Genomic DNA, 60,948 nt, shown 5'->3' on the forward strand with positions numbered 1-60,948 from the left:
GTCAATTCGCGTTGCGATAGTCTAATATGCTTTGCGATTTTCTCGTTGCGATAATCAAATTCCCGTTACGATAATCAAATTCACGTTGCGATAGTCATATTCGGGTTGCGATAGTCAAATTCGCGTTGCAATTTTTGCGTTGCGATAGTCAAATTCGCGTTGCGATTTTTGAGTTGTGATAATCAAATTCGCGTTGCGATAGTCAAATTCGCGTTGCGATATTCAAATGAATGTGTAATAAGTGATAAGAACTGAACAGATCATAGCAATGTTCAAACTCAAGTTACTAATACATGCCTAACTAAAAATGTTAAAAGTTTACACATAAAATACACATAATAGTCAAATTCGCGTTGCGATATTCAAATGAATGTGTAATAAGTGATAATAACTGAACAGATCATAGCAATGTTCAAACTCAAGTTACTAATACATGCCTAACTGAAAATGTTAAAAGTTTACACATAAAATACACATAATACAACATTTTCATTTAAAAATCACCTAAGTTAATAGTCCCAAAAGGTGAAGCCGGTTGTGATTGGGATTTTGATTTTGATTGCCTTTTTGATTTCCTTTTTCTTGACACCATATGAGCTTTGGATTTTGATGAGGATCCATATTTTGGTAGAGGAAAAGATGATTGTGACGGAACTGGTGATCCACATATCAACCTTGTATAACCACTTTCCTTGCACCGACTACATGTCGATCTCTTCTTCTCTTCACCCTTAGACGGTATACGATCGTGACTTTTTGGTCAGCCAGGTAGCCTTCTGTCCATGGCTGGTGGCAAAACTGTTTGTAAGTCATCTGGTATATCCCACTCAGAAGGATGTGGAATAGGGTAGATAATCTCGGCATAAGTCTGTCGATATACTTCTGTAGTGTAGCAATCCATGGCGTATGCGCTTGAATCATCTTGGTTTAGATGAAGAGCAACTTTTATAACATGGCCACACGGATAACCAGATGTTTGTCATTTCATACAACTACACATCTTTGCATTTAGATCGACAAGCCCATTTAAGTTATTATCTAGTACTTCAAACAAAGTGTTTGAACATGGTTCAACTCTCCATGACGTTGACTTCACAACACGTTTCATTATCTTTTTTTCAGTCCATGGTGTAACACGATGCTCCAATGTTCCTGTAAATTTAAATAAATAACACTTAGTAAAATATATGATAAGTTACGAATTTAAAGAAATAATACCTGCATAGTTTCTTTTCTTGTAGTACCACTGTTGAATAGAGGCTCGAAAAAACTCCATTAACATAATAATGGGTAATTTCCGGGAATGACGACTTAGAGCGTTGATTGATTCTGCACTATTAGACGTCATGAAACCATATCTTGCTTCAAGTTGATGTACTCTTGACCATCTTTCAAACCCGACATCTTCTAGTGTTTGAGCACACTGAGGCAAAACACGTCTTAAACAATTTATATGCTTATTAAAATCCACTTCCCGATAAGCTTTTACAGCCTTCCAGTATGTCCATTTTTGATTTTTTATACCAGCATACCTTGATTTTAGATTTCTATACAAATGAACACCACAAAGTCCATGAAAAGCATCTGGGAAACACCTTCTAACAGCGTTGTCAAATGAGTTTGCCCTATCAGATATGATTGTCAGATTGCTAATAGGACCTATGCAATCCCTAAGATGCCCCATAAACCATGTCCATGAATCAGAGGTTTCAGATTTGCCAACCTCGTAAGCTATTGGCAGTATCCTATTGTTAGCATCCATGGCTACTGCTAATAAGTTTACTCCAAGGTATCGACCTTTTAAATATACTCCGTAAACTATAATAAATGGGCGCATGCAAGTAATAAACGAACGAATCTACAAAATCATATACACAAGAAATATAATCATTTAAATGTGAAATGCATGTAACTAACAAAAATGAGTCAACAAAATTATATTGATTTACTAACCGCAGTACCAATGGCGATAAACAATAACTCAAAGTGTCCATCTTTATCTGTTTTGATATGAGTTACCGACCCAGGATTTTTCAGCTTTAAATTGTGACAATAAGTCGGCAGTTGGGCAAACGATGCTTCTGGCGACCCCCTCAAAAATTCCAAGGCATAACATTTGGCTCTCCAAGCTTGAGAATATGAGATACTAATCTTGAACTGAGCATTCATGTCAGTCATAATTTCATGTCCCCGATATACCCTACCATTCAAAAACATTAACTCAGCCAGAAAACCACCCAACACCTTTTTGTTTGCCTGTCTATGGTGAGGAAAAACTTGGGTTCTTGAACATTGTTGAAAACATTTTGATATTTCGATATAACAAATTAAGTTAAATGAATTTTAAGATTTTCCAAAATGATTTTCTAAGTATATTCGATATAATTATTCGAATATCAAAACATTACTCAAAATATTTCAAAAATCATTTTTAATCCTTACTTAAGTGTAAAATTAAGTTTTAATCTTAAAACAATTTCAAAATAATCTTTCAAAGTATTTCGAACCATTTCAAAGCCAAAAATTCTAGATTGCTCAGAGGGAACCGATTCCCCCCTGAATGGTTTGGCTCCGATATTTCCAGAATGCTCGGAGGGAGCCGATTCCCCCATAGGGGGTACCAATTCCCCCTGTTCAACGGTCGAAATATTTGAATTTTACACTTAGGGAACCGATTCCCTATGAGGAGGAACCGATTCCCCCCACGCTCCAAGCTGTTTTATTAATTGTTTTCACACTAAAACAACTATATTATCTTCATTAATTATCCCCAACGTTCAAAAGTGATTCAAGGTGTATTTAAACAAGTTCTGAAGCCCTTGATCAAAAAGATATTATAGAGAAACAAGAGAGAAAGCATCAAACATCAAGTTTGTGCAAATCAAGCCAATTTTCCTTTCAATATTCATTTTGCTTTCAAGAACACCATTTGTGCTCATTTGTAATTATCTTTGAGTGTTCTTTTCTTGTTCTAGAATTGTGCAAACATCTTACCTTGTGAGGTTTTCCTTGTAAGTTTGCAAATTTGTAATCTTCTCTTTGGGAAAAGAGTGTTCTCAAGAATTGGGGTATATTCTTGAGGGTGTTGTAAGGTTATCTCTTTGGCCTCAAAAGAAAGAACAAATTAGTGAATTTGTTGGAAAATCCTTAGTGTGGATAGCTAAGGTAGTGGACGTAGACTTTAATTGAGAAAGTCGAACCACTCTAAATCGCTGTGCAATTACTTTCAATTTTCTGCAAAAGCTTCCACCAATTTTTTAATTGCCAATTCACCCCCTCTTGGCCAAATTCGTCAATCGATTAACTCAACAATTGGCATCAGAGCCTAACTCATTTGAAGGTTTAATCGCCTCTTGAGTCGATTCGGGAAGAGTTATATCGATTATCAAAGTCATCAATGGCCTCCGCTTCAAACTTCGACTTTAGTCTCGATTCGATGCTCGTCAACAAGCCTCCTTTCTTCAATGGAGCTAACTATGCCTATTGGAAGAATAGAATGATGTACTTCATTCAAGCAAGTGACATGGGAGCATGGAATGCTGTAGAAGAAGGATACATCAAACCTCTCACTCATCTAAGGTTGTGGAGTGAAGGAGAGACAAGAATGTTCCAGGTCAACTCCAAAGCCATCCATATCATATTTTGTGCTCTTGGACCAGATGAATACGGAAGAGTTTCATCGTGTACAACCGCCAAAGAAATATGGGACAAACTTCAAGTCACTCATGAAGGTACCGATGAGGTAAAGAAATCTAAAATTAGTATTCTAAAGCATAGCTATGAAAATTTCAGGATGAAACCAAATGAAGATATCAAAGCTATGACGGATAGATTTTCAACGATTGTCAATGGTCTCAAATCATATGGAGAGATCATTTCAAATGAAAAGCTTGTGAGGAAGTTAGTCTACTCCCTCCCAAAATCGTGGCAATCAAAGAAGACGACAATCATCGAGTCTAAGGACTTAACGTCCTTAACTCTTGAAGAGCTAATTGGGTCACTCCTCACTCATGAAATGATGCTCGAAGATGAGGTGGACCACGACAAAATTGACGAGACACCAAAGGATAAGGAGAAGAAGAAAAACATTGGAGTTGCTCTCAAATCTACAAAAGATGAGAGTGATTCGAATAACGATGACGATGACAAGGAAATGGCATTGTTTGCCAAACGGTTCAAAAAAAATGATGAGACCTTATCAAGGAAGAAAATTCAAACGAAATGAAATCCTCAAAAATGAACCGAAAGAGAAGGACCCAATCATTTGCTACGAATGCAAAAAGCCAGGGCATGTTAAATATGATTGCCCACAATTGAAGAAAAAGGGTCAATCAAAGAATAAGCACAAGGCTCATGTGGCTACATGGAGTGATGAAGAAAGTTCCGATGAAGAGGAACAAGAAGTAGCTAACTTGTGCTTGATGGCATTTGGGGAAGATTCTAAGGTAACCTCTAACTCATCTGATTTTGATGATTTATCCTATGATGAGTTATTAGAGGAATATAATGGGTTGGCTTCGGATTATGAGAAATTATTTTTAAAATATAAAAATGATGTTTCAAAAATTGAAAAATGAAAACAAACTCATATCCAAAACCAACAACGATCTTGAAAGTAAAATCAAAGACTTGCAAATCAAACTAGAAGAGTTTGAAAAGAAAAATTTAGATTTGCAAAATTTACTTTCAAAGATCAATGATGATCATCAAAAGAAAATTGATGATCTTAAAACTTCTTTTGATAAAGTTGGAACAAAACATTTTGAAAAAGGTGGAAATTCAAAATCCAACTTTGTTAGAAAAAGTTTTAGAAACTACAATCATAGAGGTCCCCAAAGAATCTCTAATGGAAAAATCGTTAGAAGTATGTGGGTTCCTAAAGAACTCATTACTACTAAAGATAAAAATATCCTACACAAATGTATACCTAAGGGGACTGGGATTTTGGAAACTAATGAATATGGACCCAAAATAATTTGGGTACCAAAAATCAAAAATTAATCTATGTTTGTAGGGAAAGGAGCATTGCTACAAGGCACGGGAAACAAATTCAAATTCATGGTACCTTGATAGTGGATGCTCAAGACACATGACCGGAGACAAAAGCCGGTTTATTGAGCTTAACGCCAAAAATGGAGGAGAAGTGACTTTTGGAGACAATTCAAAAGGTCACATTGAAGGTATTGGTACAATAGGTAATACCTCTTCCATACAAATTAAAAATGTTTTATATGTGAATGGATTAAAGCATAATCTATTGAGTATTAGTCAATTATACGATAAAGGATTCAATGTCTTATTTGAAATTAATGGTTGTAAAGTCATTGACATTGCATCTAATCGGATTATGCTTATTGGTCATAGAATAGGAAACATTTACATGGTGCATTTAGATTCTTTTGATATGACTAATTTATGCCTAGTTGCTAAAGATGAACATGATAGTTGGTTATGGCATAGGAGACTAGGACATGCTAGTATGAGTGTTTTGCAACGGCTAATTCAAGGTGATTTAGTTCGAGGGTTGCCTAAGCTTAAATTTGATAATGATAAAATCTGTGATGCTTGTGCTAAAGGAAAACAAAAGCGTGTTCCTTTTAAATCCATTAATGACGTATCAACTACTAGAGTATTATAATTGATCCATGTAGATCTTTTTGGGCCAACTAGGACTACTAGCTTGGGTGGAAAACAATATGCATTTGTCTTGGTAGATGACTATTCTAGATATACTTGGGTTCTATTTTTAAGTACTAAAGATGAAGCATTAGAACAGTTCATCACATTTTCAAAAATAATCCAAAATGAAAAGGGTTACTCTATAACTAGTGTTAGGAGTGATCATGGCACTGAATTTGAAAATCTTGGATTTATTGAATTTTGTAATTCTAATGGTATTAGTCATAGTTTTTCAGCACCTAGAACCCCTCAACAAAATGGAGTTGTTGAGAGGAAAAATCGAACTTTAGAAGAAATGGCTAGAACCATGCTTTGTGAAAATAATTTGCCAAAATATTTTTGGGCGGAAGCCACAAATACCGCTTGTTATGTTGTAAATCGAGTAATGATTAGGCTAATTTTAAAGAAAACTCCATATGAAATTTTCAAAAATAAAAAGCCTAACATTAGTTATTTTCATCCTTTTGGATGTAAATGTTTTGTTTTAAACAACGGTAAAGAAAACCTTGGCAAATTTGATGCTAAAAGTGATGAAGGAATTTTTCTGGGTTATTCCTTAAATTCTAAAGCCTATCGTGTATTTAATAAAAGAACTTTAGTTGTAGAAGAGTCTATACATGTTGTTTTCGATGATAATCCCCTTCCGAGGAAGGATTCTTATGTGAATGATGATGTAGGTGTTATAAATACAAATGACGTTAGACATGAAGTTGGAGAACCATCATCAAAGGAAGAAATGAAAAATGAGGAAACTCATGATCCTCTTAAGAATCCAACCATTGAAGAAAGGGAAGTATCTTATCCAAGAGAGTACAACTATGTCAAGGATGGTGAAATTATAGGTGATCCATCAAAAGGGGTAACAACTCGATCTTCTCTTAGAAATATTTGTAATTATGTTGCATTTATCTCATGCATAGAGCCTAAGAATATTAAAGAAGCATTAAATGATGAACATTGGATTATGGCTATGCAAGAAGAGTTAAATCAATTTGAGAGAAGTAAAGTATGGACATTAGTTGAAAGGCCTAGTTATAAATCTACTGTAGGTACTAGATGGGTATTTAGGAATAAGCTTGATGAGAGTGGTAATATAGTGAGAAACAAGGCTAGACTTGTTGCTCAAGGGTATACTCAAGAAGAGGGCATAGACTATGATGAAACATACGCTCCCGTAGCTAGGATGGAAGCAATTAGAATGTTATTAGCATTTGCATGTTTTCATGAATTTAAATTATATCAAATGGATGTTAAAAGTGTATTTTTAAATGGTTTTATAAAAGAAGAACTGTATGTGGAACAACCTCCAGGTTTTGAAGATTCAAAATTTCCAGATCATGTTCTTAAATTGACAAAAGCTCTTTATGGTTTAAAACAAGCTCCTAGAGCTTGGTATGAAAGATTGTCAAATTTTTTAATTGAAAAAGGTTTTTCAAAAGGAAAGGTTGACACTACATTGTTTTTAAAGCATAAAGGTAAAGATTTATTAGTAGTTCAAATTTATGTTGATGATATAATATTGGTTCTACTAATGATGTTCTTTGCCAAGAATTTTCTAAGCTAATGCAAAGTGAGTTTGAGATGAGCATGATGGGGGAGCTCTCATTTTTCTTGGGACTCCAAATCAAGCAATGAAAAGATGGCATCTTCATTAATCAAGCTAAGTACGTCAAAGATATGCTCAAGAAGTTTGGACTGGAAAATGGGAAACCTCATGACACTCCAATGAGCTCTTCAACAAAGCTTGACTTAGATGAAGGAGGTAAATGTGTAGATGTTAAATTATATAGGTCAATGATTGGCTCTTTGCTTTATCTAACTGCAAGTAGACCGGACATTATGTTTAGTGTTTGCTTATGTGCTAGATTTCAATCATGTCCTAAGGAATCACATTTACTAGCTGTTAAGAGAATCTTTAGATACCTTAAGGACACTCCTAGTTTAGGACTTTGGTATCCTAGAGACTCTAGCTTTAGCTTGCATGCCTTTTCTGATGCGGATTATGGAGGATGCAAATTAGATAGGAAAAGCACCTCCGGTACTTGTCAATTCCTTGGAAATATGCTGATTTCTTGGTTTTCAAAGAAGCAAAATTGTGTTGCATTATCTACCACTGAAGCGGAATACATTTCAGCCGGTAGTTGTTGTGCACAAGTTTTATGGATGAAACAACAACTTTTTGATTATGGAATTGAAGTAGGTACCATTCCTATCAAGTGTGACAATACTAGTGCTATTTGTCTCACTAAAAATCCCATCCAACACTCTAGAACTAAGCACATTGAAATAAGACATCACTTCATTAGAGACCATGTCAGTAAGGAAGATGTAGTTCTAGAATATGTTGATACTTTGCATCAATTAGCGGATATCTTTACAAAACCCTTAGACAAGGAAAGATTTTGGACACTTAGGAGAGAATTAGGTTTGACCAACCTATCTTCACTTAGTGTTTAGAAATATTTTTTTAACACTTTTAACAAATACTGAAAAATGCTCATAATAGTAATTTTTTATTGCATTCATTGCTATTAGTTAGGGGGAGTTTATGATTCTTGATGAAAAATTAATTTTATGTTCAAATATCAATTAAAGATTAATTTAGTTGTTTGAACATAATTATTTTTCAATATATGAGTTGCCAATACCACTAGAGAAAATTAATTTAGCATTTTGGGTGTTTAAAATCAGATTTTAGCATTTTGGTGCAGAGGGAATCGATCCCCCCATGAGGGAACCAATTCCCCCTTTGAAGGGGAACCGATCCCCCCCCACAGGGGAATCGATACCCCCCTAGGGTTCTGTTAAAATCGGGCAGAACCCTTCAAAACACGCAAAAACCCTCCATTTTCTTCATTGCCGACCAAACTCTCTCCCTATCTCCTTTCTTACCTCAAATCAACGATATTAATCAGAATTCGCTTCAAATATCATCTTCTAAACCTGTTGGAGTCATTAAAATCGTGCAAACAACATCTAAATCCCCTCAATCTTCATCTTTCAAGGTAAATTTTTCTAAACTCTCTATTTCATTGATTTTTGAACATAGGATTAGTTTTAATTAGTTCTAGGTTGAAATAGTGATCGGGCATTGATTGTTTAGTGATTAGAAACTAGATGTTACAACTAATTTCATCAAAAACACAAAAATTTTCCAAAAATTTTAAATTTTCGAATTTTTTTTTTTTTAAAAAAAATGTGTTTTTCAAATCATTGTGTTTTGATTAAATTATGTTGTTGTTATGAAAACTATACATATATTGTTTCTCAAAACCATATTTTTCAAAAGTTTTTCAAAAACTTTGCCCATTAGGATTGATTTAGAGAACCTTGAAATATTGAGGACTCAATTGAGTTTTGGGATTAATTGAATTGCATACATTTGTTTTTAAATTGCAGGTTATCCAATCTACTCCGATTTCCTTCACCATGTCTAATCCTAAACGTGCTAGGTCTTCATCTAGTCGTTCACACCGTCAACCAAATCCACCTCCAAATCCTCCTCCTATTCCTCAAAATCCTATTCCAAATCTGGATCCTAACTTGACTATCCAAAATTCTTGTTTCAATCAACCGGGTCCTAAAGATTATCGTTATTGGTTTTACCAATATTTTGACTCGTATAAGATTAGGGAAGAACGTATCCCATCTCTTCAAACTATGGTTGCTATTAACTTTAAATATCTCCCTATCTTGCACGAATGGAAATTTGATAAACTTTTCGAACTTGAACCCGTTGTCTATCATCAACTTGTTCGTATCTTCTACTGTAATGTCGTTTGTATCAAAAATCGTGACAAGACCAAAACCACAGGAGTACGTTCCTACCTCCTAGGTCAATATTTCCATCTTGATCCAGATTACATAGCCAATGCCTTAGGCTTGGATAATGAAGGTTTATCAAATGAAAAACAAGTTTTAGGCTCACGATATAAACGAAATGATAGTGCAAGTGTTCTAGATCTTCATGAGCGTTTTCTTCATCTCATGATAACTTGGTGGTTACGACCATCTGGGGGTCGTTATTCTACTCTTAGAGCTTTAGACCTTTGGTGGTTGCATTATTTTGAACATAACATGAAAATAAACCTTTCTGAGATTATCTTTGCTGAGATCGTTGAAACCGTTAACCTAGTGCCAAATAAGAAACTTTGTTATTCACTAGTTTACGGTTGTATCCTTAGTAATCTCTTTTCTAAAGCCGAGCTTCGAGTTGGTCTAGATGCCGCTTTTCCTCTTAAGAAACAAATCAATCTTCTTTCTTTAACAAGAGCGGGATGGGTCAAAAATAAAGAAACCGGTGAATGGGTTCGATCTTCTGCAACTACTCCGGGAGCTAGTTCTTCACAAGCTCCACCTGAAGCTGACGAAGATCTCGAGCAATTAATGCGAGACATCGATGAAGCTGAAGATGAACCTGAGCAGCCCGAAGAGCAGCCCGAAGAGCAAGCACAACAATCGACTCAAATGCCTCCATATTTTCAATCTTTTATGGAGACATTTGATTACCGATATGCGACCATGGATTCGCGCTTTAATTCTATAGAGTCCCATTTATCCACAATGGGAGCTCAACAATTAGAAATTCTTCGGGAAATGTGTGCAAATAATGAAGCAACCAACGCACGTATTAATGACCTCACTAACGAAATGGCCGCTATGCGAGCTCGTTTTCCTCCTCCTGATCCGGATATGTGATTAAATGTTTTACTTTCCAAACTTATTGTTTTAACATTTTGAATATTTTGGAATGTTTGAATTTGTGGATTGTGAATTTGTTTGAATTTATGGATGGTGTGAACTTATATGTTTGGTATGATTTATTCATTATTGCATCATTTACATCATTATTAACAATATGACCAATTTTACCATATCATATTGTTTATGAATATTGATTATGGAACTAATGGCTAACGATTCTCTTGATTGTGATCTTAGCAGCTTATGCATACATATAACTAATAAATTGGCTACATATTTTTCACGTTTATTTGAATCTCTTTGATTTAACAAAAAAGGGGAGAAGTGTGTTTTTAAAACGATAAATGGGAGAAGTGTTAAAGTAAGGGGGAGTAATTTCAAAACTTGATTTCAAAATCTTAAAATTACTAAAATGTTTTGTTATATCAAAAAGGGGGAGATTGTTGAAAACATTTTGATATTTCAATATAACAAATTAAGTTAAATGAATTTTAAGATTTTCCAAAATGATTTTCTAAGTATGATATAATTATTCGAATATCAAAACATTACTCAAAATATTTCAAAAATCATTTTTAATCCTTACTTAAGTGTAAAATTAAGTTTTAATCTTAAAACAATTTCAAAATAATCTTTCAAAGTATTTCGAACCATTTCAAAGCCAAAAATTCCAGATTGCTCAGAGGGAACAGATTCCCCCCCAAGGGGGTACCGATTCCCCCCTGAATGGTTTGGCTCCGAGATTTCCAGAATGCTCGGAGGGAACCGATTCCCCCATAGGGGGTACCGATTCCCCCTGTTCAACAGTCGAAATATTTGAATTTTACACTTAGGGAATCGATTCCCTGTGAGGAGGAACCGATTCCCCCCACGCTCCAAGTTGTTTTATTAATTGTTTTCACACTAAAACGGCTATATTATCTTCATTAATTATCCCCAACGTTCAGAAGTGATTCAAGGTGTATTTAAACAAGTTCTGAAGCCCTTGATCAAAAAGATATTATAGAGAAACAAGAGAGAAAGTATCAAACATCAAGTTTGTGCAAATCAAGCCAATTTTCCTTTCAATATTCATTTTGCTTTCAAGAACACCATTTGTGCTCATTTGTAATTATCTTTGAGTGTTCTTTTCTTATTCTAGAATTGTGCAAACATCTTACCTTGTGAGGTTTTCCTTGTAAGTTTGCAAATTTGTAATCTTCTCTTTGGAAAAAGAGTGTTCTCAAGAATTGGGGTATATTCTTGAGGGTGTTGTAAGGTTATCTCTTTGGCCTCAAAAGAAAGAACAAATTAGTGAATTTGTTGGAAAATCCTTAGTGTGGATAGCTAAGGTAGTGGACGTAGACTTTAATTGAGAAAGTCGAACCACTCTAAATCGTTGTGCAATTACTTTCAATTTTCTGCAAAAGCTTCCACCAATTTTTTAATTGCCAATTCACCCCCCTCTTGGCCAAATCCGTCAATCGATTAACTCAACAAACATGTATGTTTATCAATAAAAGTCCTAACTTGAAACATTTCGCAATCTTTTATCCTCTTTGCAATCATACGCCACGTACAATTTTTTTCAATCATACACCTTGTTTCGAAACGATCTTTGCTTAATTTGTTAACTTTTAGTTGATAACCATCTTCCACACATTTCGTATACAAAGCTATCTTCAAGTCTTCCTTTGTATTAAAACAATCATCTTTCTTGATACGAATAATTTTTGTGTAACAATCAACTGCTATTTTTACCAACTCTTCTTTCGGTATCTGAAGTAATTATGGCATATTCCAGTTATACTCCCGTGGCATTTTCTTCGGGGACTTTTCTTCGGGGATTTCTTCTTCTTCTTTTTATTCTTCAGGGTTATATGAATTACAGAATGGATGTTCAACATGTTCATTCACAGTCGTAACTTCCTCCTCATTATCATCAATAACATCTTCCTCGGCAGCGGCTGTTTCATCATCAAAATTCGGGTATTGACCAATATCAAAATCATTACACGCAGGGTCTGTTTCTTCTTCTGAAACATCATCAAAATCTGAGTATTGACCAAGATCAAAGTTCGGGTATTGACCAAGATCAAATTTTGAATACCGACTAGTACTCACAATTTTTTCTGTTGGCTCATCATCGTCTAACTGGTTAATACGAAAACTGGAATTTGGTGCTGAAAGTTGATTGGGATTTGGATTACGGAAAGGTTGTGGGTTTTGAGTTTGTGTTTGGTATTGGAAATGTGGTGAAACAAAATTTGCTTGGTGATAAAATTGTGGTGGAACCATTAAATTTTGAGCACCATAAATTGGGGTTGAAAAACTTAGTTGATTACTACCCGCTACTGACCCAACTTCACTACTTCTAGGTTCAACAACATACAATGTAACATCATCTTGCGAAACACTAATGTAAGCAATGAATCGTTCAACATCTTCATTGTCGGTTAACAAATAAACTTTACCTTTTCTCTGATAAGATAGCCTAAATCCACTTAAGGGCTCTAAATTCAATTTACTTGCAACACGTAACATTAGAGTTTCATAAGTTAACTTTTTTAATGGCAGTTTTAGTTGAAGATTCATGGGTAAAGGCATATATTGTAAAACACCATGAACATTCTCCCATGACCCTCCAAAACACAAATCTATCCAAACATGATCAACATTAGATGATTTCATTATTGTAAATTAATTTACTAAACAAACGAGCTGCGAAACTAAAACCTGTTATCGGATGGGGAAGGATGTCGTTGGATATAGGAACGGATGTCACCGGAGAGAGTGATAGATTGAGATGGAATGAGTTGCGATTTAGGGATTTAGGTTATGAGTTATTGCTGCTGCGTAGTTATATACCCAAAACATTTGTGTTGCGAAACTAAAACCTATTACGAATTTGAAATTTAGCGTTGCGACAGTCAGAATCGCGTTGCGATTATGTATTATCACGTTGCGATAGTCAGAATTGCGTTACGATAGTCAGAATCGCGTTGCGATTTACATATTCGCATTGCGATTTTCTAAAATCGCAACGCGAATTTGGAAAATCGCAATGCGATAGTCAAAATAGCGTTGTGAATCTGGAAACTGATTTGTGATACTGGAGATCGTGTTGCGATTTAGAGATCGCATTGCGATTTTGTTGGTCATTTTGGAAAATCGAAAAAAAAGTTGTTCAAAATCGTATATTATAAGGAATTTTCGGTCACTGAGGTTATTTTCTCTTATATTTATTCTTGAGTGTTATTTCTTTATTCTAGAATTGTTCAAACATCTTACCTTTTGATGTTTTTCTTGTAAGTTTGCGAAATTTGTAATCTTCTCTTTGAGAAAGAGTGTTCTCATGAATTGGGGTATAATTCTTGAGGGTGTTGTAAGGTTATCTCTTTGGCCTCAAAAGAAAGAACAAATTAGTGAATTTGTTGGAAAATCCTTATTGTGGATAGCTAAGGTAATGGACGTAGACTTTGATTGAGAAAGTCAAACCACTCTAAATCGCTGTGCAAATACTTTCAATTTTCTGCAAAAGCTTCCACAAAATTTTAATTGCCAATTCACCCCCCTCTTGGCCGATTCCGTCAATCGATTAACTCAACAATTGGCATCAGAGCCTAACTCTTTAGAAGGTTTAATCGCCTCTTGAGTCAATTCGGGAAGAGTTACATCGATAATCAAAGTCATCAATGGCCTATACTTTAAACTTCGACTCCGGTCTCGATTCGATGCCCGTCAACAAGCCTCATTTCTTCAATGGGGCTAACTATGCCTATTGGAAAAATAGGATGATGTACTTCATTCAAGCAAGTGACATGGGAGCATGGAATGCAGTAGAAGAAGGATACATCAAGCCTCTCACTCATCTAAGATTATGGAGTGAAGGAGAGACAAGAAAGTTCCAGCTCAACTCCAAAGTCATCCATATCATATTTTGTGCTCTTGGACCAGATGAATACGGAAGAGTTTCATCTTGTACAACTGCCAAAGAAATATGGGACAAACTTCAAGTCACTCATGAAGGTACCGATAAGGTAAACAAATCTAAAATTAGTATTCTAACGCATAGCTATGAAAATTTTAGGATGAAACCAAATAAAGATATCAAAGCTATGACGGATAGATTTTCAACGATTCTCAATGGTCTCAAATCATATAGAGATATCATTTCAAATGAAAAGCTTGTGAGGAAGATAGTCTACTCCCTTCCAAAATCGTGGCAATCAAAGAAGACGACAATCATCGAGTCTAAGGACCTAACGCCCTTAACTCTTGAAGAACTAATCGGTTCCCTTCTCACTCATGAAATGATGCTTGAAGATGAAGTGGACCTCGATAAGATTGACGAGACACCAAAGGAGAAGGAGAAGAAGAAAAACATTGGAGTTACTCTCAAATCCACAAAAGATGAGAGTGATTCGAATGACGATGATGATGACGAGGAAATGACATTATTTTCCAAACGATTCAGAAAGCTGATGATGCCCAACCGAGGAAGAAAATTCAAACGTCATTAAGGCTTCAAAACTGAATCGAAGGAGAAAGACCCGATCATTTGCTATGAATGAAAAAAGCCAGGGCATGTCAAATATAATTGCCCACAATTGAAGAAAAAGGGTCAATCCAAAAAGAAGTACAAGGCTCATGTAGCTACATGGAGCGATGAAAAAGGTTCCGATGAAGAGGAACAAGAAGTTGCAAACTTGTGCTTGATGGCTATCGGGGAAGATTCTAAGGTAACCTCTAACTCATTCGATTTAGATGAATTATCTTATGATGAGTTATTAGAGGATTATAATGGGTTGGCTTCGGATTATAAGACTCTATTTTCAAAATACAAAAATGATATTTCAAAATTGAAAAATGAAAATAGTCTTATATCCAAGACCAACAATGAGCTTGAAAGTAAGATCAAAGAATTGCAAATCAAAATTAATGAATTTGAAAAGAAAAATACTAATTTGCATAACTTACTTTCAAAAGTTCATGATGATCATCAAAAGAAGATTGATGATCTTAAAACTTCTTTTAATAAGGTTGGAACAATTTTTTTTGAAAGAGGTGAGAATTCAAAATCCAACTTTGTTAAGAAAAGTTTTAGAATCTACAATTATAGAAGTCCTCAACGAACCTTGAATGGTAAAATTGTTAGGAGTATATGGGTTCCTAAAGAATTCATTACTACTAAATATAAGAATGTCCTTCATAAATGGATACCAAAGGGGACAAGGATTTTAGAAACTAATGAATATGGACCCAAAAGAATTTGGGTACCAAAAATTAGAAATTAATCTATGTTTGTAGGAAAATGAACATTGCTACAAGGCACGGGAAACGAATCCAAATTCATGGTACCTTGATAGTGGATGCTCAAGACACATGACCGAAGACAAAAGCCGGTTCATAGAGCTTAATAACAAAAATGGAGGAGAAATGACTTTTGGTGATAATTCAAAAGGTCACATTGAAGGTATTGGTACTATAGGTAATATCTCTTCCATATAAATTAAAAATGTGTTATATGTGAATGGATTAAAGCATAATCTATTGAGTATTAGTCAATTATTCGATAAGGGATTCAATGTCATGTTTGAAATTAATGGTTGTAAAGTCATTGACATTGCATTTAATCAGATTATGCTTGTTGGTCATAGAATAGGAAACATATGCATGAGTGTTTTTCAACGGTTAGTTCAAGAAGAATTGGTTCGAGGGCTGCCTAAACTAAAATTTGATAATGATAAAATATGTGATGCTTGTGCTAAAGGAAAACAAAAGTGAGTTTCTTTTAAATCCATTAATGATGTGTCAACTAGTAGAGTATTACAATTGATCCATATAGATCTTTTTGGGCCAACTAGGACTACTAGCTTGGGTGTAAAACAATATGCATTTGTCTTGGTAGATGACTATTCTAGATATACTTGGGTTCTATTCTTAAGTACTAAAGATGAAGCATTAGAAAATTTCATCACATTTTCAAAAGTAATCCAAAACGAAAAAGGTTACTCTATCACTAGTGTTAGAAGTGATCATGGCACTGAATTTGAAAATCTTAGATTTAATGAGTTTTATAATTCTAATGGTATTAGCAATAATTTTTTAGCACCTAGAGCTCCTCAACAAAATGGAGTTGTTGAGATGAAAAATCGAATTTTAGAAGAAATGGCTAGAACCATGCTTTGTGAAAATAATTTGCCAAAATATTTTTGGGCAGAATCCACAAATACCTCTTGTTATGTTGTAAATCGAGTAATGATTAGGCCAATTTTAAAGAAAACTCCATATGGAATTTTCAAAAATAAAAAGCCTAACATTAGTTATTTTCATCCTTTTGGATGTAAATGTTTTGTTTTAAACAACGGTAAAGAAAACCTTGGCAAATTTGATGCTAAAAGTGATGAAGGAATTTTTTGGGTTATTCCTTAAATTCTAAATCTTATTGAGTATTTAATAAAAGAACTTTAGTTGTAGAAGAGTCTATACATGTTGTTTTCGATGATAATCTCTTTCAGAGGAAGGATTCTTGTGTTAATGATGATGTAGGTATTATAAATACCTATGTTGGAGAATCATCATCAAAGGAAGAAACGAAAGATGAGGAAACTCATGATCCTCTCGAGAATCCAACCATTGAAGAAAGGGAAGTATCTTATCCAAGAGAGTACAACTATGTCAAGGATGGTGAGATTATAGGTGATCCATCCAAAGGGGTAACAACTCGATCTTCTCTTAGAAATATTTGTAATTATGTTGCATTTATTTCATGCATAGAGCCTAAGAATATTAAAGAAGCATTAAATGATGAACATTGGATTATGGCTATGCAAGAAGAGTTAAATCAATTTGAGAGAAGTAAAGTATGGAAATTAGTTGAAAGGCCTAGTAATAAATCTACTGTAGGTACTAGATGGGTATTTAGGAATAAGTTTGATGAGAGTGGTAATATAGTGAGAAACAAGGCTAGACTTGTTGCTCAATGGTATACTCAAGAAGAGGGCATAGACTATGATGAAACATACGCTCCCGTAGCTAGGATGGAAGAAATTAGAATGTTATTAGCATTTGCATGTTTTCATGAATTTAAATTATATCAAATGGATGTTAAAAGTTCATTTTTAAATGGTTTTATAAAAGAAGAAGTGTATGTGGAACAACCTCTAGGTTTTGAAGATTCAAAATTTCCGGATCATGTTCTTAAATTGACAAAAGCACTTTATGGTTTAAAACAAGCTCCTAGAGCTTGGTATGAAAGATTGTCAAATTTTTTTAATTGAAAAAGGTTTTTCAAAAGGGAAGGTTGACGCTACATTATTTTTAAAGCATAAAGGTAAAGATTTATTAGTAGTTCAAATTTAGGTTGATGATATAATATTTGGTGGTTCTACTAATGATGTTCTTTGCCAAGAATTTTCTAAGCTAATGCAAAGCGAATTCGAAATGAGCATGATGGGGGAGCTCTCATTTTTCTTGGGACTCCAAATCAAGCAAAGAAAAGATGGCATCTTCATCAATCAAGCTAAGTACGTCAAATATATGCTCAAGAAGTTTGGACTGGAAAATGGCAAACCTCATGACACTCCAATGAGCTCTTCAAAAAATCTTGACTTAGATGAATGAGGTAAATGTGTAGATGTTAAATTATATAGGTCAATGATTGGATCTTTACTTTATCTAACTGCAAGTAGACCATATATTATGTTTAGTGTCTGCTTATGTGCTAGATTTCAATCATGCCCTAAGGAATCACATTTACTAGCTGTTAAGAGAATCTTTAGATACCTTAAGGACACTCCTATTTTAGGACTTTGGTATCCTAGAGACTCTAGCTTTAGCTTGCATGCTTTTTCTGATGCGGATTATGGAGGATGCAAATTAGATAGGAAAAGAACCTCCGGTACTTGTCAATTCCTTGGAAATATGATGATTTCTTTGTTTTCAAAGAAACAAAATTGTGTTGCATTATCTACCACTGAAGCGGAATACATTTCAGCCGGTAGTTGTTGTGCACAAGTTTTATGGATGAAACAATAACTTTTTTATTATGGAATTGAAGTAGGTACTATTCCTATTAAGTGTGACAATACTAGTGCTATTTGTCTCACTAAAAATCCCATCCAACACTCTAGAACTAAGCACATTGAAATTAGACATCACTTTATTAGAGACCATGACTCTAAGGAAGATGTAGTTCTGGAATTTGTTGATACTTTGCACCAATTAGCGGATATTTTTACAAAACCCTTAGATAAGGAAAGATTTTGGACACTTAGGAGAGAATTAGGTTTAACTGGCCTATCTTCACTTAGTGTTTAAAAATAATTTTTAGCACTTTTAAGAATAAATGAAAAATGCTTAAAATAATATTTTTGATGTTATTCTTGTTAATAGTTAGGGAGAGTTTATGATTTTTAGTGAAAATTAATTGTTTGTTCAAATGATGTTTAATGACAAATTTGATTGTTTGAACATAGTTAATTTTCGAAATATGAGTTGTCAATACCACTAGGATTAATTAATTTAGCACTATTGGATGTTTAAAATACAAATTTTTTAATTTGGCAGAGGGAATCGATACCCCCATAAGGAAACCGATTCCCCATTTGAATGGGAACTGATTCCCCCTGTAGGGGAATCGATACCCCACTGGGATTCTGGTTTTTACGGGCAGAACACCCTATTTTTCTTAAACGCTCTTTATCTTCTTCCATTTTCGCCGTGCTCTTCTCTTCTCTTTCCCTATCTTCTATTTGCTTCATAACATCTATTTCTAGTCGGAATATCATCATTTTTCAAATCCTAAACCTGCTAGCATCATTAAAATCGTGCAAACAACATCAAAATCCACTCAATCTCATCTTTCAAGGTAAATTTTTCTAAACTCTCTATTTTATTAATTTTGAACATAGGACTAGTTTTAATTAGTTCTAGAAAGAAATAGTGAGCGGGAATTGATTATTAGTGCTTAGAAACTAAAATTTTACAACTAATTTCATCAAAATCTCACAAATTTTCTATTAATTTTTGAAATAAAAAAACGAAAATCTTTAATTAAGTTTAAAATTGATGATTTTTTATTTAGTTATGTTATTTACATGTAAACTATACATACTATGGTTTTTCAAACATTATTTTCAATAGTTTTTCAAAACTTTGCCCATTAGGATTTTTTTTAGAACCTTGAAATATTGATAACTCAATTGAGTTTTGGGATTGATTGAATTGCATACATGTGTTTTCTAAATTGAAGGTTATCCATTCTATTCCGATTTCATAAACCATGTCCAATCCTAAACGTGCTAGGTCATCATCTAGTTGCTCAAACCATCAATCCAACCCACCTCCAAATCCTCCACCTATCCCTCCAATTCCTAATCATAATCCCATTGATCCAAATTTGACTATCCAAAACTCATGTTTCAATCAACCTGGTCCTAGAAATAATCTTTTTTGGTATTATCAATATTTTGAATCATACAAAATTAGGGAAGAACGTATCCCATCTCTTCAGGCTATGATTGATATCAATTTTAGATATTTCCCTCTCCTACGAGAGTGGAAATTTGATAAAATTTGTAACCTTGAACCTCAAGTTTTTCATCAACTTATTCATATATTTTATTCTAATGTCGTGTGTATTAAAAATCAAGTTGAAACCAAAACAATAGCAGTTCATTCTTATCTTCTAGGACAATACTTTCATCTTGATTCGGCTTACATTGCTAATGCATTAGGATTAGATAATGATGGTTTATCTAATGAAAAACAAATTTTAGGTTCTCGTTATAAAACAAGGGATATTGCGGTTATTTTAGATCTTCATGACCGTTTTCTTCATCTAATGATCACTTGGTGGTTTCGACCATCCGGAGGTCGTTACTCTACTCTTCGTGCTTTAGATCTTTGGTGGATACATTGTTTCCAAAACAATCTTAAAATAAATCTTCCTGAGATTTGTTTTGCTGAAATTGTTGAAACTGTAAACCAAGTTCCAAATAAGAAACTTTGTTCTTCTCTAGTTTACGGTTGTATTCTTAGTAATCTCTTTTCTATAGCCGGGCTTAGAGTTGGTCTTGATGCCTCTTTTCCCTTAAAGAAACAAATCAATCTCATTTCCTTAACGAGATCGGGATGGATTAAGGATAAGCAAACTGGTGAATGGGTTCGAAGCACTGAGCATACTCCAGGAGCTAGTTCTTCACAAGCTCCACCGGCATCTAACGACTATCCTGATCTTGAACAATTAATGCGAGATATCGATGAAGCCGAATATGAGCCTGAGCAGCCCGAGGAGCAAGCACAACAAACGGATCAAATGCCTCCATATTTTCAATCTTTTATGGAGACATTCGATTTCCGATATACTACCATAGATTCACGCTTTACTTCTATAGGGTCTCATTTATCCGCAATGGGAGCTCAACAATTGGAAATTCTCTAGGAGATGCGCACAAACAACTCTTCTATGAATGAACGCATTGATGCACTCTCACATGAGATAGCTACTATGCGAGCTCATTCTCCTCCTCCCGATCCTCATACGGATGCTTGATTCTGTGTTTTGCTTTAGTACTTTGAACTTAAAGCTTATTGTTTAAACATTTTGAATGTTTTTGGATTGTTTTACTTTTGTTGTTGGATATTTGAACTTATTTGACGAATTATGGATGTTTGAACTTATATTTCTATATATTTGGTTTGGTTAAACTTATTCATTATTGCATCTTTTTCATCATGTTAGATATATGACCAATTTTTTTCATATCACATTGTTTATGATTATTGATTATGAAACTAATGGCTAACGTTTCTCTTGATTGTGTTCTTAGCAGCTTAAGCTATATTTATAATCAATTGGCTAATTACTTTTCAAAACCTTGTTTAAATTCTTTTAAAATGTCTTTTTGATTTAACAAAAAGGGGGAGAAGTGTTAAATGTTTTAAAGGGGAGAAGTGTTAAAGTAAGGGGGAGTAGTATTTTTCAAAATCAAAATTCATTTTCAAATTAGAAAATCTTAAAATGTTTTGTTATATCAAAAAGGGGGAGATTGTTGAAAACATTTTGATGTTTCGATATAACAAATTAAATTAAAAGAATTTTAATTTTGAAAATGATTTTTCTAAGCATATTCGATATATTAAATCGAATATCAAAATATTACTCAAAGTATTTCAAAGTTCATTTTAAATCCTTACTAAAGTGTAAAATTAAGTTTTAATCTTAATATAATTTCAAAACAATTTTACAAAGTATTTCGAACCGTTTCAAAGCCAAAAATTACAGTTTGTCCAGAGGGAACTGATTCCCCCCCAAGGGGGTACCGATTCCCCCCTGAATGGTTTGGCTCCGAGAAATTCCAGTATGCTCGGAGGGAACCGATTCCCCCCAGGGGGTATCGATTCCCCCCACTGTTCAATGGTCGAATATTTGAATTTTACACTTAGGGAACCGATTCCCCATGAGGGGGTACCGATTCCCCCCACGCTCCAAGCAGAAATATTAATTATTTTCACACTTAAACGACTCCAATAACTTCATTAATGATCCCCAACATTCAAAAGTGATTCAAGGTGTATTTAAGCAAGCTTAGAAGCCATTGATCAATAACAAGAAACAACAAGCAACTAGAATCAAGAGAGAATCAAAGAGAAAGCATCAAACCTCAAGTTTGAGCATTTCAAGCCTATTTTTCATTCAATATTCATTTTGCTTTCAAGAACAATTATTGTGCTCAATTATATTTATTCTTGAGTGTTCTTTCTTTGTTCTAGAATTGTGCAAATATCTTACCTTGTGAGGTTTTTCTTGTAAGTTTGTGAAATTTGTAATCTTCTCTTTGAGAAAGAGTGTTCTCAAGAATTGGGGTATAATTCTTGAGGGTGTTGTAAGGTTATCTCTTTGGCCTCAAAAGAAAGAACAAATTAGTGAATGTTTTGGAAAATCTATAGTGTGGATAGTTAAGGTAGTGGACGTAGACTTTGATTGAGAAAGTCGAACCACTCTAAATCGCTGTGCAAATACTTTCAATTTTTTGCAAAAGCTTCCACAAAATTTTAATTGCCAATTCACCCCCTCTTGGCCGATTCCGTCAATCGATTAACTCAACAGATACGTAAGGCATGCCTTAGGAATGAGTATACCCACTGTATTAAAATTCTAATGGAGGTATTATAGGCTCCCATGACATATGAAAATACAAGGGAGTGATGTTGCTGTAGCTCCACTCATTGGATGACTGGACTGGTGTGGTATAAAGTGTTAGTTTATACTAAATTATATGAGACTATTGTCTCTTTGAGTCCATTAAAATGAGAGCTAAAAGAAAATACATTTATTCGATGTGTATATGATTTCGTTATGTTTCAATTTAAACAATGGTTTCGATAAATCATTAATGATGAATATTGGAGAAAATAAGAGTTACAAGGGGTTATTCTAAAAGTTGATTTTCGTAGAGCTTATGACTCTGTTGAATGGCCAATTTTAATCAGAGCAATGTCAGAGATGGGCTTTGGTAATAGATAGTCCTCGTGGATTTCACAGTGCCTTTATTCTGCCTCAATTTCGGTCTTTGTTAATGGGTCACCTTTGGAAGAGTTTCCTATGGCCAAAGGACTTAGACAAGGTTGCAGTCTCTCTCCGCTTATGTTTAACATAGGATGTGAGCTACTTCATTTGATGCTATCTAAAACAGTAGACATGGGTCTGTTCCAAGGCTTTGTTATTGGGAAATCTGAAAATTCCGTTTGGTTGTCTCATCTTCAGTTTGTCGATGACCTAATCATTTTCTGCCAAGCCTCTCTTACCCAGATTAAAAATGTTAAAAGAGTGTTGAGGATTTTTAGTATTATGGCAGGGCTGCATCTAAACCTAGCGAAGAGCAAACTGTTTGGTATTAATGTGGATGACGCAGTTTTAACAGATTGGGCATTAGCAGTGGGTTGTTCAGTTGGTTCCTTTCCCATAGATTATTTGGGACTTCCCCTAGGTGCTAAGAAAAATTCAGAAGTCTTATAGGATCCAGTTTTTAAGAACTTTAGTTCCAAACTTGATGGGTGGAAAGCTTCTTGTCTTTCATTGGCTGGCATGACAGTCTTATTGAAGTCGGTGTCAACTTCCTTACCAATCTTTTTCTTATCACTTTTTAAATGCCTTGCAAAATTGGTAAGAAGTTAAATTCATTAATGGCCAACTTTCTATGGGGTGATAAGGAGGAAAAGAGAAGGATACACTGAGTGAATTGGAGTACAGTTTGCAGGCCCTTGAATTATGGTGGTCTCAGTGTTCTTGACTTGAATCTTACTAATCGGATTCTACTGGGAAAATGGGTGTGGAAGTTTTCTCAATGAAAAAAATTCCTTATGGAAAAGTGTGTTGTCTAGCAAACACAAGGTTAGTTGCAATACCATGCCTATTAGGAAGGTTACTTCTCCCCAATCTTCTTGGATTTTGAGAGGTATTGCCAATAATTTCTTGAAGAACGATTCGGAGGGTGATTGTCTCATATCATATTCGAAGTTGCAAGTGGGCAATGGAAAGTCCATTTTTTTTTTTGGATTGATGCATGGGTTGATGAGTTTCCTTTAAAAAATCTATTCCCTAGAATCTTTGTGCTATCTCCTAACAAATGGGAAAAGGTTGCTGAGTTTGGCAGCTTTGAATCGAACGGTTGGGTGTGGAATACTCAAACAAGAAGGAATTTGTGTGATTGGGAATTGGATCAATGGATGGATTTTATGTCAAAACTGAAGGATATTAAACTATCAGATTCAGTAGAAGACTTTCTAACTTGATCTGCAAGTGGTGATGGACTATTCTCGGTTAAATCTTGCAGAAGTGCAATTGGTAATATGTCTGGGGGTAGTGATCTGTGGTTAAAAGGGGTATGGCTGGGATTGTATTCACCTCGTGTGGAAGCTTTCCTTTGGCAGCTAGCTCATGAGAAAGTGGCAGTCGGAGCAGAGTTGGTTAAGAGAGGATTGTCCATAGGTGATGATATTCTTTGTCCATTTTGTAAGAAACATGAGGAATCAACACAATATTTATTTATTTCGTGTTATGTAGTCTGGGAATTATGGAATAAAATAGTAAGCTTTTGGGATTTATCAGTAGTTTTACCCCAAGACCCTCATTCTTTACTTAGCTCCTGGGGTGAGTTGAGGGTGAACTCGTTGATTTGGAAGTTTATTTTGGGAGTCGTATTTTGGTTTATTTGGAAAGTTAGGAATGCACTGGTGTTTAAAGGTTCACCTCTAGACAGGTTGTCTCTGTTCTTCATTGTTAGATTCAGGTTATCTAAATGGTTTCTAGCCAAGTTCCCTAAGTTCCCTATATAGGAGGATGTACTGATTAGTGACCCATATCTTGCAGATGGTATTTCAGCCTAAATCTAAATATTATCATGTGATTCGATGGCTTCCCCTGTAGACTTTTTGAAGATGAATGTTTGGAGCAGTAAGGCTAGATGGCTCGGATGGAGGGATTGGAGGTATTTTAAGGGATTGGAATAGTTGTACTCTTCTGACTTTTTCAGAGAATGTTGGTCAAGGTCCCCCTCCAGTTGTTGAATTAAAGGCTATAAAAAGAGGCATTGAAATCTTTTTGTCATCACGTTGGGTTTCTGTTGGTAGGTTGATAGTTGAGAGTGACTGTAAGTCTGCAGTGGAATGGATTCAGTCCCCGTCTTTGGCTCCTATTTTTTTCTCGCCTTTAGTTAAATAGATCTCGACACTAATCTCTGAAAAAGTGCAATCAGTTAGGTTGATTCCAAGGGCGTGTAATGGGGAGGCAGACAGTTTAGCAAAGAAAGGGATTGGTTGATTGTAAGGTTACTTTGTGGATCTTTCTGTTCCAGTGAGCAGGTTTCTGTTGTTGGTGGGGTTTTTAAGTTTTATGTAATTCAATTTGGTGTAATTGTTAAATCATATGTAATTTCTTAATATTAATAAAATTTTAAAGGCACTCTTTTCCTCCTTCCACTGATTAAGGAGCTCCTATTCAAGCTCCATTAATTAAGAAGAGGGTTTTTAACGAGGCCTACAATTCCTATAAAAAATGATGAATAACATTCAAATTGTGTCATACGAGTAAGAAAACACGAGTGATTGTGTCACATGATTCAGTTATGAATTTTCAATATTTTATCATCTCATTTGCATCATTAATATCTGAATTGAAGCATTTAGTATGCAAAATAGTTGCATCATAATATCTGAAATGAAGCATTTAGTAGGTAAATAGTAAGTCAAAGTTACATGTTTAATGTTCTTTCTTAACCTTTATTATTGTGTATGTTTTCGAGTATGTAATGAAATAGTTTTCGGTTTAAACTAAAGGCAATGTAGGTCTCATTTGGGTTAGATTTTGATTTATTTTGTTTTAGGCTTTAAACTGTTTAACAAGGTTTTAAAGGTGTTTTGATCTTGTTTGATTTACATGATATGGATGTATGTCGGATGGGATAAAACATGCTATAGGACTTGATATGTACAAACTTAGGGTTTTATTGATTAGTTTGTTTGGACAAATCACAAAGCATGTAATCAATATGTTAAACTTCTTAGAAATAGCAATTTTGTATGCATAATTGAACTTTTAACTTTCAAAGCATTCCCAAATGTTAACTTAATGTTATGGAGCATGATTCAGGTGTGTTTTGACATGTTTATGATGATTCAAGTATGTCTAAGCATGTTTATTGACTCAACACAACAACGCCACACATGATAACTTTAGCGGCGTTTTTATACAACACTGCAACAAATTAGTGAAGCCTGTCGATTTTTCGTAAAAATAATATGGTCAACGTAACCAACAGAAAAAGTACATAGCACCGACAAAATCCGCAAACAAGGAAAGTCTCAGCTTGGAAATTAATCTTAACTTTCAGCTGCAACAGCCACCTTGTTGAGAAGCAGTGCCATCCCTACCTCCATAGGTCGATGCTTGACTCACTTGTCCAATTTTAATGCCATGGGCAAAAACAGATCAAAGAATATGAAGATTGATCCCAAAGATTTCTTGTGAAACAATGAATGAACTATCCTGAAACTGGTCGATCTAATTCTCATTACTGTTATCAAACTTATTTGACGGTAACCTCATTTGATATGTCAATAACTCCATCCTGAATTTTCTTGTAGATTTTTGAAGCTGTGCTTAGAAATGCCTGCAATAATCTTCTTGTTATAAGTGAATGAAGCATTTGCAAGTAGTTGTGAGCATAAGAAGAGAACTAAATGTTATGACCTCTTCGACGTTCTGAGCCGTTTTAGGCCGAGGCCTCCATGAATATCAGTCCATGTTCCCTAGCAAACTGCCCGCCTTCCTCTGTGCTCACTGCCCTTCTATGAGCCAAATCATACTTGTTGCCGATAAGCATGACTGTCATATTCTCATTTTCATACCGGCTTGCTTCCTCCAACCAGCTAGACAAGTGATTGAAAGTCTCCCTCCTGATTATTTATCATCAACCATATACAGATGCACAAATGTTATTACTGCAGCCATCAGTACGTATAAAATTGTCTGTCTAAATAATTTATGGTCGGCTGGCGAAAGCTTGAGTAAGCTTCCTTAACTAAACTCAGAGGTCTGGAAAGAACAAATATGTACCTCGTAATATCATAGACCCGAAGTGCACCCGCGGCTCCACGGTAGTAAGATCTTGTAATGGATCTGAATGATTCTTGGCCTGCTGGAAAAACAAAGTAAATTCAACACCATAACTGAAAAAGAAAAAATATGCTTCATATTTTAAATATATAAAGAGAACTTTTTCGGAAAAACCAATTACAATGAAACAAATAGACTCGTAGTTACAACGTGCATATCAACCACTAAGACCAGATGCCACAGAAAACTTTAGTCTAATCAAGGGATATTACTATTCTACTTAAGACAATTTTAATGCATTTTAACATGTTAGATCGACCTCAGACATGTCGTACTTGGGGAATCCAGAAATAGCATAATATTATAGAATAAGATAATCTTAGAATCACTGGGAAAGATAACAGCTTAAATTGAGAGAAAAGAGTATTCAACAGCACATACAGACGTTACATTAGAATGTAACTTCATCCAAAAACACTTCAAAGCTTTTCTTAAAAAAGAAAAGAAAAAAAAAAGAGTAAACTATACCAGATACCATTGAGTTTTAAGTCCTGTATTACTTATATCACTAACCTTATAGTTTCTTCAATTATAAGAGTGAACTTTAATTTTAAATTCAATTATACCACTGAATCGTTAAAATTCAAACAGTGTAATGACATAGACAAAACTACATCGTTTTGGTGCGGTTATTAATCGTTTTAGGCACTTAACTTTAGGGTGCATTGATTTTGTCACTGTACTTTTAAACATTTCACATTTTGGTATTACACTTTTTTGGCCGCCGTCGACAGTCAATCACCAGTCGTCTTTCACGATAAGAACAACAGAAAAACGTACGCATTTCACTCCTCTTTCTTTTCTTAGGATTGATTTTCTACAAAATCCACTCAAAATCAACAATATTAAATGAAAAATATACATGAATGAATTTTCATCGATTTTGAGTGGGTTTCATATTAAAGAGGAGTGAAATACGAACATTTTGAAATCGATTTTCCACAAAAGACGCCTGGTGTTGGGTAATTGGTTGCCCACAAATAGGGTCTAAAACAACGTCGTTTTGAGCATCAATATTCGTCATCAAAACGACATCTTTTTGTACATGTTATCACAGTAACTGAAATATATATAAATTTAACGGTCCAGGAACATAGTTGAGGTCAAAAATAAAGTTTAGGGCTATAATTTAAAAAATTGAAAGTTTAATAGTGGTATAAACTTATACAAGTTCAATGGTATAGTTTCAAAAAAGATACTGAAAAACCAACCGTAGCCCAAATCTGAAGCTTGATTGGCTTGTTCTCAATATTTGATCATTCTGGCTCCAAATTCAACACCAATGGTTAAATCATGAACAGGCTGAAACCTTTTATCAGTGAATTGCGAAAGAAGACATGATTTCCCAACTCCTGCAAATCCAATACCAACATACTTATACTAAAACACCAAATTGCACAAACTTTTCCATACTTCACCACTGCAATATATCCTTTGCAAAACTTCATTGGAATGTAATTTAAGTCTTTATTTGCAAAAAGGAAGGAGCAACAACTAGCGGTGGATCTAAAAATATTTTTTAGACTTGGTAATACAAAACTTTTTAATGAGATGAAACTATCAATAAAATAAATAGCTAACCATAGTGAATTTTCTTCTCTTCTACCCATGATTTTTCCCGAAAGTGTTTTTCACATAAATTCTTAGTGTCTATTTTATTGAGCGATCATTATGCATGTCATTATCATCTAAAATTATATTTACATTTTTATAATTATTGTTTAAATAAGAAAATATGAAAGAGAATTTAAAAAATGAAAGAGAAAATGGGAGAGATGTGAAGGTATGGGTAATTTAATTTCTATATATATTATTTGAATAAAAAACATAAAATAAATTTAAAAGTGATTGAAAGAAAAATATAGAGAGATGAAAGCAGGGTTAGTATGAGCTTTATGGAGAAAGAGAACAAGAAGATAAGATAATGCATTTGATTTGGTTATCGAGTTCCTAAAACTCTGATATATTTTATGTAATTCCTATGTGATTCAACGATAAATTAAAGGAGATTAGAAAAATGAAATTGAAGGATTTTAAATTAGATTCATAGAGTTCAATGCATTTTTTGATGAAATAAATACTAATTTTTATTTAAAGGACATGAAATGTTAAATTTAAAATTTTGACGTCCAATAATTATCAGTAGTGATGACTAATGATAATAACAGATGATCGACGCTAAAAGATTTTGGATGAATTTTAGGGTTGAGAGAGTTTTTAAGTTTTTTATTGGAAGATGTGAATGAATGAAACAAAAGTATATATTTTATATAAAGTCTAATAATTAAATTAAAATTTAATATTTTTTTGTTAAGATATCATATTATCATAGTGAGAATTAAAAATTCAATTATCAAATTATAATAAATTAATATAGTAAATAATTGAATAATTTAACTTTTTTAAGATAAGATAAAGGAATGTGACAATTCTGTCTTCTTTTCCTGATGGCTTAATATCCAAATAAGTGCTCAAACTATACTTTTTTTCTCAAATAGATGCTTACAATGTTTTTTGAACCATCCAGGTGTCTAACATAACAAACGTTATCATTTTAGGTGTTCGAGCCGTCAACGGCGTTAATTTCCTACGTTAAGTGCCACGTGCCACGATATGATAGTTTTAAAATTTTTATATAAAATTTTAAAAATAAAATTATATATTTTTTGAAAAGAAAATATATAAATTTTGAAATAACCCAAAAACTTTGTAAACCTTCATTTCAATCCCTAAACCCACGCCACTCGCCACCCTTTGCTATCAACGAAGCTCCACCAACCTCACCTCCCCCGGCGACCAAAACCCCTATGAAATCGTAACTGATCGATGGTCGATCAATGGTGAATCGACGTTTTATACCCCGCGAACCCTAGGATTAAAATCACGATCCCACATAATTTTGACGTCCAATCGGCGATAACTATGGCGGCGTATAACTAGAATGATGGCAAAAACTAAGTCGGCGGCAATGGTCGTGGCCGGAAAGGACGGCGGCGGGTGGTTAGTGTCAAGATTTGGAGATTTTGAGACTTTTTTGTAATTTAAAAGAAATTATGATTTTTGTTATAAATATTTTTAATATTTTTATTTAAAAATAAATTTCAAAATTACCAGATTGTGACACGTGTCACTTAACGGGAAAAACTAACGACCGTTACATCTTGGGCACCTAAAGTGGTCACGTTTGTAACGTTAGTCACTTAGATGGTCCAGAAAATACTTTAGGCACCTATTCGAGAAAAAATATATAATTTAGAAACTTATTTAAGTATTAAGCCTTTCCTGATTGACAACAATTTAATCCTTTAATAGCTTCGTGAGTCAACAGTAAAACCATAAACTATTATTAACAGAAACTAACTGAATCTCCAAGAATAGTGATATCAGACTATATTAGTTAACTGCTAAGATCAGCTTACACTAACATTTCCCCAGATCTTAAAAGAAAAAGAAAAGAAAATATATAAAATAAAATTAATTTATGTATTAAAATATAAATAATACATGCACCAAATGATGGAATTCTGCTCAAAGCTTATGTTATCCTAAACCCTTGAAGATCCGCAACTTGCAGCAGGTCTGATTAGCTACAAAATGTTCCATTTGTCATCTTTTATTGACAAATTATTGGAGTGGAGTGTACCTCAAATTAGAGTTCCACTAGGAATCAAGGCATCCTTTACTATCGTTACAATACCACTCTTTATGAAATATCCATCCGTTTCCTTTGCAGCTTCTTGCACATTGTCGCTGTTAATGATCTGAAATTGAATCCACCATTCATCTCTTTTCTCAAGGAGATGGGTTTAATTAATGGAGTAGAACAGAAAAATAAATAAAAACTAACCTTTACATCGTCGCCAATTCGGGCATTCTTGTCTATAATGGCTCTCTTGATGTGCGAATTTTTTCCTATACCAATTGAAACGCTTCCCTTTTCAGCTAGAAACTTTCTGTCAGCCTCAGTCTGCGGGAGGAAGAAGACAATGACGAAATACAGAGATTATTACCAATTAAAAATGTCCAAATAAAAAACTTAATTTTGAGGGTATACTATACTATACTACCTCGTAATAATCTGCTCCCATCAGTAAGGTATCCTCTATGATTGCACCCTCTGAAATGCAAGATCGAAGACCAACAACAGAATGGTGAATTCTGCAGTTCTGCAATCAACCCAATTAATTAAATTTTCATTTTAAACCATTGGGAAAACTGTAAAAAGTAAGCAGATTATCCCTCAAGGAACAAACCTTAATAACACAGCCCTCGCCAATGACACTGTCTGTGACATCAGCATCCAGCATTTTGGATGGAGGCAAATAACGAGGCTGTGTGTAGATTGGAGATGAACGGTCATAGAAACTGGGAACAATACAAGTATCTAAGTTATTTCTTCAAGCTTGTAAAATGATTGTGCAGTGAGGAATCCATTAAAATACCTAAAATCTGGCACTGGTTTCTTGGTAATTCCCAGATTTGCATTGTAAAATGCCTCTATCGTACCAATGTCCTCCCAGTAGCCCTCATACAAGTAAGCTTGTACCTACATGTACTAATAAACTATTTAGATTCAGAATGATAATGGTTACAACTAACAACCATGCATGCATGCATGAAGCGGTGAATGCTTACCCTCATCCCAATGGAAGTAGCACCTGGAATGACTTCACTTCCAAAATCATTAGCGGCTGGGAACTTATTTGAAAGAAGATCCAACATCACATTTTTACTTACAACATATATGCCCATACTAGCAATGAAAGGCATTTCTTTTGCTTTCATTTCGTCAAGTCCTAAAATCGTCGTGTCAACCTAAACACAACACCATCAAAATTAAAACCAGAAGCATTAAGCAATTATCATGTGAAAATCTCATCATTCTACCTGCATAGCTTTCAGTTGGTCCCCTTTGGGTTTCTCAGAGAACTCAATTATCCGCCCTTCTTCATCAATTTTCATCAAACCAAATGAAGTAGCCCGTTTTTCATCCATCGGAAAGGCTGCCACAGTAATGTCAGCACTAGTCTCTCTATGTGCTAGGATAAATCTTTCATAGTCCATCCTATATAAATGGTCCCCAGCAAGAACCAAAAACTCCAGAATATTATGCTCCTCAAACAACCACAAATATTGCCTCACAGCATCTGCTGTCCCCTGTACACATTCGTTATAACAACGAAAAATTGAAAACAATTATTCATAAACAATAAAATCACTGATGGACAAAAGGAGTGGACGGGACAATCTCCCTTAAACCTTAACATAAAATTATACGTTCATCCCAAATATAATCCATTTTAGTAGTAACTAACCTGGAACCAGTTAGGGTTTTCAGGACTCTGTTGAGCAGCAAGAACTTCAACGAACCCTTCCTTCTTGTAACCACCCATGTTACTGGCGTATGCTCGGGAAAGATGACGGTTCAGCGAAGCGGAATTGAACTGCGTCAGTACGTATATTTTGGATATATTACTGTTCAAGCAGTTGCTAACTGGAATATCAATCAGCCTGTAATTTGCTCCCAACGGAACGGCTGGCTTTGCTCTCTTCTTTGTCAGTGGGTAAAGCCTTGTCCCTGCTCCGCCTCCTAATATAATCCCCAAAACACTCTGCCAAACAATCAGAATTTTCCAAACTTTCATAAAACAACAATAATAAATGGAAAAGCCTCAATCGGCTGATCAGAAAAACAAACGGAAAGTTACTCGACTAGTGTCCGGTTCAAGGCATGTTTGGGAGTTCCTGGAATCCGAAACGGCTTTCGGCGAGATGGTGAACGCAGTCCGTTTTGTTTGGTGGGAACCTGGAACGGTTCTGAAATCAATCTTGTCACCGGAAAGAGAAGAAGTCGAGAACGACAAGTTCGGAGGAGCAGTTGATGATCGGTGGCTCCATGAAACGGAAGAACCGTTGATCGGTGTCGTAGCGGACAACCTGAGAGCAGCTATGCATTCCATTTGTGGTTTTGCTGTTTTACTCTAAAATGAGTGTAGTGCAGTCTGGAGTGGCAGGTTTATGGATCTGAAGTTTGACGTAATAGTTTTCATTTTTAGGAAATATTTAAAAGGGATTTATGTGCCAAAATTAGTAATTGATTAACTTGTGGCTGTTGTTTCACTCTTACCGTTAAAATTCGTAACAAACCTTATTAAATGGATTTTAATTATTTATTTATTTATCATTTAATAAAAATTAATAAGGTAAAGTATACAAAAGGTCCCCTGATTATAGGTCATTGCTTTGTTGAGTCCCCAACTATTAAAATCTACAAAATGATTCATCTATCATAGGGTGTTGTTTTATAAAGTACTTCGATTATTAAAAGTTATAAAATGTTCATTCAATTATTCATAGATTCTAAACTCATCATTTTTGATTAAAAAAATTGAAGGTCGCTTGAGTTAGACGTTAATATACTGACTGAGATATGATAATATCATATTTTAGTGATGTATACTGACACCATTATTGCTTTCAAGCACTAACTCGACGGTATAACATTTCGAGCACTAGCTTGACAACATAATGTAAACAGAGACTCGTTCCACAAAATATTATGAGATTAGATTTTTATCATATCTCAATCAGCATGTTAAAGTCCTACTTAAACGACCACCAATTTCTGAATGTAAAATGATGAGTTTGGAACATATAAATAGTTAGGAGACCATTTTGTAACTTTTAATAGTTAGGAGACTCAACAAAGCATCGATGTGTAGATGAATGATCATTTTTTAACTTTTAATAGTTAGGAGACTCAACAGAGCAACATCCTATAGTCGGGGTACTATTTGTGTATTTTTACCCAAAACTATATTTAGTTTTTTATATTGGAAATTTAATTTGTTATGACTTTTAGATAAATTAAATATCAAGTTTTGGGTTATTTATTAACTAAATTAATATGCTAGACTGACCTCAATGTTGAATAATTCAATTGAGAGTTTTAATCGAAAAACATGTTTAATTATTAAGTAATTAATGTCAAAGATTAAATGTTGTTAGACATTAATACAGATAGTGGGAAGAAAGATGAGGAACATATGTACATCCCTTCCTTCTTCAATACGTGAGATTAAGAAGAAGAACGTAATCCTTCTTCAATCTATTTTCATGTCGTCGTGAGGAAGCAAATTGAAAGTTTAGAATTCATGTTTTAGCAAATTAAATTAAGAATTAGCATCTTTGAGCTCAACCCTACAAAATCCATCAATTAGATTTGTTGATAGTAAAAAATAGATACGATAATTATAAATAATTCATCTTTTTTAATTTGAACGGAGAACTGCAACTAATGATTAAGTGGTCCGTGTCAATTCTGTATATGAAGGTTGAATTCATAGGGGATTTTAAATTTTTTATATGTATTTTTTATTGAAATTTATTTTCGTTCCCTTAGAATTTTAGGAGTTCATCCCCTCCTAAAATTTTAGGAGTTCGTTCCTTCTAACATAAAATTTTGCATCTGGTCCAAGTGAATCACCATTAAATGTTGAACAGAGAATGAACACTATTGAGTCCCTTCTGAAGTACAGGAAAACTTGACAACAATGGTAATAAGGATTCTTCAAATGAAGAGCAGCCATAGCAACACAGATGAAATCTTTGATGAGTTCTACAACCTTAAGTTTATGAACCGCCAAATAGTTCGAATTAATAAAGTTGGCAAGGGTAAAATACAATTTTATTTTCGTTTCAATTATATATTTAAGTCATTAAATTACAAATGCATCGTGATAATAATTAACACACAATCACTGAATCATTAGCTCATTAAAAAATTGACAACTTAAAATAGTCACCAATTGTTTTAGAATCACTGATTCTATGTTAATCATTATCTCCTATGCAATTGTAATTTAATGACTTAATGATATAATTAAAACGAAAATAAAATTAAACTATTTTGCGGTTTATAAACCTAAGGCTGCAGATCTAATCAAAGAATTCATCTGTGCTGCTACGGCTGCTCTTCATTTGAAGAATCCTTATTACCATTGTTGTCATTAACACAGAATCAGCGATAGTCGCTCAACTATTAAAATTACAAATACGGGTTAGCGTCTGGTTTAGACAGACGTTAATTTTTTAACAGAAAATGATGAGTTTGAAACATATGAACCATTTTGTAACTTTTAATAGTTGAAAAACTCAATAAAATAATATTTTATAATCGAAGGATCATTTGGTAACTTTTAATAGTCGGAACTTAACAAAATAGTATTTATAATCGGGAGATCATTTGTATAATTTACTATAAAATTTATTGATTTTTTTATTTAAAACTTAATGTATTTATTATATAGTTTATTGAGTTTAAAAAAATACAATTTACAAATCAATTAATTTTTTTACCTACTTTTAAAATTAATTTCTTTTAATATTTATTATTAGAGATCTAATTTTTTTTAATAGTCTGGGTAATTATCATGAGTAGTACTTGTTCATAATCTTTCTAAACCAATAGACAACGTAAGTGCACTCTACAGACACACAACTGCTCGAATCCAGATCTTTAATAAATTCAATTTTTAAATTTACTCTTTTAAGTCGCAAACCCTCATAAAAGCATCTATATACATCGCGGGCCTACGATATTAGGCAAAATCACAAGTAAAACAGGAGATGGTTGAATCAAAAGTGCAAAACAATTACTTTTATCATTATCAATCAAACGACTTGCTGTTATATATATATATAAATTATGTGAAAACACAGCATTAAACCACAATTTTTATTGTGCAATATCCATGAAAAGAAAACGAAATTATTGAATTTATCTCATCTACCAACCAATCTTTAGATAAGCTTCTTCTTTTGGAAGAACCGCTTCAAGTACCACACTTGCAGGCCTGAAACTACGATGCATGTGCCCAAAGACATGATACTAAACCACGCAACTCTCGCGTTTGTGGTCTCACTCGTGCTCCTCATTTCTGCTTCTCTGTTATCCATTAAGGATGAGATAAACTAAGGATGATGCTGGCTTTACTTAAAAACTGCACAGCTGAACAGGAACTTTAACACTTACCTGCTTTTCAGATACAGTAAGTTCTCATGAATGGCCTCCACTGCTCCTTCGAGTTTCCTCAGCTCCAGCTCAACGCCCTTTTAAATGTAAATAAGCATGATGAAAGCAGAGGAGGTAAAAAGACTATCTCAAAAACGATTATTTTTTACCTAAATATAATGAAAATATTCTGAAAATAACACCAATTTCAGATTATTTATCGTATTGACAGCCCTTTTTCCCACGTCAATGAAGACGTGTTTTGTAGGAAGCGTCTTCTGTCTACGTGGCATAACACTGACATGGTTTGGGTTAAAATGGAAAAAAGTAAGGCCAAAAATATGAAAATCTTATATGGGTTTTGTTTGAAAAGAACAAACGTGTGCAGTGCGTTCGACACGTAATTACACCAGCATGAGTACGAGCCGGGCGAGTCTTATGTTCAATTACCTTTTAAATACATATGTAAAAATTTATATTTAAACATTTAAAAACTCACATATATAAATAATGTGAGATTTAAAAATCCTAGTTAGCTTCACAAATCCTACATTGTTTAAATACGAGGGTTTTCAAATATTTAAATATAGTTTTTTAAACATACATTTATTAAGCGATTAAAGAAGGCTAATACACACTACTGTCATCCACCGTAGACATTTATTCTTTTGAACAAATCCTACAAAATATTTTTGGTCCTTTTTTTCTTTTTTCATTTTAACTTGAACGGTGCTAATACACGCCAATAGACAAAACGGGTTTCCTGCAAAAGGAGTCTTCTAAAAAGCGGTACCTGCAATATTTATCATGATGCACTGGGAGGAGGACCAGCCACACGGTTTCTTTTCAGTATCCGGGCACAAATAAAGGTGAAGTATGGAAATTTTAAAAATGAATTGCTCACCTCAAGTTTTTCTTTTCTGGCAACTGACTCCCAGTCTTTAGCTGCAATTCCAGTTTTCCAGTCAATGTTGACAACAATTTCACCAGTTGCACTAGTATGGTTATCCGACCAGAAACATGCTAGGTAATTGCCAGCCTCCTCGGTTGTGAACGCAAATCGCCCGTACGTCACATTCTCCCGGTGATGAAGATCGTTTCCATACGGGGATGTCACCTACACAGTTACAAACTTTGTGTTTCAAGTTCACTGCAATGCTGGAGAACGCATCACAGTTTCCTCTTCATAGACTAAAAGTATATTGCAAAAGATAAACCAAACCATGGGATGTTAACTTAATTTCCATGGCCAAACATGGTATTTGGAGATCAGAAAAGGTTAAATGAAAGAAAATACCTTGACAATTTCATCTTTAATTTTCCATTCATCCACTATTCCAATAGTTTTTTTTTTGGGAATATTAACTTGAGAGAAATCATGTCCACAGTTCGAAGTAAATTCCATGAATCCCAAGGATTCATTACAAATACCGATACACGATACAAGATTTTATGTTAGAGAAAAAATTTAAAAAAAAATTAAAAACTAAAATAAATTATCAATAGAAAATATAAAAAATATTTAGATTACATGATTTTTTTTCAAAAAATGAATAATGTAATGCTATACCTATGTTTTCCCATAATTTGGTAATGCTTACGATATCACAGCTAAAATGCAGAAATAATTCAACATCTCTATGAAGAGTAAGCAATTTCAAGCACAAGCAACAACGAAATCTGATTCTGAAACCAGAACAAAAATTCAAAATTGCACCCTTTATTATCTTAAAATTATATATAAGAGCAAAGTTTAAACAATTCACTGATATTTCCTCATTCATATGGAAGTTAGATTAATCCGTATTAATTATTTATTAACCAAAACTAAAAAGAAAAGAAAAACAAATCCTAATAATCATTTCGTAACAAGATGGAAAGAGGGAAATATCAAAACCTTGACGGCAACGGGAGCAGTTTGACCGTCGTCGACGGAAACCACGACGTAGTCGGCTAAAACAACGACATTGCTGTGGATTTCCTCGGAGACGCACTTAGTACCAGTTTTGGGAAGATTCAACCAAATGGCATCACCCACAGGAGCAGTACTCAAAGCCCACAGTAATATGAAGAACAACGATGGGGATATCATCATCGCCTTTGGCACGTTAGAATCCCTTTTCATCTCCAACATAAACAAAATTCCTATTTTTCCGCCCTACAATTTTAGGTCTTTATTTGGGTGAGATCGGAAAATTTTCGATCAAAGGTCCAACACCATCGAGGCAACGGCCACCTCCGCTTCGGTTTCCTTTTGTTTTGTTAATGTTCTTTTTACAGTTTATATTACAAATTCAATGTTGTATATTGCCATGTTGGCATTTCCTCTACTAAGATCTTTCCACGTCAATGTCTTGACGTGTCCTAATTTGACGTTTCCTAAATTAAAACAATAGTAAATTACACTATTAGAAAATTGCAAATCATGTTTATAATAAAATCGATCTTAAAGTATTTGTATTTTTTAATATCTTTTATCGAATTATTTTTTTATAAAATTTATATAAATTGACGTAATCCCTCTAAAGATTTAATATTTTAATACTGTGATATTTATCGATAATTTTTCGATGAGATTAATTTTAAAATATGTTATTTGTCTTCTCGTAAAAGTTATTTCTTATCATTTATGTTTTTGAACGAATACTTTAAACTCTTCATGTAACACCCACAGACCGATAAGGGTAGCCCTATCCGATCCGGGGTGTCACATTAGGGCCACCGGAGCGACCCACTGTAAAAATAGCGGAAAATTTAAAACTTTTTATCAGAACATGCAAACTTATAAAATCATTTGTCGCTATTTAAAAATAAAACAGATTTTCAGACTCATATATAAATCAAAATACAATTACATGCCCCCTAATCACATGTACCATACTCTGCAACAACGCCGAAAGAACTCCCTTACTGAAGTCGATAGATGCACTGATACAATTCTTTTAACCTGAAAATGTGAGTAATAGAATGAGCTTCGAAAAGCTCAGTAATACAGAACTACCAGATGATGCTGAAGAACGTGCAGATACAAATAAACATATATTTCCTTATTGTTTCCGAACATGTACATATTTTTATGCTGAGCAAAGATCCTACTGATATTTCAGGTAGTAACGAACAATGAGCTTTCAGTTCAGAGAAATATTTAGGATGACTGAGTTCAGGAGATCAGAATAGGTTTTCTAGTGTGTTCCCAAAAACCATGTAACTTTTTAGATCTTTTTAAAATATATATATATATACCCCCATCCCATCACAACATAATGTGTAGGTTCCCCAGAACCATACACCCAACCCAACACAACATATAAGGCCCTGAGCACAAAGCCGAGGTACCTGCGGAAATTCTTCCTTCAACAATACCCCCCAATTAAAACATTTTTCCGTCATTAAACGAAGATATCAGAAATCAAAACAGAATTCAGAACAGATATCAGAACAGAATCCAGATCAGAAATCAGAACAGAATTCAGGTCATTTATCAGAACAGAATTCAAGTCGGAAATCAGATAAAATATTTATATGATTAGGGAACACACCAGAGTTTACAGATATTATTCAGAGATGCTAAATAATCTTAGCAGGCAGAGAAACACGGATTTTCAGTATACCGATAAAATACTGGACGTTAGAAATACTATTGGAAAAGTTCAATAACTGACAGAATCATCAGTTATTTAGGATATGATTCATCGGGATCATCTTATTCGTACACTTTTCTGAAGCTCTACGAAATTTGAAGGTATTCAGAATCTTTACAATCTATAACGATTAATCCGATTATCGAACAACACCAGATGAATAGCTTCTAGAACCAATACTTCCCAACTTGTCAATTCATTAACCTTTCAGGGTATTTACTCTTTAATACCAAATATTCTTATCCATAAATCATCATCTGAGTCATCACTGAATAGATCTTAAGGAGACAAGCAAATATTCTAATGGTCTTTATTTTATTTCCATGTTTCAACTATACCATGAAATGCTGACGTACTTGATTTGTGGTTCATAATCCTTAAGGATGATACATCACATAAGTTCATCTGAGTTTCCAAACTTATTCCAATCTCTTACTTAATCCTCAGTCATTGAGGTTACTTAGTTCATTTAACATTCAAGTCCAATCCAGTTACTTCGGGATTTTCCAGAATAATTTAAACGTTCCTGAATTTCAGATACATGTTGTACTTCCATTCCATTCAATTCGGTCTTCGTGGTTGATTTGTCGAACAAACGTCCAATTCTTAGTACTGAATACGATCTAGATCTTAGCTGAACTGAATACTTCCAAAATTTGTCATCGAGTCAAACTTGAGAAGACGAACACATATTCCAGTAATATCTATGCCATTCAGGTATTGACATAGCTTTAGGGTTGATCTACTCACTTAAATTATTTTCCATTACCTTTAAAGGTAGTCCAATACCTATGCTTACTTGGATTCCTTAATTAATCCAAGACATTTACTAAATTTAGGCCATAAGGGTATTTTGGTAATTTTGTTGTTCAGTTTTATTCCATTCATTTCAGAGCTCGAGGATATTCAATCATTCCTGAGCTTGGTGATATTCTTGGGTCATTTCCATTACAGGGGTATTTTGATCATTTTACAGATATACAATATTTCAATCTTTTCCTTCCATCCGATCTTATTATTTAATTCAATCTTATCATTTACTTCAGTCCTTTCGAACAATTCTGACAGCAGAATACCCCCGATAAATTACTCTTCAAGTATTTACTCATTATTCGAATATTTTCAGGTCAAGTGTCTTCTCAGACTTTACAAACGGAATATCAGGAATTTTCCTGCACTAAGTCGGGATCTTAACAATTAAATCCGTACTTAATCGAGTTAAGTACGAATCCTCTAAGTATTTTCTCATTCAGAGTCATCTCAGACTATTCTACCTCTTAAGGGCATTTCCGTAATTTCTTAACCAGATAAGTTCGATATTAGCTCTTAACGAAAATAATATAATTTAGAGATCCTATGATTAATTGTTTTCTTGAACACTCTCTGATCTTGAAATAATTCCCTTAACACACTTCTAGTATCTTGTATAAACCTTCTTGGGGTTAAAAACCGGTTATCCATAATTTCTAAGTATAACTATCATTTCTTATGCACATCAATATATTTATCGTATCAATATGTCTTTTCAGATTTATTAGTCCACTTCCAGGGACAATTCTTATCATTTTCCAATATAAGGGTAATTTCGTATTTTTACCATACCGAAGTATTCTCATAATTTCCCATCCAAGTACCTTTAACATTTAATCCTTTGATGATATAAAATATAATTTACAAATCCATGTCTGATTTCTTTATCACTATTCACAAAATTGTAATTTAATTTTAAAAATCTTTCAATCTCATATATTAGTCATTCGATCCGTATTCAGTTACAGAATTTCTACCACATTCATATCGAGTGAATAAATTATTCAACTCCACAAAAGTGACCAACATTATCTTATTCATGCATTTACCAATATCAACATGTTCCATAAAGCATAAAGAGGTAGTAAAGTATTACCTCGATTTTCGTGCAATACTGATCGACCATAAAAATTCCATTCGAACGCCTTTGATCTTCAATTCAACTTCCAATAATACCTCAGATACATATCAACATAAATTATATCAGAAACAGAGCTTAATTGCGATAAACGGATCGAATCGGGTGATAAATCAGTGAAAGACGGCTTACCGGGATCGAATTTGGCGAAACGGACTTCGGATTCGGATTCAGGACGTCGAAAGCATAAAATATGACTTTTCAAAAATTTGGAATTTTCGGTCAAAATCAAAGTCTTCGGGTTTGACTGACAATTTCGAGGCCTTCGGGTTCGAATTTCGAAAAACGGACAGCGGAATCGGATTTGGAACGTCGAAAAATGTCAGGATAGGTATACTCGGTCGAAGTCAAAGGTCGTTTAATGCCCGATCAAAGCCGGTCAAAGTTTTGGTCAACAGTGGTCAACTCCGGTCAACGGGTCGGGTCGGGTAAACGGGTCGGGTCGGGTCAACGGGTCGGGTCGGGTTGTGACCGGTCAAACCGGTCAAAACAGTTCCAAAACCGGTCAAACCAGTCACTTTTCCCTTCCCCACGCGTAGTGGCGGCGCGTGGGGGCGCGTGAACAGTGATAAAATCCCGGAAAAATTTCTAAAAATTATTTTGAGCGATTTCGAGATACTTACAAAGCTCGGTTCACAATTTTGAACGGCGGAGTGCTCGATTTTAACAAATCGGGAAGTTTGACCGGTTCACCTCCCAACGCGCCGCCGCCGCCGGAGAAAAAGGAGAACACCGGTGGACTCGGAACGGCACAAGGAACACGATGGTGCGGGAGGTGTCGTAAACGGATGACCCGATCGTCGTGAATCGATGAAAAACCAACTAAAATCGAGTTATTACCGACGATACTTCCGACTGAAATTCACGACGAACGGCGATGATTCACGATGAAAGGTTTAAGGGGTTTTGTTCCTCGGTTGACAACGAACACGATGGTTGTTTCGGCTTGTCGTTTGGAGGTCAGACGGCGAGTAGATCGGAGTTGGAAGTATGGAGAACGGGAGAGGAAAACTGGAAAATTTTCCAGAAACATACGGGAGTCTGGGGGTTTATAACATCTCATAATTAAAAATGGCTAAACCAAGAGTTTAGCCACTGAACTTCCTGCACTTCTTAAAACGGTCTGTCAACTTTGAAATCTTACAATTTAATCCCTTATTTCTTTCAAAATACCAAATTAAATCCACCAATTTATATTTTCTTAAATTTAGCCCCTAAATTGGGGTGTTACACTTCAAATATAAAAAAACTAAAACGACATCTATCGTCGGTTTAGGGAAATTGGTTCTAAAGTCCATTGTTGGTTGTTCGTTGGAAGAGATTCAATCGCCGCTAGTGATTTGGAGACTCGACCTTCATCGAAGTGAGGTTTTGAGTCGTCGTTACAATTCTGAGGCATTTAAGATTTGGTCTTAATGTTCAGACTGGGTGCTGGGTTTTGAGTTGCTCACGAGCTTTTCGAATAGGATATAAAGTAGTTCACTTGGCTTGTTAAGAATTCGAGTCGAGTTTGAGCTCGAGTCGAGTCTGTTCAATTCGAGAGTTAGTCAAATTTTGACTGAATCTCAATTTCAAGTAACTTGCAATCTGTCTCATTTCATTTATAGCCTTATCCATAAACCCTAAAATCTCCTAAAACATGCCTTATTCAGTATCTCAAACAGTTAAAATTTAACCTAAAAAAACATCAAATCCTCGACAAAAAGACACAAACAAAAGTTTATACCTTCAAGAAAATATCATATCAATTGAAATATAATCAAAATCAATCTAATTAATTCATATTAAGAGATTAACAAAGATAAGTAAAGTAAAATAATTCTATTTTTTTTTCTTTTTCTCTACCGGCCACAAATACTTTTCCTTCTTTTTTTCGTTTGATTTTATCAGCCACGACACCAATTTTTGTGTTTGGTCGTCAACCGTATGTGTTCATCCTTTTTGTTGTTTTCTCATATTTTGTTTTAGTTTGTTATTTTTATTCAATTGTTTCTAATTACAATAAAAATCTCATTTGTTTGATTTCTTACTTTTCACATATTTTGTACATGTTTGTCTGCCTTTTTGGCACATTTTAACTCTGCTCTTGTAACACGTTTTACTATGCTCTTGTGGTACGTTTTCTCTGTCTTATGGCATGTTATTTGTCCATCTCTGTGGTAGATATGCGTTCGTGTAAATATTCTCACGTCGCTCGTATCATATGATTTGCGATTATAAGTTGTCTTTTAGTGGTTAAGTTCCCTTTTGTGGTTGTTTATAATGCATTCAGATCTATTGCAAAGCAGTATATAGGTTTGCTTTGGATTGCTCGCCACTCCATCTCTAAAGCGTCTAGTTGGATAGAGAAAAAAGAGTACTATTGATGATTACTGGATTACTATAAATGATGGACATCAGATTCAAAAGAAGGTTTGGACTTCTTGGGTTTTCTTTTTATTTAATTCTATGTTTGAGGTTTTTGGTGGATATAATCCCTAAAATTATCTATTTGTTTGATTATGTTGTTAAGGTTGTATCTTCTTTTGTTTCAATAAAATTCAGTATCGTTTCAAGTTAAAAGAAAAATTATTAAAAGATTAACAACTTTGAACATTACTTTTCTTATCCCAACCTCTCAAACATTTCTTTGAACACGCATTAACATTACCATAACCTTGTTTAATGACTACAAAATTACACTCTAAATATAACTTTAGAATTTCAACAAGATTACAATGACAATCACACAAATAAGGTAATCTCGTATACCAAAACGCAACAAAGTATGATAATTATAATCTCAACATGACAAAATACTCTAAAGCACAACTAACACTCATTTGTATATGCCAACACAATTATAATTTAGAAAATACTCAAAATATCATGTAACACCTCAACTTGTGGTAGCATGCAACACCCCCAACTTACTCGTAAATTAAATTAGGAATATCACATTAATTGATCAAATTTTTGTTTGAGTTAAATCAGAATTAAATTGAACAAACAAGATCTCAAACAACTCATAAACATTATTTTAGAGTAAAAAATTCATAGTTAGATTGTAATACCCTCTACTCGACTTAGTCGAAAACTAGATCGAGGATGAAATCAAAGATTGAAAATTAGATTCAAACAAACATTTCTAGACATTCAATGATACACATGAATCTCAAAGTCAAAATATGAATTAATCACCATTATTAAACAATTTTCAAGGTTGTTTCTGATTAAGAACCAAATAATATCTTTTCCTAACATTAAGGACTAAATTGTAATTAATTCATAGTTAAGAGACTAAATTGTAAATATAAAAATTATAAGGGTGATTCAAAACATTCATTTTTAATATATATTTGTCTACGAATCAATTGTTCTTTCAAAAAAATGGTGATTGAATCGGACATCAAATGACAAAGTAATGACAAAGTAATGAATTAATGACTAAAATGTTAAGTTTTAAAATTCATGGATTGTCCGCTATTTGTGAGTATTATAAATGGGTGCGGATATATGTGCACGTATACACAATCTAACAAGTAATATAGTGATAAGTTGAGTATCGTCTCCACAGGGAATTGAGGAAATCAAATAGGTTTGTCAAAGCACTTTACTTTGTCACCTAAGTAAAGTTAGTGATGGTATGTACAAATGAGAATGTTGTAGCAAAATGGAACGAATGATGTGAAAATGGAATGGTGGTAGTGTGGTCGCAATTGAATATGTCGTGGCAAGTTGGATGAAATGTTGTGGCAAATTCAATTGTGATAAGTGCAAACAAGTGGAAATGTCAAGACAAAATAAAATATAAATATACAATTTGATTTATAGGACTTTAGCTTTCTCACACGACAAGCTACTATAGAAGTGAGTGATAGGAGTCACTGGGAAAATCTAAGTCTATTTCTCCTAATGATATTTCTTCTATGCCTAGCCTGCCCGACAGAGTCTACTAAGGTGCCCTATGCTATCTCTAGTAAGGGACTCGATAGATTAAAGATGCCCTGGCATAATTGATTGGCTTAAACCCCTGCATTGATCCTATTGGTCCAGATAACAGGATATGTCTCGGCAATACCTTTTTGTGGCAGCATTCACTACATCAAAACAGGTATATAGCGGCGTTTGTCGCGGCGTTTTCAAAGAAAACGTCACTAAATTTGTACATATCGTGGCATTTATATCCAAAACGCCACTAAATTGTAACATTAACTGCATTTCTCAATAAACGTCGCTAAAACTTGTACTTTAGTGACATTTATTTGAAAAACGCCGCTAAAGATCAATACTTTAGTGGCGTTTACAAACGCCACCATATAATCGTTCTTTAGTGGCGTTTTTAAACAAACGCCATAATAGGGTATATATATCGTGGTAATTTTAGACAAACGCTGCTAAAACGTAATACTTTAATGGCGTTTTAAGCAAAAAATGCCGCTAAATACTCATACTTTAGTGGCGTTTTCCAAAAAATGTCGTTAAAACGTAGTACTTTAGTGGCGTTTTAATTAAAAACGCCTCTAAAGACTCATACTTTAGTGGCACTTTTTGAATAAACACCACAATTGATCAATACATTAGTAGTACATTAGTGGCGTTTCTATTTACAAACGCCGTAAGTTTTAAGTTTCTAAGTCCCACCCCTTTGCTTCAAAATTCATATGTTTACCAATCTCTCTTACTTTGCCTGATTTCCCATTTATTTCTGATTTTCTCTCATCCAGAGATGGGAGCTCGAAAAAAGCTACTCACATTTTATTCCTTCTTCTTTTATTTTGGGTTTGAAATATGGTTTTAAGGTCTGAAATGGAAAAGAATAGAGAAGAATACAAGTAATGCATTGTGAAAATTCTGATAGATTAAAGAATACATAAAGAAAAAGAAAGAGGGGAAATGACAGAAACGGACCTGTCGAAGAAAGTGGCTGATAGATACTTGAAGCGCGAGGTTCTTGGTGAAGGTACTTATGGAGTTGTCTACAAAGCCATTGATACTAAGGTAACCCTAAATATCTTTCTTCCTTTATATTCTTTTTTGAAACTGAGTTCGGAGATAGAACAATTAGGTTTTTGATAGTATAAGTGAAATGCATAATTCTCCTTTTTCTCTCTTAGATAAGTTGCGAGGATAAAATAATTCAGTTTATTTGCTATCAATTTTTTGTTAATAGAAAATTTGTCACTTAACTGAGAGATTATAGGCTTACTTTAGATGGGAATTTTTCTATTTTGCCTCCTCACCAAAAAGTTAAAGTAAAAAAAGGAAAAGAGAAAGAGAAAATGAAATCTAATTCAACCAAATCGCTAAGTACTTGTGTATAAAACTAAATTAATTTATTCAACTGTTGTAAGTGCAATTTTTTGCTTGTTTCGTCCACTGTAGACAGGACAGACAGCCGCCATTAAGAAAATCCGGCTTGGGAAGCAGAAAGAAGGGGTGAATTTTACTGCACTCAGAGAAATTAAACTTCTTAAGGAGCTTAAAGATCCAAATATAATTGAGTTAACAGATGCATTCCCGCACAAGGGTAATTTGCATCTTGTTTTTGAGTTTATGGAGACTGACCTTGAAGTTGTTATTCGAGATTGGAATATAGAAGCTCCGTCTTTGTCTCCAGAGCAAGAATCGCTCTCCACTCCGCAGCTGCCAAAGCCGAGAGAGTTCTTACTGATTTGATATCCGATCTAGGTAAATTTGAACTCTATATTTTTTGTTGTAAATATCTATTGCAAAATTTTATTGTTATTATTTTTCTGCTTTGGTATTTTTAGATTCCTTTTATCATTTTTCAGTCTTTATGTTATTGTTATTAGATATTAGTGATGGAGATTTTTTTTATCTTGTTTGGTTGCTATTCGTTTGGTGAAGATTGTGAATTATCATATCCGAATGAATTCAAAAATGAATCTCCGACGAGAGAAGACGATTCTAAGGTAAATTTTTGTTGAACTTTCGAACTGAAACGTGGCTTTGTTTTTAAGCTAAAATATAGGATTAGACTATTTTCGTTATTATTATTTCTATCTTTAGACGATTCTTGGAACCGTTTTTGGCTGATGAGAAAATGAAGTAAAGTTTAGAAGTATGTTTGACTTATTTGAGTAAAAAAGTCGTAGAGTTTAGCTTAGTTTGCTTGGACTTGAATTGGAGGATTTACAATTTGTATGCTATTTAGTTTCCCTTTACTTTTCCAGTTACCAAACTAGGCTTTAACATTCTACCGAGTACTTAGTATGGTAAAGCATTCAAAGTGGATGCCTGCAAATTTGGGGACCAAGCAAGAATAGCAGGAAAGATTCAAGAATATACGGTTAGGGAGAAAAGGAGTTGAAGATTCAGAGAAAGTTGAAAATTCAACCACGGCTGTTGCATTCTATGATGAAAACTTATACTTTGTAAAAGTAAAGAACGATGCGGAATCAAAGGTACATTTATGATTCTATTTATTTTTGCTCACTTGCAATTGAGAGTTGCTGTAATGAGAATTAAAATATCTATTTTTTGTTCTAATAAAATTCAAATGAAGGGATTTCTTAATGAGATTGTTGTCCTACAGGCTTTAGAAGCAATTCCCTCTGTAGACATTTTAAATACCATGGACACCAATAACTTTCCTCCAACATATGTTATCAAGCAATTAACATTAGTCGTTGAGTAAGTCTTTCAATTCTTGACTTCAGTTGTTTGTTTTCTGCTATTGCTGACATTGAAATTCATTTGATGCCTCATGAAATATGTTGATTTGTAAATTGCTACCTTTATTGGAATTTACTTTCTGGACCATTAACACTGCTTTGCCATACTATTTAATCTTTTGATACAAAGTATATCTTGTTTCTGAGATCAATTTAAGTGGTCAAATGTGTGATCTATTTAATTGTCATATTCAACTTGTGTATGGTGTTCTTATCTTTTTGTGCTTGCCTTTTGGTTCCAGGGCTGGAAGTAATTTTAAATCTATGAAAGATCTTTTGGCATCTTCTGGATATTCTTCACCCTTGAAGGAAAGGACGGGCCTGGCCTTCTCTGTAGTGAAGTCATTAGTTCTTCGAGATAAAGAGGATAAACTTGCATCTGGATTTAGTGATGATGCGAGAGTTGTAACCCCCTCAGACCGATGTGGATAGCCCGATCTGATCTGGAGTGTCACATTAGGGCCACCGGAGTGACCCACCGTAAAATAGCAGAAAATTTAAAACTTTTTATCAAAACATGTAAACTCATAAAATTATTTATGAATACAAAATAAAAGTTATTAGTATTATAAATAAATCATATTTTCAAACTCATATATATAAAACAAAATACAATCTACACCCCCTAATCACATGTATCATACTCTGCAAACAACGCCGGAAGGACTTCCTTACTGATGTTGATAGCTGTACTGGTACAATTCTTTTAACCTACAATGGTGAGTAATAGAGTGACCTTCGAAAAGCTCAGTAATACAGAACTACCAGATGATGCTATAGGACATGTAGATAAATGAAAAGCCATATAGTTTTCTTCTTGAATCAGACGTATACAAATTTTCGATAAAGCTGAGGTTCCACTAGTAGTTCATCGATTTGAAGCCATGAAGACCACAGTTCATAGGAAGCATTCAAAGCATAACATTTTCAGAAGATCGAATAGGATGTCTAGTGTGTTCCAACAGTACCATAAAATCATAATAGCTACACTGATCAAATGATAGTTCAGTAAATCTCATAAATTATACTGTAGTGGAGCTTTTTAATCTCGTAGTTTAAAACCATCGTATAAATAGTTAACCTAAGGGAACATCTTAGGGCCTGAGAGTCTACTTAAGAAAGTTCGGGGATACGGGGCCTACCTAAGAACATATCTTAGGGCTGCAGGGCTTACCCGAGAATGATCTCAGGGCCGCAGAGCCTACCTAAGAGTCACATTAGGTCCATAAAAATTTTCCAGCTTGATCAGAGCTGTACTTTACAAATATGTATCTCCAAGATACAATTTATACAATCATACAAATCCATAAGCCATCACCGTTAAGTCGGTGTATCCATAAAATAGTAACCATAGATTTCAGTGTACCACATGTTAAAACAATAAAACAATTTTTCAAAATATAAGGAACACACTCGAGAATCCAAATATTTTTCAGATGCATTTTGTAGTTATTTGAATGGATAACATGAACTTGTGCAATTTGATCGGATTCTAGGAATAAGATCTTATTAAAGATAATTGATTTCTAACCGATCTAATCAGACATTTCAGATTGATACCTTAGAATTCCACTAAGTTTCCATGTGCATCAGAAAAACATTCAGGAACCTTTATAAAAAATAATTCTAAATTCAGATTTACTGCAAGTGATTCCATTACCCAAACAATCAAGGGTATTCAGGAATATACTTTGAATTTAACCAAATGAGGTATTCAGAATCTTTTCCTTCTACGTTACTTGTGTTTTCAAACATGACCAAAGTGATTTTAGATTAAAATATAGAATCGAAGATTCAAGTCATTTACAATCTATGACTATCGATCATATTATCAAACAACTCGAGTTATACAACTCCCAAACTGATGCATGTCAACAAGTCAATTCATTATCCTTCTAGTGTATTCACTCTTTAATACCATAATGCAGATCCATAGATCATCCCCATAATCATCGCTGAATAGATCTTCCAACGGTCTTTATTTCATTTTCACGTTTCAACGATATCAGGAAATGTGGATGTACTTGATTCATGGTTCATAACCCATAAAGATAATTCATCATGTAAATTCAACAGTGTTTCCAGACTCATCCAATCACCTATTTAATCCTCAGCCTTTGAGGTTCCTTAGTTCGTTTAGCAATTAAATCTATCTCAGATACTTCATAATTTTCCAGATTAATTTAGATGTTTCTAAATTTCAGATACATATTGTATTTCCTTTCAGTTCAATTTAGTCATATACTAGAGTTATTCTGGTATTCATAGTTGATCTATCTCACGAATATCCACTTCTTAGTACCGAATGCGTTCTAGAGTTGATCTGAGCAAAGTACTTCCATAATTATCATCTATCCAAACTCGAGAAGACGAACACGCATTCAAGTGATATCTATGCCATTTAGATATATACATAGCATTAGGGTTGATCAACTCACTTAAGTTGTGTTCCATAACTTTTAGGGGTAGTACAACACCTATGTTTATTTGGATTTTTTATTTAATCCAAAACATTTACTTAGTCTAGTCAATAAGGGCATTTTGGTTATTTTGGTGCTCAACGTTTTTCTATTCATTTCCAAGCTTGAGTATATCCATTCATTCCTAAGATTTGTGACATTCCTGAGTCATTTCTATTCCAGGGGTATTTTGGTCATTTTACATATCCAATGTATTTCAATCATTCCTTCTGTTCGATCTTATTATTTAATTTAATCTTATCACTTACTTCAGTTCCTTCGAACTATTCCGACAAAATATCACCATCGATAAATTATTATTCTTCATGTACTTACTCAAGTCGGAGATTTCCAGGTTAAATGCCTTCTCAGATGTTACTAAAGCATTATCAGGAATTTTCCATACAAAAATAGGATCTCAACAATCAAATCAGTAATTGATCAATTTAAAAACAAATTCTCATGTTACTTCCTCATTCAGAGTCAACTTGGACTATTTTTACTTCTCAAGGGCATTTTCATAATTTTTTAACCAGATAATTTCGGTATTAACTCTTAACGAAAATCATTATACTTTAGAGATCCAATGGTTAATTGCTTTCCCGAACATTCTTTGATCTTGAAATGATTCCTTAACAGACTTCTAGTATCTTGTATAAACCATATTGGGTTAAAAACTGGTTATCCAAATTTTCTAAGCAAACTAGCATTTCTTATGCACATCTGTAGTTTTATCAAATCAATAAATCCTTTCAGAGTTATTAACCAACTTCCAGGAACAATTCTTGTCATCTTACAACATAAGGGTATTTTCATAATTTTACCCTACCTGAATATTATCATAATTTCCCATCCAAGTACCTTTGATGAAATAATTTATATGTTATAGATCCAAGTTGATTCCTTTATCACTAAACACAGAACTTGTAATTTTAATTCTAACAATCCATCAATTTCTTTTAAAAGTCATCTGAACCGTAATCAGTTACCGAATTTTTTATCGTATTTGGATCAAGTGTAGAGATTAATTAACTACACATATGAGACCAATATTATCTTATTCATGCATTTACCAATATTCACATGTTCCATAAAGTATAAAGAGGTAGTAAAGTATTACCTCGATTTTCGTGACATACTGATCGACCATAAAAATTTCATTCGAACGCCCTCAATCTTGAAATCATCTTCCAATATTTCCTTATATGCATATCAACAGAAATTACATCAAAAACTGAGCTTAATTTCGAAAAATAGATCAAATCGGGTGATAAATCAGTCAAAAACAGCTTATTAGGTTCGAATTTGGCGAAACGGACTTCAGATTTGGATTCAGGACGTTGAAAGCATAAAATATGACTTTTCGAAAATTTCAAATTTTTCGGTCAAAATCAAAGTCAACGGGTTTGATTGGCAATTTCGAGGTCTTTGAGTCCGAATTTCGAAAAACGAACTACGGAATCGGATTTGGAACGACGAAAAACATCAAGATATGTATACTCAGTCAAAGTCAAAGGTCGTTTAATGCTCGATCAAAGCCGGTAAAAGTTCTGGTCAACTGTGATCAACGTCGGTCAACGGTCAACAGTCGACCATTTTACACAAATATCACCATAACATATATTAATTACCAAATTAGCCACGTTATGCAAATATTTACCAAACTAACACCCGAATTGTACACAAATAGCACCCAAACAGAAATTAATTACAAAACTGTCACCCAGACGATGCCCACTCTCGGGGGTGGCGCGTGCGGTGCGTAAACAGTAATCCGGTGTCGATAAATTCCCAGAAAAATTCCTTAAAATTATTTTAAGCGATTTTGAGACACTTACAAAGCTCGGTTCACAATTTTTAACGGCAGAGAGCTCGATTCCGAAACATTGAAAACTTTGACGGTCTCACCCCTCCACGCGCCGGCGATGACGAAGAAACGAAGAACACCGGTGGACTCGGAACGATGCAAGGAAAACGATGGTGCGGGCGGTGTCGTAAACGGATGATCGGATCTTCGTGAATCGATGAAAAACCAACTGAAATCGAGTTATTACCGACGATACTTCTGACTGAAATTAACGACAAACGATGATGATTCACGACGAAAGGTTTGAGGGGTTTTGTTCCTCGGTCGACAACGAACACGATGGTGGTTTCGGTTCATCGATCGGAGGTCGGACGGTGAGTAGATCGGAGTTGAAATGAGGGTTGTTGGAGAAGGAAAATTGGAAAATTTTTCTAGAAACATACGGGAATGAGGGGATTTATAATTCAACTCATAATAAAAATGGGTACACCATGAGTTTAGTCACTGAACTTCCTGCACTTCTTAAAATGGTATGCCAACTTTGCGATTTTACAATTTAATCCTTAATTTCCTTCCAAAATTCCAATTAAATTCAACACTTTATAATTTCTTAAATTTAGCCCTTAAATTGGGATGTTACAAGAGTGCTTGCTTTGATTCATCATCTGTTTGATACAGGCAGGTTCTGTGTGTGACTGATAGGACATTTGCTTTTGTTTGGAGATGTGTTTCTCTTTAACATTCACCTTTTTTATGATGGATATCTCATCCTGATTGGATTGAAGCTGAGCCGAGCGATGAGGTTAACTCTTCGGTTACAAGAGGTCAACTAAGTTGCCGAATGAAAAAAGAAGGTTTTTTCTCTTTATCCCAGTCTCCCCTACTTAGATAAGTTTGTTGCAATGTAGCTTCTTTTTGGTCAGTTTTTACTTTTGACATGTGAACATTGATTCATTTAATTCACAATATTTGTATATTTCCATGAACTTGTATTATGTTCATATGTAACTCGTTTTAGGATAATGAATTCTGAAAAATTTCTAGGTGGAGGATTTTTACCTCTTGACATTCTTAACCTACGGGTAGTTTCACTTGCTAGGACATTTCTATGGTTGTTTATGATATTTGAATTTTATACGTTTTAGGTAATCTGTGTTGTGAACTATGGGATACAGCCAAGCCGATACCAGCCATGAAACAAACACCTCTCTTCGATGAGGATTTGGCAGTGTAAGTTGGATTGAAAGCACTTTCTGTTTCAACCCTTGGGTTTTTCTATCACCGAAGCATTGTTCTTACAATAATTGTATGGGTTATGGTTCCTGCAGGGAAGGAATTCTAAATTACAATAATTGCATGGTTTAATATTTTCCTGTCAATATTTGTACTCTTACTCCATTCTTTAAGTTGTCTGTGTGTATTTTCGTGGTGGCATTTTAACATGTGAACTCTGGTCTAGATGACTAATTTTGTGCATTCTGTTAACAGAACAGGTTGAATATAACAAAAACAATTCGAAAGTTTACTATAGATCCAGATTTAAGGCTCACGGGTGCTAAGTATTGTTCAGAACCGGTTCCACAAGTCATTCAGCATGAAAATGAAGTTGATGATGAAGTTGTTCAGGGTTCTATACCACTGAATAGTGATAACTTTGACAAAATTACAAATGAGTAAGTTGAATGCAAAGATTGCAAACCACTTTATTTATACGTTATGTTCCCAGCTTTGGTGCTTTCTTTGTTAAATGCCACTCTTGGTGATACCTCTATTTACTTGTTTTAAATGGTTTTTCTTGCAGGTATCCAATGTTGGCCGTCAATTTTTTTGCTCTTTGGTGCTACTGGATTACTCGCCTGGTAATCTATTACCAGCATGCATGATCTTTGTCATCAAATGTTTTCTGAAGGCTTTAGAAGCAGTTCCCAAATCTTCTGTTTCAAATGTATACTTTCTCTTTGGGGGAGTGAATTACCTAAGCTAAAATGTTAAACTACAATACATTTATTTTTAATGTTTATAAATTTTAATTTATTTTTTTGTTAAGTATTTTTCTACATAACTTGTGTCTTTATTAAAATGTATGGTTGTTGTTAATTAGATAAAGCTAGATGATATTAAATTTAGGTGATGTAGAGCAGAAATGAAATATGCAAAATCATCTTAGCTAAAGAAAGGTAATTAGCGGCGTTTGTATCCAAAGACGCCGCTATAGATCTGACTTTTTGCAGCGTTTCATCCAAAAACGCCGTGATAGATCTCGATCTTTTTGGCGTTTGTTACAAAAACGCCGCTATAGATCTGACATTTTGTGGCATTTGTTCCAAAAACGTTGCTATAGATCTCGATCTTTTGCGGCGTTTTCCACTATAAATATCGACCTTTTGCGGCGTTTGTTCCAAAAACACTGCTATAGATCTTGACCTATTGCGGCGTTTTTGTTCTCAAACTCCGCTAACTTTAGCGGCGCTGGTATGGCTGGAGCTTCTTGCTGCGTTTTTCCTATCGCCGTAAGTACTTTTAGCGGTGCTTAAAAACGACGCTATAGGACTAAAAAACACCGCTAAAACTCAGTTTTCCTGTAGTGATTAACATCTAACCTATCATTTTTTCACAACTCCTTTTAGTCGAATAAAATCCTAACCTTATCTCTAAGGTGGATTAGGCCTAGTTACTACCTAGAACCCCTTGTTTATGTAGTTCCTCCCTAGTTTCTGTAGTTCCTCCCTAGTTTCTCTCGAACACTAAGGATAATTTACCGAGGCATTCTCTCGAACCCTCAAGACCTCCTAAGGAAAGGCTACTCTCATAGCTCCTACAACCTTAAGGCATTAAGTTTCATAAACAAAACAAGTTAAAGCATAGAAAAGCAACCATTCATTGAAATATAAGCTTAAACATCCAAGCGAACTCCCAACAAATAGGATTAGTTCATGGTGGGGTTCGAAATAAACAAGCACAAAGCAAGTTTCATCCGTTCCTTACAACCCAATAACAAACTATGAAAGCAAAGAACAAAGAGGGTGAGAGAAAGCCTTCGACGTGCACTGCCCAATGCTTCCCTCGACCACTAAGAACTTCTCCCAATGAACTGGCTCATCTCGGATGCTCAAAACGCCACTCCCTTAGGCTTGTTTAGGAGAAATGCCACGACAAGACCAAAAGTCCTTTTCATTTTGGTTTCATCCTCTATATATAAGGAGAGAAAAACCCTAGGAATTGGTGTTGAAATTCCTAGGATACCCCCAACTTTGCATGATTCTCGTGATGATTGGGCAGTGGTCTAGCATGGGCAGCTGGAAATGGTCCATACTGGGTGGTTGGCTGAGCACCTGACATCTGCAGCAGGGCAGCATGGTCCAGCACAGGCTACATGGTCCAGCATGGGCATTTGCAGTGCTAATCCAGGTGGATTTCTCGCTCTTGGTGAAATTAAGAGACATTTGGCTTCAAAAATAACTTCTCACACTTTGCTCGCTTTCGAAATGCCAATCCAACTCGGTATTTTCATTCTGCTCAACAATCTCCTTATGTCACGACATTTCCCTTTCTCCTTTCCTTGCTCTCAATTCCTGCACATCATTAGACAAACACCTTCCCCATAAGGCAGCACTGATGACAAATTAAAATGTCGCGGCAAACCTAATTCCACCAAATACAACTATATCCTCCTAAATGCATCTATGTGATCCTAAATGAGCTCTTAGACATTCAATAACTTAAGTGAAAAGGTCCCAAAATGTGACCTTTTTTGGGAGTTATCATGGATCAATATCGATATTAGAGGTATGATATCGATACCAGGCACCCAGTTTCGATACTAAATATCATTTTAAAATCATCGGTATCAATACTGAAGGCTAGGTTTGGATACTAAATTCCCTAAAACCTCAAAATAAACTCTCTTAAGTTCTAAGACACCCCAAAATACTTATTACCTCACTTAACAGTTCAAATTATCAATATTTAATATCCATTTACACTCAACATATAGTTGTTAATGTTGAAAACATTTTGATGTTTCGATATAACAAATTAAGTATAAATGAATTTTAAGATTTTACAAATGATTTTCTAAGTATATTCGATTTAATTAATCGAATATCATATTATTACTCCAAGTCTTTAAGATCAATTTCAAACCTTACTAAATGTGTAAAATTGTGTTTTATACTTAATATATTTTTGAAACAATTTTCACAAAGTATTTTGAACCAAAATCAAGCCTAAAATCAATTTTTCAAAGTGGTGAACCAATCCATGCATCGATGCACCATGGAATAAATTGAACATCGAATGTATTTCATGCATCGATGCACATACTATGCATCGATGCACTCAGAGTTTTATGAAAACATCGAATGTATTTGATGCATCGATGCACCAGCCATGCATCGATGCACTCTGGCTATTTTGAAACATCGAATGCATTTCATGCATCGATGCACTCTTAGTGCACCGATGCACTAAGGGTCCAACGATCAAAATATTTGAATTTTACACTTGATGCACCGATGCACCTTGGGTATGCATCGATGCACTGACGCTCCCAACTGATTTTATTAATTATTTTCACACTTAAACGGCTCTATTGACTCCACTAATCATCCCCAAAGTTCAAAATCATTTGAAGGTGTATTTAAACAAGCTTAGAATCCATTTATCAATAACAAGAAAACACAAGAAACAAGAATCAAGAGAGAATCAAAGAGAAAGCATCAAACCTCAAGTTTGAGCATTTCAAGCCTATTTTTCATTTAATATTCATTTTACTTTCAAGAACACTACTTGTAATCAATTGTATTCATTTTTTAGTGTTCTTTTCTCTGTTCTAGAATTATGCAAACAATCTACCTTGTGAGGATTTCCTTGTAAGTTTGCAAATTTGTAATCTTCTCTTTGAGAAAGTGTGTTCTCAAGAATTGGGGTATATTCTTGAGGGTGTTGTAAGGTTATCTCTTTGGCCTCAAAAGAAAGAAAAAATTAGTGAATTTGTTGGAAAATCCTTAGTGTGGATAGCTAAGGTAGTGGACATGGACTTTGGTTGAGAAATTCAAACCACTCTAAATCGTTGTGCAAATCTTTTCAATTTTCTGCAAAAGCTTCCACCAAAATTTTAATTGCCAATTCACCCCCCTCTTGGCCAATTCCATCAATCGATTAACTCAACAATTGGTATCAGAGTCTCACTCATTTGCAGGTTTAATCGTCTCTTGAGTCGATTTGGGAAGAGTTACATCGATTATCAAGTCATCAATGGCCTCTACTTCAAATGTCGACTCCGGTCTCGATTCGATGCCCGTCAACAAGCCTCATTTCTTCAATGGAGCTAACTATGCCTATTGGAAGAATAGAATGATGTATTTCATTCAAGCAAGTGACATGGGAGATGTTGTACAAGACGGATATATCAAGCCTCTCACCCATCCAAGATTGTGGAGTGAATGAGAGACAAGAATATTCCAGCTCAACTCCAAAGCCATCCATATCATATTTTGTGCTCCTGGACCAGATAAATATGGAATAGTTTCATCTTGTACAACCACCAAAGAAATATGGGTTAAACTACAAGTCACTCATGAAGGCATCGACAAGGTAAAAGAATCTAAAATTAGACTTCTAACACATAGCTATGAAAATTTCAGGATGAAACCAAATGAAGATATCAAAGCTATGACGGATAGATTCTCAACGATTTTCAATTGTCTCAAATCATATGGAGAAATTATTCCAAATGAAAAGCTTGTGAGGAAGTTAGTTTACTCACTTGCAAAATCGTGGCAATCCAAGAAGACGACAATCATCGAGACTAAGAACCTAAAATCCTTAACTCTTGAAGAGTTAATTGGTTCCCTCCTCACTCATGAAATGATGCTTGAAGATGAGGTGGACCTCGATAAGATTGATGAGACACCAAAGGAGAAGGAGAAAAAGAAAAACATTGGAGTTGATCTTAAATCCACAAAAGATGAGAGTGATTCGAATGAAGATGACGATGACGAGAAAATGGCATTGTTTGTCAAACGGTTCAGAAAAATAATGAGACCTTACCGAGAAAGAAAATTCAAACTAAATGAAGGCCTCAAAAATGAACCAAAAGAGAAGGACCCTATCATTTTCTATGAATGCAAAAAGCCAGGGCATGTCAAATATGATTGCCTACAATTGAAGAGAAAGGGTCAATCAAAGAATAAGCACAAGACCCATGTGGCTACATGGAGCGATGAAGAAGGTTCCTATGAAGAGGAAAAAAAGTAGCAAACTTGTGCTTGATGGCATTCGGGGAAGAATCTAAGGTAACCTCTAACTCATCTGAATTAGATGATTTATCTTATGATGAGTTATTAGAGGAATATAATGGGTTGACTTCGGATTATGAGAAATTATTTTTAAAATATAAAAATGATGTCTCTAAATTGAAAAATGAAACTAAGCTCATATCCAAGACCAACAATGATTTTGAAAGTAAAATCAAAGATTTGCAAATCAAACTAGAAGAGTTTGAAAAGAAAAATTCGGATTTGGAAAATTTACTTTCAAATGTCAATGATGATCATCAAAAGAAAATTGATGATCATCAAAAGAAAATTGATGATCTTAAAGCTTCTTTTGATAAAGTTGGAACAAAACGATTTGAAAATGGAGAAAATTCAAAATCCAACTTTGTTAGAAAAAGTTTTAAAAACTACAATCATAGAGGTCCCCAAAGAACCCCTAATGGAAAAATCGTCAGACGTATATGGGTTCCTAAAGGACTCATTACTACTAAAGATAAGGATATCCTACACATATGGATACCTAAGGGGACTAGGATTTTGGAAACTAATGAATATGGACCCAAAAGAATTTGGGTACCAAAAATTAGAAATTAATCTATGTTTGTAGGAAAAGGAGCATTGCTACAAGGCACAGGAAACAAATTCAAACTCATGGTACATTGATAGTGGATGCTCAAGACACATGACCGGAGACAAAAGCCGGTTCATAGAGCTTAACGCCAAAAATGGAGGAGAAGTGACTTTTGGTGATAATTCAAAAGGTCACATTGAAGGTATAGGTACAATAGGTAATACCTCTTCCATACAAATTAAAAATATTTTATATGTGAATGGGTTAAAGCATAATCTTTTGAGTATTAGTCAATTATGTGGTAAGGGATTCAATGTCATGTTTGAAACTAATGGTTGTAAAGCCATTGACTTTGCATCTAATCAGATTATGCTTGTTGGTCATAGAATAGGAAACATTTACACGGTGCATTTAGACTCTATTAATATGACTAATTTATGCCTAGTTGCTAAAGATGAGCATGATAGTTGGTTATGGCATAGAAGACTAGGACATGCTAGTATGAGCGTTTTGCAACGGTTAATTCAAGGTGATTTAGTTCGAGGGTTGCCTAAACTAAAATTTGATAATGATAAAATCTGTGATGCTTGTGCTAAAGGAAAACAGAAGCGAGTTTCTTTTAAATCCATTAACGATGTATCAACTAGTATAGTATTACAATTGATACACTTAGATCTTTTTGGGCCATCTAGAACTACTAGCTTGGGTGAAAACAATATGCATTTGTCTTGGTAGATGACTATTCTAGATATACTTGGGTTCTATTCTTAAGTACAAAAGATGAAGCATTAGAAAAATTCATAACGTTTTCAAAAGTAATCCAAAATGAAAAAGGTTACTCTATAACTAGTGTTAGGAGTGATCATGGAACTGAATTTGAAAATATTGGATTTACTGAATTTTGTAATTCAAATGGCATTAGCCATAATTTTTCAGCACCTAGACCCCTCAACAAAATGGAGTTGTTGAGAGGAAAAATCGAACTTTAGAAGAAATCGCTAGAACCATGCTTTATAAAAACAATTTGCCAAAATATTTTTGGACGGAGGCCACAAATACCGCTTGCTATGTTATTAATCGATTAATGATTAGGCCTATTTTAAAGAAAACTCCATATGAACTTTTTAAAAATAAAAAGCTTAACATTAGCTATTTTCAATCTTTTGCATGTAAATGTTTTGTTTTAAACAACGGTAAAGACAATCTTGACAAATTTGATGCTAAAAGTGATGAATGAATTTTTCTGGGATATTCCTTAAATTCTAAAGCTTATCGGGTATTTAATAAAAGAACTTTGGTTGTAGAAGATTCTATACATGTTGTTTTCGATGATAATCTCCTTCCGAGGAAGGATTCTTGTTTGAATGATGATGTAGGTGTTATAAATACAAATGACGTTGGACATGACATTGGAGAACCATCATCAAAGGAAGAAACGAAAGATGAGGAAACTCAAGATCCTCTTGAGAATCCAACCATTGAAGAAAGTGAAGTATCTTTCCCAATGGAAT

General features: G+C 34.3%; 4 protein-coding genes and 2 pseudogenes across 4 annotated transcripts in view; 3 read left to right on the top strand and 3 right to left on the bottom strand.

Moving 5' to 3' along the window:
• LOC120190012 overlaps window positions 1-6,816 on the top strand; it is a 17,666-nt gene extending 10,850 nt beyond the window's left edge. Inside the window, exon 2 of the mRNA XM_039193142.1 lies at window positions 6,807-6,816. The gene's annotated coding sequence lies outside the window, so the exon portion shown is untranslated. The remainder of the gene's footprint in view (window positions 1-6,806) is intronic.
• A 19,353-nt stretch (window positions 6,817-26,169) lies between these two features.
• Window positions 26,170-29,764, bottom strand: LOC120190179 (annotated as a pseudogene).
• A 923-nt stretch (window positions 29,765-30,687) lies between these two features.
• Window positions 30,688-33,003, bottom strand: LOC120190180 (glucose-1-phosphate adenylyltransferase small subunit, chloroplastic/amyloplastic-like). The gene is made up of 9 exons (XM_039193299.1): window positions 32,752-33,003; window positions 32,359-32,655; window positions 31,931-32,200; window positions 31,679-31,858; window positions 31,486-31,589; window positions 31,297-31,408; window positions 31,111-31,209; window positions 30,891-31,010; window positions 30,688-30,804 (listed from the first exon to the last, which is right to left on the bottom strand). The coding sequence occupies exons 1-9, from the start codon at window positions 33,001-33,003 to the stop codon at window positions 30,688-30,690; spliced, it is 1,551 nt and encodes a 516-aa protein (XP_039049230.1).
• Window positions 33,004-35,845: 2,842 nt separating this feature from the next.
• Window positions 35,846-38,230, bottom strand: LOC120190097 (transmembrane emp24 domain-containing protein p24delta3-like). The gene is made up of 4 exons (XM_039193226.1): window positions 37,954-38,230; window positions 36,961-37,173; window positions 36,078-36,154; window positions 35,846-35,990 (listed from the first exon to the last, which is right to left on the bottom strand). The coding sequence occupies exons 1-4, from the start codon at window positions 38,188-38,190 to the stop codon at window positions 35,846-35,848; spliced, it is 672 nt and encodes a 223-aa protein (XP_039049157.1). The 5' UTR covers window positions 38,191-38,230.
• Window positions 38,231-46,520: 8,290 nt separating this feature from the next.
• LOC120190181 (cyclin-dependent kinase D-1-like) lies at window positions 46,521-47,240 on the top strand (the record flags this gene model as incomplete). The annotated part of the gene is made up of 2 exons (XM_039193300.1): window positions 46,521-46,625; window positions 47,010-47,240. Coding segments are annotated over exons 1-2 (336 nt in total), but the record flags the coding sequence as incomplete, so codon positions are not given.
• Window positions 47,241-47,242: 2 nt separating this feature from the next.
• LOC120190183 lies at window positions 47,243-54,572 on the top strand (annotated as a pseudogene).
• Window positions 54,573-60,948: the final 6,376 nt, after the last annotated feature.

This window comes from Hibiscus syriacus, unplaced genomic scaffold, assembly GCF_006381635.1.
Source record: "Hibiscus syriacus cultivar Baekdansim isolate YM2019G1 unplaced genomic scaffold, ASM638163v2 tig00116962_pilon, whole genome shotgun sequence".
Taxonomy (NCBI): Eukaryota; Viridiplantae; Streptophyta; class Magnoliopsida; order Malvales; family Malvaceae; genus Hibiscus; species Hibiscus syriacus.

Bases quoted from the DNA above. Each gene is read 5' to 3' on its own strand.
- LOC120190180 (XM_039193299.1), bottom strand. From the start codon at position 33,003: ATGGAATGCATAGCTGCTCTCAGGTTGTCCGCTACGACACCGATCAAC. The intron at 31,590-31,678 runs GTAAGCATTCAC...TAGTACATGTAG, and splicing joins CTACTTCCATTGGGATGAGG to GTACAAGCTTACTTGTATGA. The intron at 31,210-31,296 runs GTTTGTTCCTTG...GGTTGATTGCAG, and splicing joins GCGAGGGCTGTGTTATTAAG to AACTGCAGAATTCACCATTC.
- LOC120190097 (XM_039193226.1), bottom strand. From the start codon at position 38,190: ATGTTGGAGATGAAAAGGGATTCTAACGTGCCAAAGGCGATGATGATA. The intron at 37,174-37,953 runs GTTTTGATATTT...GTAACTGTGTAG, and splicing joins CTGCTCCCGTTGCCGTCAAG to GTGACATCCCCGTATGGAAA. The intron at 36,155-36,960 runs GTGAGCAATTCA...TACATTTAAAAG, and splicing joins CCAGAAAAGAAAAACTTGAG to GGCGTTGAGCTGGAGCTGAG.